Source organism: Triticum aestivum, chromosome 7A (genome assembly GCF_018294505.1).
Source record: "Triticum aestivum cultivar Chinese Spring chromosome 7A, IWGSC CS RefSeq v2.1, whole genome shotgun sequence".
Classification (NCBI taxonomy): Eukaryota; Viridiplantae; Streptophyta; class Magnoliopsida; order Poales; family Poaceae; genus Triticum; species Triticum aestivum.
The window spans coordinates 92,889,986-92,962,074 of NC_057812.1; the positions used below are offsets into that span (position 1 = coordinate 92,889,986).

The 72,089-nt window shown below is 44.2% G+C and overlaps 1 pseudogene; it reads left to right on the forward strand.

Moving 5' to 3' along the window:
- Nucleotides 1-35,636: 35,636 nt before the first annotated feature.
- On the forward strand, nt 35,637-41,373 carry LOC123153093 (uncharacterized; annotated as a pseudogene).
- Nucleotides 41,374-72,089: the final 30,716 nt, after the last annotated feature.

Below are 72,089 nucleotides of genomic sequence, written 5' to 3' on the forward strand. Positions count from 1 at the left end.
TGATATATGGCAAAGTAGTTCACTGCTAGAGTGGTAGTGCAGATTGTAGGATTCCATTATATTAATGGCTAATTGTAAGTTGGTTATTATGCAAAGTTGAATGGAGTGTTACTCTGCTAATTATATATTGATCACCCTCTTGCTTAGCACATGGCTGTGCAAATTCAGTGTTGGTCAGTACCAACATTAGCTACTGGCATGAACTAACTTTAGCTTACTACTCATAGTAGTTGTATTGTACTAAATTTTGCCTTGTTATTTTTCCAGGAAGGTCAGAATTGTGGGTTTGTTCAGTGGGTTGATGAGCAGTGGCCCCCAACAATGGAGAATGCATTGCTGAAGCTTTGGTCAATGGTTGAAGAGAGCAAGTCTGCTAGGGTGAATGATAATCTTCAAAGTGCTTTAACTATTCACCATTTGACAGAAGAAAAGAAGAAGCTGGATGCAGATTATGACAAGTTAGTGAAAGATGTGCATCAACTTGTGGACTTTCAGCAGGATAGGGTTGTGGATTTTAGTTATCTGCAGTCAGCTGTCACATATCAGCACGAATGCAGAGCTGAATTGGTGGCTCGTAAGAATGCAGAAATGGCAAAGAAAGATGCAGCTACAGAGAAGCTTCAATAGAAGTATGAAATCCTGTGCAACCTGACAAGTGCTCAAGCATTTGCCATCCAAAACCTCAAGTTGAAGAATATGAAAGAGAAGGAATTGCTGAGTGAGGCTAGGATGAATTTGGAGTTGAAGAATGCAGAGTTCACAAAGTTTGAGGAGAAGCTCACCCAAGAGAAGCTAGAGTTGAAGTTCCAGGTTGCTGATCTGCTGAAGCTCAAGGAAAACCATAATGAAGAGAAGCAGATGCAAGAGTTTAAGATAACTGAGCTCATGAAGGCAGAGGAGAAGCTGAAGGAGAAGATCAAGGGGATCCAGGCCATCTTGGAGAACTGAACAAGATGAATTGAGATTAGTGGGCATTGCAGACCTTTTGGGAAGGATGGCTGTGCAATGACCTAGTAACTTAGAATTATGGTTGTGTAATGTATGGTTCTAGTACTAATTGTGAACTCTGGCTGTTTATCTACCTAGTAATATGCTATTCATCCTTTTGTGAGAAAAGGATGGATTGTGCATTTGAACTCCACTATGTAATGTGAACTCCAGTGATGCTTATGTTAGACTGAAAATGTTTACATACCGATGCTTATGTTATTCTGATGGTTAAATGCTTCTTAAATGCATATAGTTACATATGTTAGAGTGATTCTTAAATGCTTAAATGCATTTGCAAAAGGAATAGTTTGTTATGGTACAGTGATGCTTTAGGTGGTTTCGTCGACCCCGAGCCACCGTAGATCCTAGTTGATGGCTTTAGGTGGTTTCGTCGACCCTGAGCCACCCTAGACCCTAGTTGATGGATTTAGGTGGTTTCGTCGACCCCGAGCCACCCTAGACCCTAGTTGATGGCTTTAGGTGGTTCCGTCGACCCCGAGCCACAAAAACCCAAATTGATCGCTTTAGGTGGTTTCGTCGACCCCGAGCCACCGTAGACCCTAGTTGATGGCTTTAGGTGGTTTCGTCGACCCCGAGCCACTGTAGACCCTAGTTGATGGCTTTAGGTGGTTCCGTCGACCCCGAGCCACAAAAACCCAAAATGATCGCTTTAGGTGGTTTCGTCGACTCCGAGCCACCGTAGACCCTAGTTGATGGCTTTAGGTGGTTTCATCGACCCCGAGCCACCCTAGACCCTAGTTGGTGGCTTTAGGTGGTTCCGTCCACCCCGAGCCACCATAGACCCTAGTTGATGGCTTTAGGTGGTTCTGTCGACCCCAAGCCACCCTAGACCCTAGTTGATGGCTTTAGGTGGTTCCGTCGACCCCGAGCCACAAAAACCCAAAATGATCGCTTTAGGTGGTTTCGTCGACCCCGAGCCACCGTAGACCCTAGTTGATGGCTTTGGGTGGTTTCGTTGACCCCGAGTCACCCTAGACCCTAGTTGACGGCTTTAGGTGGTTCCATCGACCCCGAGCCACCAAAACCCAAAATGATGGCTTTAGGTGGTTTCGTCGACCCCGAGCCACCCTAGACCCTAGTTGATGGCTTTAGGTGGTTTCGTCCACCCCGAGCCACCAAAACCCAAAATGATGGCTTTAGGTGGTTCCGTCGACCCCGAGCTAGCCTAGACCCTAGTTGATGGCTTTAGGTGGTTTCGTCGACCCCGAGCCACCCTAGACCCTAGTTGATGGCTTTAGGTGGTTCCGTCGACCCCCAGCCATCAAAACCCAAAATGATGGCTTTAGGTGGTTTCGTCGACCCCGAGCCACCAAAACCCAAAATGATCGCTTTATACAACATATCTATAGGATCAATATATCAATCATATAAAGAACATTTTCAGCATACACAACATATCAATAACTCCATTAATATATCCAGCATATCAATAACTCCATTTTGAGTACTCATCAACATATGAATCATAAAAAGAACATACACACTATGAAGATATCCAATATAATGAGTACTCATCAATAACTCCAAAATATCAATAACTCCAGCAATATATTGAGTACTCATCAACATATCACATGAAGATATCCAATAATATGCATCCACATGAACAAAAGCCATACATGGCATTGATTCTTAAAGTACATCATCAAAGCAAGATCACCATTGTATCATAGGATGCAAGAACACACACATGAAGTATCTAGTTGCCACTTGCATAGAAGTACCTCCTCCATCCACTATGTGTAACACCAGCACCTGTCCCAACAGTAGATGTGGATGGACCAGATGGCCTTGGGGCAGAGAATGTACTTCTCCCTCTCCCAGCACCTCTACCAGCACCTCTCCCAGCACCTGCAGCTGCAGCACCTCTCCCAGCACCTCTACCAGCTCCTCTCCCAGCTCCTGTCCCAGCACCTCTCCCAGCACCTCCTGTTCCAGCTGTTGGTGTTGTTGTAGGAGCTGGTTGAGAAGTTCTTGCTGCTGGTGTAGTAGCAGCAGCACCAGCATTGGGATTCCTTGCAAGAGGCTTGCATAAACAAGAAGGAAAATGAGTTAGTACTTAAAAAATGGAATGTACAAGAAGGAAAACATGTTACTACTTATAAGAGGATTACCACATGTTTGTTCTTCCTCAAAGCCAGCTCAGGCTTCAACTGCTTCATGCAGCTAGTGTACCTATGTCCTTGTAGTCCACAATTGCCACATGTTATAGTCCCCATTCTGGATGTGTCCTTAGGCTTTGGAACTTCAAATTTCCCCTTGATCCTTTTCTCTTTCTTTCTTCCTCTCTTCACTTTAAATGCAGGTGGGTCAATGTCAGGACCAGGGGTCCTTGTCCAGTCATGCTCACCAGGAACTGGATAGATCATTGGTTCATAAGCTGCCACATAAAATTCTTTCTTGAAGAACTTGCTGACATAATCCTCTGGTTTTCTTTTGCCCTTGTTTATTGCTGAGATGGCATGGTTACATGGGATGCCACTGAGGTCCCATTTTCTGCACCCACATGTGTGCACTTGCAAGTTAACAGCATGGGTTTGCTGCCCACTTGTAACTTGCCACAAGTCCACACCAGCTTGAATTGGTTTGCAATATTTGGCCCTCTCCTTCTCAACCTCTAGCTTCTCACTATAATGGGGTGTTATGTCCCATCTAGCTGTCTTTGCACTCTCCCTATTCCTATGCCACCTCATCATCTGCTTATCCTTTATTCCATCACACATTGTCCTAATTGGTTTCTTCCTAACATCTAGGACATACTTGTTGAACACCTCAGACAAATTGTTGACTACAAGGTCAGTCTTGGAGTTTGTGTCAAATGCATGCCTTGCCCATGTTTTCTTGGGTATTTGACAAAGCCACTCCCAAGCTTCCTTACATTCAGCTCTAAGGTCATTCATTGCAATGTTAAATTTGTGTTCACTATATGCATAGGCAGCATTATCCATACACTTCTCAGATCTTCCCCCCTAAACCCAGCAGTTTGGAAGTTTGCATAGATATGCCTAAGGCAGAACCTTTGGTTGCACTTAGGAAAGACAACATTCACTGCATATAGTAGGCCCTGGTACACACAATTAAACTAGCTAAACTAATATCTAGCACAAAACAACCTTATAGGAACAAGGACATAAGATGCAAGCACATACCTTTTGCCTATCTGACATTATTGTATATGGACCAAACTGTCCCTCTTCTCCTCCTAGGCAGATTTTAAGTTGGTGTAGAAACCAACACCAATTAGCTTTGTCCTCTTGCCCAACAATACCAAATGCTAGTGGGTATATATTGTTGTTGCCATCTCTACCAGTGGCAGCAAGTAGTTGAGCACTAGTAGTTAACTTAATGAAGCACCCATCAACACCTAAATGAGCAAGCAAATTCAATATTTAGAACATTCAAATGCATTTCAAGATGAAATAATATGTAACTAATGCACAAGGTGAACAAACTAACCAATGAATGGTCTGCACCCCTTGAGAAACCCCTCCCTTGCTCCATTGATGCAATGGAACATAGCATGAAATCTTGGACCTGGATGGGGGATTTTTGCATTGGGTGTTGGAGTTACAGTAGTGACAACTACTCTACTCCCAGGGTTTGTATCCATCACTGTCTGAGCATAGTCTTTCAACCTAGGGTATTGCTTCTTGTGGTCTCCTAGCACAGCATCAATAGCTAGGTTCTTTGCCCTATATTCCATTGACTTGGGCACATCCACACCATACTTCTCCATGCAGGCATCAATCAAAGTCTGAATGCCAGTTGTTAGATCAGATCTGAACAGTGACTCATACTTCTGTGCAAGCCACTTGGCACTTACCTTTGTTGTCTCTGTACTAATACGGCAAGTGTGCTTAATTCTCATCTTCTTGATTACAAAAGAAGTTTCACCTTTTATAACTGCTGCCACCATAAAGAAGTTGCAATGTTTTTGGTTGCATTCTACAATTATTCTTTGATCTGAGTTCCTATGATATCTGAAGTTTCTGCCTTGAGTGATGTGTAAGTTCAACAAAGCCTCTCTGAATTGATGTTGATCCAAGAAACACATCTTTAGACATAATTGCTCATGTGGTGCCTCCATCTTCTCATTGTACCATTTTCTAGGAGGCATCTGCTTTGCCCTGCTCTTCCTTTTCTTTGGCAGTACAAATGACAATGGCTCATAACCATCATCATCAGCCTCCTTCAACAATCCTTTCTCTTCTTCATCAGATGAAGGTTTGAAATCAGGTTCCTCCTCTTGAACTACACTTGAATGTGTCCTTGTTGTAGGCCCTTTCCTAACTGGAAGCTTCTGTTTCTTCTTCTTCTTCTTCTTCTTCTTCTTCTTCTTCTTCTTCTTCTTCTTCTTCTTCTTCTTCTTCTTCTTCTCTTCCTATACAATTACAGTTTCTTCATCCTATGAAACAAAGGTTCCTCAACCTCTGTGTCACCCTCATAATGCACCACTTCTTCCACCTCAGATTCTTCATCATCTGTTTCTTCCTCTTCTATTTCATCATACTCTCTCTGTTTCTTTCCCTCCATCTCTATATCACCAGCATCACCCATATAAAAAGGGTTTACATCACTATCATCTTCACCTTCACAATCAGAACCACCACTGCCATCATATCCCTCTTCTTCTTCTATTTCCAACACAACTTTCAGTTTTCCTTTTACATTCTTGCTCTCTTGTGTGCAAACACCAGTACCATGAGCTACACTAAAGCTGCTACTCTGACTTTCAAAGGCAACTCCTTCTTCATCAATAGCATAGATGGGTGGCTCACTGAGATCATATAACACAGGCTCTTCATACACAACAGTGGATAATTCTTGCCTCTCAAACTGGCTGCAAAGAGGTGGAACAGTGGATAATTCTTGCCTCTCAAACTGGCTGCAAGGAGGTGGAACAGTGGATAAATCTTGCCTCTCAAACTGGCTGCAAGGAGGTGGACATGCTCTCACTAACAAATTTAAAACCTTACACTCCTCAACCTGCCTCTTTACTAGTTGCAACTCAGCATTACTCTCTATCATCTCCAATCCTTTCTCCCCTAAATCTGGATTCTCAATGTGAAACAACAGATCATATTCACTAAATCCTTGGGTTTCCATCACTGCAATCATATTCATGTATGTCACATCTGAACTGCAGAGCTTCAGCTCAAACATTTCTAAAGCATCAAAATGGAAGCTAACATCCAAAATGTCATCATACAAACTGCAAAATGAAATAACAGACAAAATTGGTTAATAAACAATTTTGCTTAACAGATAGGCTAACATATAAACAAAGCTTTGTTTAATTTAGCCTTGCAATATGAATAAACTAAACAATTACTACAAAATCAAACGATGTAAACAACTATCTCAATGCAATCATAATTACAGAGTGGGTACTTAACTCACAGCAAACTGATGTTTTGTATTTTCATATAAGTAGTTAACAGAATTGTCCACTAATGGTGCTCTGCTCTAGTTAGGACTCATTTAATCCACTATGCTTCTCTGCTCTGCTCTGGTCTAATGGCGCTCTGCTCTAATGGTGCTCTGCTTTAGTTAGGACTAAGAAATAACAATGTAAGCCACTAATGATGCTCTACTCTGCTCCAGTTAGGTAACACATAATGCTGCTCTGACAATTTGGACTAACAAATAAAAATGTAATCCACTATACTTCTCTGCTCTAGTTAGGACTAGCTATTAGAGTGCTAAACATGCAGGCAGTCGAAACCTAACCCTAATCCCCAATTTCAGTGAGCAAGAATGGAACAGTTCACCACTTACAGAACACCACCGAAGCCATGAGTCCAGTGATGGGCGGTGCTAGGGTTGGCCACCCAAATTCGCGCCAACTGCAGCCTCTGCTCCATCAACAGCGCCGGCTCCACAAAATCTTCATCCTCGCTACTGTACTCCGAGCTGGAGTAGCCGCCACTGCCATCGAAGCCTAAGCGGGGGAGGTCGCCGCCGCTCACATCGCCCCAGCCATCGCCGCCTGCCGGAGTCGCCGAGGCCATCATCGCCTAGGGAGGCACAACAGCCGGGGGGGGGAGAGGAGAGCGCGAGGGAGGAGCAGCCGCGGGGGAGGTGACAGTGCCTAAGCACTTTGATCCTAGGCTATGGCGGCGTTCTGTGGTAGGCGGCGTGGCGGGCGGGGAGGCAGCCGCCGACGAGGGGGAGGCAGCCGCCGGCGAGGGTGCGAGGGCAGAGCGGTGTCGGGGTCTGGCTCGGTCGCACCAGCAAGACCTAAACGGTGCAAGCCGACCTCATCCTAGTCAGCACGCAGTCAGTGCGCGGGCACACGCGCACTGGCCAGCGTGGCGCCTGACGGGTGGGCCCAACCGGTCAACTTTTCTGTCAATACGTATAAAACACACTTTTAGTCTTTTTGCAACGGCTCGCCCCAATCTTGGTACTGACACGTAAAAATTACCAATCTTGGTACCAATCTGCTTCCAATGCCCCAATTGTGGTACTTCTATGTAATTTACTCGTGCCGGACAGAGAAGACGAGATGGCATGCATGCATTGCATTGCATGCAGCATGGGTTTGACAACGCGCGGTCTTTGTTTGCTGAGACGAATGTCAACAACCTTACCACCTCGGCTCTGCTGCTGGAGGCATGCAAGAGGCAGGCCCCGCTTGTTTGACTGGCCTTTTTGCGTCCCCTACACAGGATGTCAAGATGGTATACATCAACACGTGGGTACATGGCAACTCGTAAAATCCTTTGGAGTTTGTAATTGACTTTTACATGATCATGCATTTTTACTCCTATATCAGAAACTGGCTGATAAGAAAAGGTCTTCCAATAAGGGAAACGACTTGTTTCCTGAACTCATAAAGTAAATTTTATTTTTAAAACTGGGATCTGTTAGAGCTCTGTTGTCTTTGTTAGTGTGTATAGTGGTGACTGCGCTTTTCCCAATAAAGTTACTCTAATTCTTTGCTTGGTGGTGCCATGCAGGTAGAGAGGTTTGTCGGATGTGATGACTTTATGTTATTCTCTCATATTTCTATTATTTATTCCATCATTTGTGGGGTTGGAACATTTTCTTTAAACACTAATGTGATAATCTTATGGTTCGACAACCTGCACTTCTAGGGTATCATTCTTGGCCCAAGTCTGTTCATGGCTTGCTTCCAAACTTTTTGAATGGGTAACTCAAGAGGCTTCCAATCTTTATTGATACCCGAGTTTATGCTTGTGAATGAGTAATAGTATCACTTCTATGGTCTAATTGCAATATTGGTATTCGTTCGACTTGCAAAGATTATACCAGGAATAGTATGTCTACAAGATATTTCATTGTAATTCTTGGTTGTAAGAGTTAATTTTCATTTTCTAGGACCATGAATACAAAACAGTATACCTGTAATGGTTGAGTGTGCCACCGTAAAAGTAACACATTTAAGGGTATGAATAAAGTTACCAGTATTTCTCAAAAATCTAAATGAATATCCCCACAAAAAAGTGAATACAAACTTATCACAAGAATAAAAAGATAAGCATCGACATGAGGATAATTATCCTACACATGATCTAGAGTTTGCAGTCGTGGTCTATGCACTTAAGACATGCCGACATTAGCTGATAACCGAGATTTACACCGATCACCAGAGTCTCAAGTATATCTTCACCCAAGCGGATCTGAATCTCAGGCAGAGACGTGGGTTAGAGCTGATTACAGATTACGACTTGGGCATTTCTTACACTCCAGGAAAGACCAATGTGATGACTGATGTGTTAAGTCATAAGTCCTACTGCAACAATCTCATGCTGCAATAATGTCAACCACTTATGCACGAGGAATTCTGTAAGCTTAACATTTCATACTGTTCCTCATGGATCCCTTTCTACTTTGGTGGCGAAACCTACTCTTGAGAATCAGATCATAGAAGTCTAGACGCATGATACAGGAATTTCCCGGATGAAGAAAAATATTCCCAAGGAAGTTGCTGGTTGTTTCTCTATAGATGATCGAGGTGTCTTTTACTTTGGGAACCGTTTGGTGGTTCCCAAGAGTCAACAAGTGCAACAATTGATCCTCTAGGAGGTTCATGAATCTCCTCTCGCTATTCATCCCGGTAGTACTAAGATGTATCAGGACCTATGTTAGATGTTCTGGTGGACTAGAATGAAGAGATAAATCGTTGAGTTCATTGCTAACTATGACATTTGTCGTCGTGTTAAGGTAGATCATCAGAGGCCTGCTGGCACCCTTCAGCCTTTAGCGATTCCTGAGTGGAAATGGGACAAAGTTGATATGGATTTCATCACTGGTTTTCCTCGGACCAAGAAGGGGAATAATGCTATTTTTGTGGTCATCGGTCGTCTTTCCAAAGTGGCTCACTACTGGTCAGTTGGCTGACTCATATATTTCTCGAATAGTGTCTCTTCATGGTATTCCACTAGAGATCAATTCAGACCATGGAAGTATTTTCACTTTTCGATTTTGGGAGAGTTTATAGACTGCCATGGGAACCCATCTATCTTTCAGTACCGCTTTCCACCCTCAGTCAAGTGGTTAAGTGAAAAGGGTCTAATTCTCGAGGACATGCTTAGATCTTGCATTACTCATTCGGTATGGATTGGGAGAAGTGTCTTCCTTTTGCTGAGTTTGCTTATAACAATAGCTACCAATCCAGCCTCAAGAAAGCACCCTTCGAGATTCTTTATGAACAAAGATGTCGAACACCTTTGAACTGGTCAAAAACCAGCTAAAGACAGTTCTTTGTACCGGATATGATCCAGGAGGCAGAAGAGCATGTTCCCATCATTCGTGATAATTTGAAGACAATCCAGTCTCGTTAGAAGAGCCAATATGGTCGTCGTCATAAGGAAGTAACTTATAAGGTTGATGACAAGGCTTACCTTCGGGTTACCCCTTTGAAGGGTACCCAATGCTTTGGTATTAAGGGAAAGTTGGCTCATCGTTACATTGGTCCTTTTCTCATTCTCGCTAAACGAGGAGAGGTTGCCTACCAACTGGAACTACCCCCACATCTTTCCTGAGTCCATGATGTCTTCCACGTCTCTCAACTCAGGCGTTGCTTCTCGGATCCGATCCGGGGAGTGGACCACGAAACACTTGACCTCCAAGATTGCCTCACATATTGAGAGTACCATGTTCGTATTCTTGATCAAGCCGAGCGTATCACTCGATGTTGGAACATCCGGTTTCTCAAGGTTCAGTGGTCACATCATTCTGAGAGAGAAGCTACTTGGGAATGATAGGATTGTCTTCGACTCGAGTACCCCACTCTCTTCCTGCTGACTCCTGAATCTTGGGACGAGATTCTTTTGAGTGGGGGCGAGTTGTCACATCCCTAGTATAGTATGCGCGTAGGTTAGCTATTTATGTTTAAATGACATTTAAATTTCATTTAAACTTTAAATGGGGAATGAACAAACCCTCACATCACATTAATAAAGTAGGTTTAACTAAAACTATTTGGAATGAACCCAAAAATGCCCTTAAAAAATAATCATGATTTAGGGCACAAGGTGGAAACATAAAACAAAAACGGTGCACATTTTTCTAGCATTTCTGGTCATTGAATTAAATCATAAATGTAGTTGAGTTGGAGTTTAAAATTTACCATTAAATATTGGTTGCTCCAAATATTCTGGAATTTGTTTTGTGGTTTGGAAATAATTCAAATATGCCCCAATTTGTTTTACAGAATCAACCAAAGTGTTTTGATTTGTAATATAAATACAAGACAAAGAAAAAAAATAGCAAAACAGAAACAAAAATGAAATAAAGGAAAACCACTTACCTGGCAGCCAAGGCCATGGGCATAGCCATCTTCCTCCTCTTGCCAGTCGGCAGAGAGGAAGCAGTGCACGTCGCCCATGCGCGCCAGCACACAGCAGCCTGCCTGGCCCTCCCATGGATGGTGCGACGCTGCGAGTGACCTCGCGGGAGACGTCCCGATCGGGATGATGTCCCCATTCCTCCCCTCACTCTCTCCACCGTCTATTGATGTCTACTATGCAACTTTATTCTTGTAGACTCATGTTGGGCCTCTAAGTGTAGAGTTCTGTAGAACAGTAGCAATTTTCCCTCAAGTGGATTACCTAAGGTTTATTAGTCCGTGGGAGGCGTAGGATGAAGATGGTGTCTCTCAAACAACCCTGCAACCAAATAATAAAAAGTCTCTTGTGTCTCCCAACACACCAAATACAATGGTAAATTGTATAGGTGCACTAGTTCGCCGAAGAGATGGTGATACAAGTGTAGTAATGATAGTAGATACTGATTTTTGTAATAGTAACAATAAAAAACCAGCAAGGTAACAAGTAACAAAAGTGAGCATAAATGGTATTGCAATGCTTGAAAATGATGCCTAGGGTCCGTACTTTCGCTAGTGCAATCTCTCAACAATGCTAATATAATTGGATCATATAACCATCCCTCAATGTGCGATGAAGAATCACTCCAAAGTTCTCATCTAGCGGAGACCATAAGAAGAAATTGTTTGTAGGGTACGGAACCACCTCAAAGCTATTTTTTCTGATCAATCTATCCTAGAGTTCGTACTAAAATAACACCAAGATATTCTTTTTGATCGATCTATCCAAGAGTGCGTACTAAAATAACACCATATGATACACATCAACCAACTCTAATGTCACCTAGATACTCCAATATCACCGCGAGTATCCATGAGTTGATTATACGATATGCATCAAACAATTTCAAATTCATAATACTCAATCCAACAGAAAGGACCTCAAAGATTGGCCCAAGATTTCTACCAGAGAAACAAAGTCGAGAACATGCATCAACCCGTATGCATAGATTAGTCCAATGTCACCTCGGGAATCCATGAGTTGAGTGCCAAAACACATATTGAGTGAATCAATATGATACCCTATTGTCACCACGGGTATTCATAGCAAGACACACATCAAGTGTTCTCAGATACATAAATGTATTCAATCCGATAATAAAGAAATCTCAAAGGGAAAAATTAATTCATCACAACAAGATAGAGAGGGAGAAACACCATATGATCCAACTATATTAACAAAGCTCGTGATACATCAAGATCGTGCCAAATGAAGAACACGAGAGAGAGAAAGAGAGAGAGATTAAACACATAGGTACTGGTACAAACACTCAGCCCCCAGGGTGGACTACTCCCTCCTCATCATGGTGGTCGCCGGGATGATGAAGATGTCCATCGGTGATGATTTCCTCCCTTCGGCAGGGTGTCAGAACATGGTCTAGATTGGTTTTTCGTGGCTATAGAGGCTTGCAGCTGCGGAACTTCTGATCTAGGGTTATTTCTGGGGGTTTCTGTATTTATAGGATTTTTTAGCATCGGTTTCACGTGAAGATGGGCCTTGAGGTGAGCATGATACACCAGGGCGCTCCTGGGGGGCCTAGCGCGCCCTAGTGGGTTGCGTCCACCTCGTGGCTCTTCTGGCCCTCCCACGAAGCTTCTAGTGCCTCTTTTGTTCCAAAAAATGTCAAAAAGTTTCGTTGCATTTGGAGAACCTTGATATCTTCACAAAAAAACAACACCATGGTAGTTCTGCTGAAAACAACGTCAGTCTGGTTTAGTTCCATGCAAATCATACCAAAACCATATAAAATTGTTGTAAATATGGCACGAATACTTTATAAATTATAGATACATTCGAGGCGTATCATCCGTTCTTTGCCATGGCCGAGGAACCCGAAACCTCGCCGACGTGAACACCATGACCAGAGTCACCCCATTGCCCTCTAGCCTTGTCGAGTCGCTTCGAGAAGCTCGCCATCGTCCCCACTTTGAATATTGGAAGTCTGGGGCAGCATAGCATCTCTAGATCGCAATCTTCGTCATCGCTGCCCGAAGCTTCTCGCCATCGATTCGCGGCAACCGACATGTCCCCGGCCTTGCCACTGGCTCCGTTCAACTCGCCGTGAGCTCCCGCATCCTTCCTTGCTCTCATTTCTCTTGTTTGCGCCATCTAGTCTTGTTACCACCATGACATGAGCTCACCGTTGGCATCCTCGATGCTGCCATTGTTTTAGCTCGCGTTAGACGCACCCGAGCACACAGTAGTGCTCCTGGTGACTCTAGGAAGCCATAGGACCCCTCGGTTGGGCTCCCCATGCACTGCAGCCTCGCTTGCATCGAGCCCGTAGCTTGGGCTACCGCCCAGCTCATCGCCACCGCCTATTTTGGCCACTCCGAGACCTCCCTTTTGTACTGCTGGGGGAGCGCGACCTTGGGCTTTGCGTAGATTCTCTCCGCCAATCTAATGGTCGTTGGAGGGCGAAACCTGAGCCCCTCCGTCGTGTCTGCTGTCACCGGCGGCCTAATCTCCTGCTAAATGCCGGTTAGAACAAAACCTAATCACCCCTGGGTCACTCGCAGGTGGGCCCAGGGCTCTGCTAATTATTCCGTAAGTTTTAACTAAACTTACTTAACTCCCTATGCCACTGGCATGTAGGCCTAGTCCCTGTTAACATTTAGATTAGTCTAATTTTAATCCTATTTAGCCAGTGTGTCACTGACTAGTGGTACCCTGATGTCTACTACACAACCTTCTTCTTGTAGACGTTGTTGGGCCTCCAAGTGCAGAGGTTTGTAGGACACAACAAATTTCCCTCAATTGGATGTCCTAAGGTTTATCAATCCGTGGGAGGCGTAGGATGAAGATGGTCTCTCTCAAACAACCCTGCAAACAAATAACAAAGAGTCTCTTGTGTCCCCAACACACCCAATACAATGGTAAATTGTATAGGTGCACTAGTTCGGCGAAGAGATGGTGATACAAGTGCAACATGGATGGTAGATAAAGGTTTTTGTAATCTGAAAATATAAAAACAGCAAGGTAACTAATGATAAAAGTGAGCACAAACGGTATTGCAAAGCGTTGAAACAAGGCCTAGGGTTCATACTTTCACTGCTGCTAGTTCTCTCAACAATAATAACATAATTGGATCATATAACTATCCCTCAACATGCAAAAAGAGTCACTCCAAAGTCACTAATACACTACTAGGGAAAACCTTATACACAGAATCTTAGCAGCAGCGCGGCATAAAAAGAGGCGCCGCTACTAATTAGTAGCAACGCGGTTACAGAAAGCGCGCTACTGGTGCAAATTTAGCAGTAGCGCGTGATGTTTATACCGCGCTGCTACAAAAATCCACCGACAGTACACAACGACCTAAGTTTACCAGTAGTGCAGCGTCAGGAAGCGTGCTGCTGCTAATGCCATAGTAGTAGCGCTCTTTTTAGTCATGTCGCTACTGCTAATTTTGAAATTGTCCACACGGTTGGCCCATTTAGTAGTAGCGCGTGATAGGAAAGCGTGCTGCTGCTACGCTCTTAGCAACAACGCACTTTTGCTCCCGTGCTACTGCTAAGACGCAGCACCCACCACCTTTTTCCACCTCCCCCTCCCCATCTCCTCTCCTCCCTTTCCCCTACCTCCCACATCCTCCCTCTCTCACTCTTCTTCTTCCTCAGTACTTCTCCCCCCATTACTCTCCCTCTTCTACCTACCTTTCTCTCTCTTCATTACTTCTAGCTATAACTACACCACCTCCATTAATGCATCTCCTTTCTCTTTTTCCTTCCCCCTCCACTAGTTGAAGTTGTCTCCTCCCAAATTAGGTAGCTAGGTAGATGTCGCATTTAGTTAAGTGACCTATTTGCCCCTAACTAGATCTATCTTTGTCAAGAAGAGCTTTGTGCACTTTTGATCTCCCTACAACATCATCTCCACCGTGTGCTCGATCTTGAGATAGAGGTGATTAAAATTTCATGCTTTTGCAAAATGGAAATATGTTTATGTGTGTGTGACATGTTTATGGAAATGTTGTGTGTGGCATGAGTTGACGCCAAATTGTGCTTTTGAGTTACCTATGTTTTGCCGAAATGTCGATTTATTTCTGTTTCGGCGAATTCCAGGCAAACTCTAGATCTATATATGTCCTATTTTTAAGGAAGGTCATGCCGAATTTTTGTATGACTTTGATGAATGCACGCATTTTTATAATCAATTTGTTTATTATTACCGTGCAGAGTTGACGATGGTCAGTGGAACGATGGTGGACAGGTGGTTGCGGTCGGCGGTGTAGGACATGAAGGAAAGTAACCTGACAGAGGTTTTATGTCCGTGTCGAAAATGCAAAGGAATAGTTTGGCTCGACCCCCATGACGATGGTCGTGTCGAAGCGCACCTGCTCATGACTGGTTTCATGGATGGCTATACTCGGTGGATAATTGAAGATGAGGATGACGATGTTGAGGATGCCGACGGGGCATGCAATGATGACACGGGGCAAGACAAAGAGATGATCGATAATGGCGGCGGGGAAGAGGCCGGACATGGCAGCGGAGAAGGGGCTGGACATGGCGGCGGAGAGAACGACATGGACTCCACGCAGCAGAGTTTGTCGGTACTAAGTTCAATCGTGCGGGACCCTCATGTTCAGGCATTGCTTCGCAAGGAGACGAGTACTGAGAGAGCTGCTTCTAGAGAGGAGGCTAAGCTGGAGCAACTGGTGGTAGACTCGAACACTCCATTGTATGATGGTTGCAATCCTGAGGTGACCTGCTTGAGTTTCATGCTCCAACTCCTGAAGACGAAGGCTAAAAACAAATGGACCGACACTAGCCTCGATGAGCATCTCAAGTACCTAAAGGATGTTCTTCCCGCGGGTAATCTATGTCCTAGTAGTGTTGATGAGGACAAGAAGATCGTGTGCCCTCTTAATCTGCCACACGTTAGATACCATGCATGCATCAACGATTGCATAATTTATCGGAAGGAGCACACGGAAAAAACAAGCTGTCCGGTGTGCAATGCTTCTTGATACAAGAAGGCCGGGAAGAAATGTCCCCAGAAAGTGGTATGGTACTTACCGATCACTCCCCGTCTCCAGAGGTATTTTGTAGATCCCGAGGAAGCAAAGCTAATGCGCTGGCACGCGGAGAGGAAGAAGCCCGACGATGGAGATGATCCGAAGCTGAGACACGTCAAGGATGGAAGCCAGTGGAGAGCGTTGAACAACTTCTATCGGTATTTTGGATGTGATGCAAGGAACATCGTGCTTGGCGCGTGTACCGATGGCATGAATCCATTTGGCAATCAGAACACCAACCATAGCACATGGCCCGTGTTTGTATGGATGTACAACCTCCCCCCTGGTTGTGCATGAAATCGAAGTACATTCACATGAGCATGCTTATTCAAGGGCCGAAACAACCATGAAATAATATTAATTTGTATCTGGGGCTACTTCAAGAGGAGTTAGACACATTATGGAAAACATCGGCCAAGACATGGGACGCCAGCAAAGGCGAGTATTTCAACATGAGAGCCGCGCTGATCACGACAGTGCAGGACTATCTCGGTTACAGATATGTGGCAGGCCAGGTGTGCCATGGATATTGCGGATGCACACGGTGCATCGATGATACGACGTCTCAACACCTAACGTCAAGGAAAGATTGCGGGTCTGGGAAAATCGTGTACATGGGCCATCGAAGATGGCTCGAACAGGACGACCCGTTGAGAAACCGTGGAGATCTATTCAATGGTCACACTGAGCATCAAGGACCTCCACGTAAGCGGAGCGGTGCCGAAATCGATGAGTTGTTGAAAAACTGGAAGGAGTGCCCCATGTCGGGAAAGACGATGAGAAAGGCGCCGGAGCCACTGCTAAAGGTATGGAAGACGAGGTCTATGTTCTGGGACTTGGAGTACTGGCACAAACTCGATACACCTCATTGCCTTGATCAAATGCATATCTGTAAGAATGTCCTTGAGAGCTTGCTCGCAACACTGATGAACATGCCGGATAAGACCCAGGATGGGCCGAAGGCAAGAAAAGACTTGCAAGATTTGAAAATCAGGGAAGATCTGCACATGCCGCCCCGTAAAATGTCAAACGAGACAGAGACGGAGACAGAGGCACGGGAGAAGAAGGACAAGAAAATAAAGAAAGAGGATTATTGCTCCCCTTCTTGCTTCACCTTAAGTCAGGCTGAGATCCATCAATTCTTTAAGTGCCTTACCGGAGTCAAAGTTAGTTCCGGTTACTGTGGCAAGATAAGCAGATATCTAGACACAGACAAGAAAAGGTTCAGCGGGATGAAGTCCCATGACTGTGATGTGATGATGACGCAGATACTACCTATTGCCCTTAGAGGGATAATGGACAAGCACGTCCGTGACACGCTTATTGGTCTCTGCAACTTTTTCGACGTCATCTCTCGAAAGTCGATCAGTGTGAAGCAGCTCCGAAGGCTACAGGAAGAGATCGTTGTGATACTAAATGAGCTTGAGATGTACTTCCCGCCCGCGTTCTTTGACGTCATGGTGCATCTATGTGTCCATATTGTGGATGGTATAATAGACCCGGGGCCATCATTCCTGCAGAACATGATGCCGTTTGAGAGGATGAATGGGATCATCAAAGGATTCGTTCGTAACATGTCCCGTCCGGATGGAAGCATCGTCCAGGGCTATTTGACACAAGAGTGCATCTCTTTCTATGAGAATTTTCTATATGGCGCAGACCAGCCGCCTGGTGTTAGTGTTGGTTTGCCCGTTAACAAGCACGATGGGAGGCTCGAAGGAGAAGGTCACTGCAACGGTCGCAGGGAATTGCACATGGCATACTCAGATCGACGCAGCGACTTTGACAGAGCAAACTTGGTAGTTATGTTAATTAGGTTATCTATTTAGTTATGAATTTAGATAGGTTTCAAAATTAGCTGAATTTATATGCAAATTTGAACTAGACATGTGATATGTGGATATGTCATGTTTTGGACATGTCATGTTTTGGTAAATGATCCGAGTGGCCTATGTTACGCCGGAATGTTGATTCATTTCCATTCCGGTGAATTTCAGGCGCTCGATATGTCCATTTTTTTAGCAAAGGTCATGCCGAAATTTCCCGTGAATAAAGGCATGATTTGTGCTACATAGTTGGCATATCGAGTGCTGGCACATAGATTTCCTTTTTATGTCATTTCTCATTTATTCATACTTTTAGAAATAAATGAGGACACTTAATCATAGGAAACATGTCGAACAACAAAAAAACTGGGCCTTTTGACCAAGATGCATACGAGATGGATTATTAGGGTGAACAAGACTACCTCGACTTTTTGACTACTAAGCAAGGTTTGCAGGTCCACCTCGATGATGGTACTGATGCCGACATCGACACCGACGGCGCCGACACCGAGACCGGTGGGGAAGGTACCGGCGGGGAAGATACCGGCGGGGAAGGTACCGGCGCCGATGCCGCTACTGAAAAGAGGAAGCATAAGAAGCAGAGGATACGAAAACCTAACAAACTAGGGATTGGACGACTTGTGATCACAAAGATGGCACCTAGCAAGTTTGAGCCGTTAGAGCCGGAAGAACCTCGCAAGTGCTATGGGAACCAAGTAGGATGCATCCTAAGGGAATGCGCAAGCATCAATGACGTTGACTTAAGGAGTAAAGAACATTTGACGCAGTTGCTCCTAACGAAGTTGCACAAGAGATTCAAGTTCCCCGACCGGGATGATAACATAGAACAACCGTGGGATGATCCGAAGATGAAAAAGATTAACAATCATGCCATGGGCATGTTCAGCAATGATTTGGCCTCCTGGAAAGGGAGGGTGAAACGAGCTATCGAGGCTGAGGAACCCCTGTCCAAGATTCTGTAAGAAAATCCGACACTTACGGAAGAGGAGTTCGAAAAGTTCAAGGACACTTGCTGTCGTTGAATTGTCATGGCAGATGTCCTTAGTGTCAGGACTTAGTCGCGAGGCCAACGCATCTATGTGGTAGCTTGAGAGGGGTTGAGTGGGACGAGAGACGCAGGGCGGATCAACACGCAAGACAAGGATTTAGACAGCTTCGGGCCCCGGGAAACATCATCCGGTAATAGCCCTACATGCTGTTTGAGGCTAGGTCTCATTATCATCATGAGGGAGACGCCGTAAACCGGCTCTCCTCTTTGTGTCTAGCCCTAAGATGGTTTCTTCTTGCCCCTCCCCCTTTGGGGAGCCCTGCCCCTCCTTATATATGTTGAAGGGGCGGTTTACATGTGGAGTCCTATTAGGATTAGGACTAGTCTATCTCTAATACAAACCGGATACAAGTCCTGGTCTTAACTCCTTGTAAGGTAAATATTCCTCATGCCTTTCCTCTTAAACCGGCCCACCATAGTATGAACCGGCCTTCTGGGCCATGGGCCTCGTCATCCATCTTACCCGCCCGCCGGGTTACTAATGAACCGCCAAGACCGGGCGGGTAGCCGATGAACCGCCAAGCTCTAGGCGGGTTACCAGTGAGTCATCCAGTCCGGCCGGTTTATACTCCCGGCCAGTTTACGCCATGGGGTATATCCCCGACATTAGCCCCCAGTTTAATTTGGATTTATCCATGTTAAACTGATCCTGTAAAACAAGTAGAAGAACAAATTTGATAGATTATGCTCCGGGTTAAGAATTCTTGTAAACCGGCATCTGAGCATCCTTAATTCCTTGCCATTTCCTTCTTCTAGAAAATCTAGGTCAATATGCCAACTTCATAATCAATTTGCCGACATTGGTTTGTCACCGAGAAATATTGTGAAGAATAACTCCTTTGAATCAGCTCCCAAAGCACCGATTTAAGAAATATGGGTCTGAAAATACTTATCTGATATTCAGTCGGTTTGAAGATGTAAAACTTGCCGGTTTAATATTACCAAAAATTGCCGGTTTATAAATATTGATGGCACCAGGTCATAATTGTTATCAACACCGGGTCATGTAATTGATCTTCCTGATTTGCTCAAAACTGATAAAAAGAAGATGTTCCTCCTTTATATGCATAATACCTGTAGCCCCCAAGTCTTAAGAGGAGAACATAGTGATAACTTAAGACTTGCTCCAATAAGTGTTTCAACCTTGAAGAAATCTGGTTTGTTCATCTCAATCATATAAACTGAATACTCCATATATGTAGCCCCCAAGTGCCGGGTTGTCATGCTTGCAGCAACCTGGGACTTGTAATTGCTAAAAAACTTCAATCAGTGTAGCCCCAAAGTGCCGGGTCATTATGCAATAATTAGCAGGGACTTTATAAATATAATCATGTAGACTTGAGCAGTGATGTGTAGCCCCCAAGGGCCGGCTTAGTAAAATAATGGGACTTGATATATACTTCAATGAAAATAACACCTTATAATGTAGCTTCCATCGTAGGGCTTGAACCCACGTCCACAAGGTTAAGAGTTTTGTGCTTTACCAACTGAGCAATGAATCCTTCACTATTATGGACGAAAATTTGTGTACCTTTAATTGTTGACAGGAGCAATTGGTAGCCCCCAAGGGCCGGCTCATTATAATATGATGAGTCGGGTCTTCAATAATACTAGTAAAAATGACTTTGCATAAGCCCCCAAGTGTCATGATGCATGCTTGCAGCGACATGAGACTTGCATGTAATCTCAATTTGAATAATATAGCCCCCAAGTGCCGGGTCGTGAGCCTGCAGCGACTCGGGACTATTCCTTCCATTGTAGAATAAATCATATCCTTTGATAAAATAATAACTGTTGCGCTAAAGCGATTTTGAAAACTCAACAATACCGGTTATTAATAACCATAAAAATCCAGCCATGTTGGCTATTCAAGATACTATAATCCAATGATTTATAAGCGCATAACTCCGACGACGCAATCCAAATATATATATATATATATATATATATATATATATATATATATATATATATATACTGGCGACTTTATAGTCCAAAAAACCAGGCCGGTTTAACAAACCTGTTTCTGCATACAATAAGTTTAAAGTGTCCTGGCGGTTTACCGCCGGACGGGTCATAATACCCAACATATAACCTGGGTTTATAACCAAGGCTGCATTTAGAATAATCAAATATGAAATATATCATACCTGTGACATTGAATCACATCGTTGGTTTTACCAACTTTTTGTAGTAAGGGTGATAACCCAAATCTTGAGTACTGATAACTCCTTCCATATTGTGCCGGTTTATGATAAAACCGTGCCGGGTTGTGATAAACACCGGTTTACTCCATAAGAGGATGTTAAACCGGGCAAATAGTCTCTGGATTGACGTGAACTGTGTTCCGTCAATTGAAAATAAAATTTGCCGGTTTAAGAAACACAATGAAAAGCAAAAAAAAACCTTCAAAGAAAAGTGTGAAGCAAAAGAAAAGTTTTATTTAAGCTGATCAAATGACGTTACCATGGCTAAACACGACCAAGCTCCCGTTAGGTGTAACTATGGTTCTAGTTAGCCAGGTCCCCAAGTGATTCTTGTGGCATTTATGCCGACCAAATGGCATGGTCATGGTTCGGGTTCGACCAAGCCCCCAAGTGATTCTGTGGCCTTAGGCCGATCAAGAGGCGTGACTGGTTCAGACATGACCTAGTCCCCAAGTGATCTGGTGGCTTTCGCCTATCAAGAGGCATGGTATTGGTTCGGACACGACCAATCCTCCAAGTGATATAACACGATGCTTTTAGCAAAGCGAACTCAAGGGGTAAACCGGAGGCCGCTTTAGAGCAACTCCGTGTAACCTCACATGATGTAAAAGAACAGATACCCCACTTTATGAAGCAGAAGCCTCCATGTGATCGATAATATGTCAGGCTAGTAAGGCGGGATACCCATGTTTGAACCGCGCATCATGGTAGCATGTCCTCTTTGGCAACTTTTAACTTTTTTTGCAAGAGATAAATTCTTCTTGAACCGGGATCTTGAACCGGATATTGAGAGCTTCAAATCTTTGTGGGAGACATCTTTCCCTTGAACCGGATTTTAAACTGGAATCTTCATTTTCAGCCGGAAAATTTTCTGACGGCCTTTAAACCCGAACTTGTGAGAAGTTAATTCCTTTTTGAACCGGACATTGTTAAACTGGATTTGAGCGCTTCAGAGCTTTGGGGGAGAACAGATTTCCCTTGAGCCGGACTGTACACCGGATATTTGAGAGCTTCAGTCAGACTGACTTCCCTTGAGCCAGATTTTAAACCGGAATCCTTTCTGATGACCCGGATCTTCTTCATTGAGCCGGGATTTTGTAACTGTCATATACTTTCTAAACCGGTAATTTTCTGACGGCCTTTAAACTTTCATTAATATAACAGTAGCCTCCGGGACCGGGTTATCCTTCCCTCCATCGTCCTGGGGTTTTTAAATTTGCTGAAACTGGCAATATTCGCTGAATCATGTCATCATAGCCCCCGAGTCTCAAAGGTGACTCGAGGAGTTGGCTTGAGGCTCTCCATATTTGACCGTGATATAAACCGGCATAACTTGTATATCATTGGCGTTGATAGCACGATGTGAATCCATAGAAGGTTGAGGTGACTGCAGCGGGTTGTAAATGATCCCATATGAGCCGTGTCAGCAACTCGGCTAATGGTTCCTTCCAACTAGCGATTTGAAGTTAATCAAAATTGTAGTGGCGGCGACTTGTGCGCCCAATAAACAGCTCATGCAGACAGGTGCGGCCCGGTATGTTGATGTAGACCAGGCCGCGAGAGACGGACGACAAAAGCGACCGCAACATCAGAGGCAGCTCGGATAGATGAACCGACCGCGGCATTGTAAACCGGTGCGGACGGGCAAGTTATCCTCCGCGTTGTAAGCCAGTGCGAACGCGTGAACCGGCCACGAGAGTGGACGGGTGAGTCGTCTGCGACGTTATAAGCCGGTGCGGTCGCGAGAGACGGCCACGACATTGTAAGCCGGTGTGGGAGTTCGTTGAATAACAACAACCACCTGTGCCGAACGATGTCGGCGTGCCTCCATCTCCACAGTATAATGCCACTTTGTAATGAATAATTCTCCTGCATATAAAAAATACCATAGAGCAGAGTAGTTGTGCTCAGAGTAATTAAAGTATACTAAGAAAATGTATAAGGAAAATAACACCTGATTTATTTTTTGGACACATGTGGGCATGGCCATTAGCGCGTAGCTGGTCTCCACATATGTGTATTCCATCCAATTTACGCAAACTGATCTCTGAAGAAAATCAGCCCAATGCGGAGTACCAGCACTAGTCATGTTGGTTTATTCCTTAGATCTCTGCAGCCGGATTAGACATCAATCAGCACCAGCCTTCGTCTACAAGTAGCACTTTGTTTCTTTGGATTTAATTAGCCCCCACTACAGGAAACAGTAGCAGCGGCACCGATTCCCTCGGGGCTTGAAGCTGGCGTTCCCCTGACACCGGCGGTTTAAACGCGACGGTTCCAGCGTAGCGGAGTAGAACCAGCGAACGAGCGGATCTGATTACGTTCGTAGGCAGCGACCTTGAATACTCTGATTGCTTCTTCACGGTTTTTCTTCTTCTTTTTCCTTGGGGGATGAGACGTGTGCCTCGGTTGAGGTAGTAGTAGTACAACAGACACGCACACGCGATCCTGGTGCTATTGGCTTCTGGCTGATTCACCGATGACCGCTGACCTCGTGCAGCAAGGATACCTGTACTGACGCGGGCCACTTCTAGCTCTTGAAGGGCCGGGTCAACCGCGGCGGATGCGAGCTGGGCCTAGGGACTCCGCGAGGGCGAGGCCAGCCGAGGCGAACCGTCCCATGTCGAAATAGTGAGGCGAAACCGAGTCCGTCTCATACGTCCTCCTCCAGGTTGTAGAAGCCCTTCCCTAATTTTTTTTTCAACAGCAACGAGGCGGGGCGACTCGTAAGTGGTTTTAATCATGGTACGTTGGCACCTTCCTCTGATGTCTTCACGTGATGGACATGATTTAGATCTTTGTTCTGGTTAGAGCTCATGTGCTAGAAGTAGCAGTAGTACTACTCCAAAAACAGACCTCGTAAAACACGCAACTAGCACTAGTACTTGACAGTGATCTCCGTGATTTTAGCAGCAGCAATGATTCAATCTTTCTTGGGGGTTGCTCCTATTACTGTTCGTTGTTTTTGTTTATTCAGCAAGTAGCCTAACAAATAATCCGACCAGACGTCGTCTCGGTCTGCCCTGCGGCTGCTGCAGTAGACATTGATTGGTCTTCGGATTCGACGAGTCGCCGAGCCACGTGCGGGGCGGCATGCACAAACCTTAAAATCTCTTCATCTCTGATCAATCTTGTATCTGTCAGCTCCAGAGCTAATTATAATCCAATCACTAAACCATGAATATTGCCGGTTCTTTTTTCATCTGACGAATCACGAGCTTCTTAATCCCTGTGAGAAATCCCTCCATGAACTCAACACCACCGTGCGCAAGCCCCACGGTGGGCGCCAACTGTCGTTGAATTGTCACGGCAAATGTCCTTAGTGTCAGGACTTAGTCGCGAGGCCAACGCATCTATGTGGTAGCTTGAGAGGGGTTGAGTGGGACGAGAGACGTAGGGCGGATCAACACGCAAGACAAGGATTTAGACAGCTTCGGGCCCCGGGAAACTTCATCCGGTAATAGCCCTACATGCTGTTTGAGGCTAGGTCTCATTATAATCATGAGGGAGTCGCCGTAAACCGGCTCTCCTCTTTGTGTCTAGCCCTAAGATTGTTTCTTCTTGCCCCTCCCCCTTTGGGGAGCCCTGCCCCTCCTTATATATGTTGAAGGGGCGGTTTACATGTGGAGTCCTATTAGGATTAGGACTAGTCTATCTCTAATACAAACCGGATACAAGTCCTGGTCTTAACTCCTTGTAAGGTAAATATTCCTCATGCCTTTCCTCTTAAACCGGCCCACCATAGTATGAACCGGCCTTCTGGGCCATGGGCCTCGTCATCCATCTGACCCGCCCGCCGGGTTACAAATGAACCGCCAAGACCGGGCGGGTAGCCGGTGAACCGCCAAGCTCCGGGCGGGTTACCAGTGAGTCATCCAGTCCGGCCGGTTTATACTCCCGGCCAGTTTACGCCACGGGGTATATCCCCGACACTTGCGCTACCGAGGACGCCAAGGCTAAGGCTGCGAAATTCAAGAGCCTTCAGCAAAGGAACACGGGGAAGAATCGCCTCGGAAGCCGTGGCTACCTCGGTAAAAGGCCCATATGGGATAAGGAGGACGCGGAACGTGAAGCCACGGGTCTACCAGTCCCCTTCGCGAAGTTCACCAAACCCTTGGAGCGTGACTTCATCAGGGCCCGCTACAAGTGGGACAAGGAGAAAAAGGTTTTTTACACGGACCAGATCACAAGGAAATTGATTAGACTACTGGAGAAGCAACACCAGCTTGCAGCCGAAAGCCCTACTTCTCCGATGAGGCCCAAGTGGGACACCCCTCTCAACCGGGCCTTGAATGAACTTAAGGGACTCCCTTTGGGCCAGCGGCCGCAATATGGTCGTGTGCACGGCCCTGGAGACGGCGCCACGTGGAAGGTGTTTTACAACAAGGGCCCAGAGGCCAAGAAGCAGAAAAAGAAGTTTAGTCAGGCGGACATCGATGCGAAGGTGAAGCTTGCGGTCGAGAAAAAAGCAGCTGAGGACGCGAAAAAAGCAGCCGAGGACAAATATGAGTTGCTATAGCAGGTAGTCAATGCAGCTGTAACTGCCTGCAGAAATGATTTCGCTACTAACTTGGTTCCAGTTATCATCAACTGGACGAAGGAAAATCCAGACAAGACGGTACATAATTTCCCATTGCCCAGTTTCGTCGGGAGCAACTCCATGAACAACAACACCATCGCACCATCACTTGCCCACGTAACCGGGCCTCCTCTCGCAGCCGCTCCCGCTCATAGCAGCCCGTCCTCAGTCTCTGGCGCGCTCGGTGGGCCTTCGTCTTTGGCTGAGCTTGACGCCATCACGGTAATTACACGTCGCACCAACATATATATATATATATATATATATATATATATATATATATATATATATAATGTTCCATTTTTGTTGCCTTTCGGATGTTTTACGCCACAGACATATGTGTTTGCAGGCGAAAGAAACCCCGTGCACCATAGTCTACTTAATCAAAGGCCAGAAGGTGGACGTGGGAAAGGGGATGATAATGGACCCCTTGCAACCCACGTTCCACAACCAGCCGATCCCTGCTGGGCACTTCAGGGTTAGCTTTTCCAGTGTGAAATCAGGGCACGAGGATTTGCCTCCTCCAGTACAGCATGTGGGATCGGACGACGAGACCCCGCCGCGGATTGGAAGCTGCAAGGGTTGGGTGCTGCTATGGCCGAAGAATCTTATTTGTCTGGAGCCGGCCGAGAGCACACCAATAACCACACATCAACAAGCATGTGAGGAGACCACCACCCCGCCTATGCAATTACCAGCTCATGTAGTGCCGGGTGAGAGCGGTGGACGACATGATGAACCGGGTGCAATAGTACTGGCTGATGTAATTTGTCCTGTAGAACAGAGAATGTATGATGAGACGGAGGTCGACCCTATGGATTTCCTCAATACAAACGCGTATGACTATGCCATAGAATTGATGAGTCAACCATATGACGAATCGGGCTATCATCTTGCTAATGAGGATATGGATGATATGCCTGGGCAGGAAGGTCGTAGCAGGGATTGCAAAAAGTCTCTCTTCATGAAATCCTCACAAGACACGTCTGAAGATGCCGCCTCAACACAGGCTCAACTAGCCGGGCGCGAGGGTCGTACAGTACTTAGCCCGGGAACACTAGGGCAGGGGTTAAGGAAGGGTCTAGAAGGTGTGCCCAAGAAAAAGGAGAGAAAGAGATCGAGGAAGATAGCTGCCTCCAAACAAGCCAGAGCACATAGCAGCCAGACGATGCATTCTGAAGAGCGTGTAACCGTGAAAGGTGCGGCCATGTTCCATCTCACAGGCGAGCCGATGCTACCGCCGAAACCGCTGGAGGCACTATCAAGGGATCTCAGGAGACTGCACGACCATGTGCTGTCAACTGAGAAAATCCTACTAGCCTCAAAGGACCCAGGATATCCGACATACGCGGCTCGTGTGCCTAAGGGGAAGTGCTACATCGAGACACGGCCCACGGAGGTGTTCTTCCTGCGGTTTGACCATATCTTTGAGATGTTTCTGACAAGGTGGCTCGATTTTACAATCGTCCGCATTTTTGCGCTACATATGAGCTCCGTCATGAAGAGTGAAGAAGTCTCGCAAATTTGTGTGGCGGATCCGTACTACATGCACAAGCCTTTCTTGAGTCTTGGCGACTTTGAGCATGAAACTACTAGGGAGTACCTCCAAAACTTCATGGTACAGAATAAGGACCGGGAAATTGTCCTTGTGCCTTATCATCCAAAGTATGTCAGTTCCGGACAACCCTTTCATACATTTCAATCATTCCTTCTCTCTCTATGGGGAATAATTTGAGGTGTCTTTTCCCCGCAGCAACGGGCGTGCCGTCCTTATCGTTCTTTACCCGCAAGTCTCCCACGCCGTGTATTTTGACCCTTCCAGAGACTACGAGAAAAAAGACTACACTGACATAATGAATATTCTATATGATGCTCTCCAAGGCTTCAGCATTGGAGGTGGCCACATGCAGATCAGGAAACAAAGGAACAAGAAGATGGGTTTCGCGAATAAAACTAACTTCTCCTGCATCCATGTCCCAAAACCAAGCAAGAAGGATGGATTCTACATCGTCCATCTCATGATTCAGTTCAACACGGATCACCAAAAGCTTCGCATGAGAAGCAGAAATGATGATCATATCCACAAGTGGCTAGAATCTCATGGAGAAGCGGATTATAAACTTAGAGATGTCTTCTTTCGCATCCAAAGCGACATTGCGACGATCATCATGAAAGAAGTCGTCGATGAGAAGGGGATGTTCCACAACAGCCCTATATCGCGAGCTAACGTCCGAACTCGCATAGGCATGCAACGTCTAGACCTCACGCCGTTCAAGAAGCTAGGGTCCATCCTCGATGATATGGAAGGATGGAACTTCTAGTGATTTATGATGCCAATGATGATGATATGTGTCGGTTGAACTTGTATACTTTTTGTAGCGATGAAACTTTGTGATGTCCACGGTCCCTGCCAAACTTGCATAACGCTACTTTGTTAGTTTGCGTACGATTACCTGCGTACCTCTAGTTAATTAATTTGCATACTGTATGATGCATCTAGTTGCTAACCCTTTCTTTTTCAGTGTTGCTCTAGTATATTTTGTTGCATATATATGATTGTACATCCTCTTCATGAACATGCATCTCTAACAAGTACCTAGTTTCTTGATGGCGAGATGGAAGTGCTATGTCGTGTACAAAGGGAAGGTTCCGAGGGTGTACAACGAGTGGCATCAGTGTCAGGCGCAAGTGAATGGGTTCTCGGGCGCCAACCATAAAGGCTTCAAAAGCAGACAAGAAGGAGAAGCTAGTTACTTGAGGTTCACGCTAGCGCGAGAGAGGACTCGTAACCACCACCTCATGTACTGCATAGTTCCGCTCTCACTCATAGTGAGAGCTCTTCTCGTGTATACCTTTGTTTAGATGGATGATGTTGTAGTTGCAAGTGTTCGAGACTTGCATGTATCGCTATTTTCGAGATGATGACAAGATACCACTTTGTGTTGGATGATGATTATGATGAGACTATTTGTATGTATATGCTATGATTACATTTGTGGTCTCGCAGGCATTTGTATGTGTATCATGATGACATTTGTATGTGCTAAAGATTCTTCTATAAAGCCTGTTCAAATACAAAACAAATACGCCGATTTTTTAACTAAAATTAGCAGTAGCGAGTGGAGAAAAGTTAGCAGCAGCGCGGTAGTAGCAGTAGCGCGTACAGGAGAAGCACGCTATAGCTATTAGCAGTAGCGAACTTCCACTAGGAGCGCTGCTGCTACACTTGTGTAGCAGTAGCGCTTGTGAGCACGCGCTACTGCTACATGTTAGCTGTAGCGCCTTATTAGTAGCGCCGGTACCCGCGCTACTGATACACCTAAAACCCGCGCTGCTGCTACCCTTTTCCCTAGTAGTGATAGCGGAGAACAAACGAAGAGATTATTGTAGGGTACGAAACCACCTTAAAGTTATTATTTTTGATCGATCTATTCAAGAGTCCGTAGTAAAATAACACGAAGCTATTCTTTCCGTTCAATCTATCATAGAGTTCGTACTAGAATAACACCTTAAGACACAAATCAACCAAAACCCTAATGTCACCTAGATACTCCAATGTCACCTCAAGTATCCGTGGGTATGATTATACGATATGCATCACACAATCTCAGATTCATCTATTCAACCAACACAAAGAACTTCAAAGGGTACCCCAAAGTTTCTACCGCAGGATCAAGACGAAAACGTGTGCCAACCCCTATGCATAAGTTCATGAGGCCATGGAACTCACAAGTTGATCACCAAAACATACATCAAGTGGATCACATGATATCCCATTGTCACCACAGATAAGCACATGCAAGACATACATCAAGTGTTCTCAAATCCTTAAAGACTCAATCCGATAAGATAACATCAAAGGGAAAACTCAATTCATCACAAGAGAGTAGAGGGGGAGAAACATCATAAGATCCAACTATAATAGCAAAGCTCGCGATACATCAAGATCGTGCCGAATCAAGAACACGATAGAGAGAGAGGGAGGGAGAGAGAGAGATCAAACACATAGCTACTGGTACATACCCTCAGCCCCGAGGGTGAACTACTCCCTCCTCGTCATGGAGAGCACCGGGATGATGAAGATGGCCACCGAAGAGGGATTCCCCCCTCCGGCAGTGTGCCTGAACAGGTCTAGATTGGTTTTCGATGGCTATAGAGGCTTGCGGCGGAGGAACTCCTGATCCAGGTTATGTTCTGGATGTTTGGGTATATATAAGAGGTGTTGGAGTCAGGAACAAGCCAGGGGTCCCCAAGGTGTCCACAAGGTAGGGGGGCGTGCCCAGGGGGGCTGGCCGTGCCCCCCACCCTCGTGGTGGCCTCGAGAATCTTCTGGCCCATCTCCGGTACTCCGTGGGCTTCTTTTGGTCCAAAAATGATCTCAGTGAAATTTTAGGTCAATTGGACTCCGTTTAGTTTTCCTTTTCTGCGATACTCAAAAATAAGGAAAAATCAGAAACTGGCACTGGGCTCTAGGTTAATAGGTTAGTCCCAAAAATCATATAAAATAGCATATAAATGCATATAAAACATCCAAGGTTGATAATATAATAGCATGGAACAATAAAAAATTATAGATACGTTGGAGACATATCAAGCATCCCCAAGCTTAATTCCTGCTCGTCCTTGAGTAGGTAAATGATAAAAACGGAATTTTTGATGTGTAATTCTACGTAACATATTTATCAATGTAATCTTCTTGATTGTGGCAAGAATATTCAGATCCATAAGATTCAAAACAAAAGTTTAATATTGACATAAAAATAATAATACTTCAATCATACTAACAAAGTAATCATGTCTTCTCAAAATAACATGGCCAAAGAAAGCTATCCCTACAAAATCATATAGTCTGGCTATGCTCTATCTTCATCACGAAAAATATTTAAATCATGCACGACCTCGATGACAAGCCAAGCAATTGTTTCATACTTTTGATGTTCTCAAACTTTTTCAAACTTCATGCAATACATGAGCGTGAGCCATGGACATAACACTATAGGTGGAATAGAATGGTGGTTGTGGAGAAGACAAACAAGGAGAAGATAGTCTCACATCAACAAGGCATATCAACGGGCTATGGAGATGCCCATCAATAGATATCAATGTGATTGAGTAGGGATTGCCATGCAACGGATGCACTAGAGATATAAGTGTATGAAAGCTCAAAAAGAAACTAAGTGGGTGAGCATCTAACTCGCTTGCTCACGAAGACCTAGGGCATATTGAGAAGCCCATCATTGGAATATACAAGCCAAGTTCTATAATGAAAGATTCCCACTAGTATATGAAAGTGACAACATAGGAGACTCTCTATCATGAATATCATGGTACTACTTTGAAGCACAAGTGTGGTAAAAGGATAGTAGCATTGCCCCTTCTCTTCTTTTCTCTCATTTTTTTGTGTTTTTGTTTTTTGGGCCTTCTCTCTTTTTTTGGCCTTTCTCTTTTTTTATTTACCCCTCACACGGGACAATGCTCTAATAATGATGATCATCACACTTCTATTTATTTACAACTCAAGGATTAGAACTCGATACTTAGAACAAAATATGACTCTATATGAATGCCTCCGGCGGTGTACCGGGATGTGCAATGAATCAAGAGTGACATGTATGAAAGAATTATGAACGGTGGCTTTGCCACAAATACGATGTCAACTACATGATCATGCAAAGCAATATGATAATGATGAAGCGTGTCATAATAAATGGAACGGTGGAAAGTTGCATGGCAGTATATCTCGGAATGGCTATGGAAATGCCATAATAGGTAGGTATGGTGGCTGTTTTGAGGAAGGTATATGGTGGGTTTATGGTACCGGTGAAAGTTGCGCGGTACTAGAGAGGCTAGCAATGGTGGAAGGGTGAGAGTGCGTATAATCCATGGACTCAACATTAGTCATAAAGAACTGACATACTTATTGCAAAAATCTATTAGTTATGGACACAAAGTACTACACGCATGCTCCTAGGGGGATAGATTGGTAGGAAAAGACCATCGCTCGTCCCCGACTGCCACTCATAAGGAAGACATTCAAAAAATAAATCATGCTCCGACTTCATCACATAACGGTTCACCATACGTGCATGCTACGTGAATCAAAAACTTTAACACAAGTATCTCTCAAATTCACATCTACTCAACTAGCATGACTCTAATATCACCATCTTCATATCTCAAAACAATCATCGAGTATCAAACTTCTCATAGTATTCAATGCACTCTATATGAAAGTTTTTATTATATCCCTCTTGGATGCCCATCATATTAGGACTAAATTCATAACCAAAGCAAATTACCATGCTGTTCTGCATACTCTCAAAATAATATAATTGAAGCATCAGAATTCATCTATTTCTTCAAAATAAAACCACCGCCGTGCTCTAAAAGGATATAAGTGAAGCACTAGAGCAAATGACAAACTACTCCGACAGATATAAGTGAAAGATCAATGAGTAGTCGAATAATTATGCAACTATGTGAAGACTCTATAACATTTAAGAATTTCAGATCTTGGTATATTATTCAAACAGCAAGAAAAACAAAGTGAACTAAAATGACGCTCCAAGCAAAACACATATCATGTGGTGAATAAAAATATAGCTCCAAGTAAAGTTACCGATGAACGAAGACGAAAGAGGGGATGCCATCCGGGGCATTCCAAGCTTAGGATCTTGGTTGTCCTTGAATATTACCTTGGGGTTACTTGGGAATCTCCAAGATTAGGCTATTTCCAGTCCTTATTCCATAGACCATCGAATCTTTACCCAAAACTTGAAAACTTCACAACACAAAACTTAACAGAAAACTCGTAAGCTCCGTTAGTATAAGAATATAAATCACCACTTAGGTACTGTTGTGAACTCATTATAAATTCATATTGGTGTAATATCTACTGTATTCCAACTTCTCTATGGTTCATACCCTCCAATACTACTCATAGACTCATCAAAATAAGCAAACAACACATAGAAAACAGAATCTGTCAAAAACAGAACAGTCTGTAGTAATCTATAGGTTTCGAATACTTCTGTCACTCCAAAAATTCTTAAATAAATTGGTGGAACTAAGGAATTTGTCTATTAATCATCTGAAAAAAATAATTAGCCTAAACTCACTCTCCAGTAAAAAATGGCCGCTAATATCGTGAGCGCAAAAGTTTCTGTTTTTTACAGCAAGATCGAAAAGACTTCACCCAAGTCTTCCCAAAGGTTCTACTTGGCACAAACACTAATTAAAACATAAAACCACATATAAACAGAGGCTAGATGAATTATTTATTACTAAACAGGAGCAAAAAGCAAAGAACAAAAATAAAGTTGGGTTGCCACCCAACAAGCGCTATCGTTTAACGCCCCTAGCTAGGCATGATGATTTCAATGATGCTCACATAAAAGATAAGAATTGAAACATAAAGAGAACATCATGAAGAATATGACTAGCACATTTAAGTATAACCCTCTTCCTATGCATAGGGATTTTGTGATTAAACAACTTATAGGAACAATAATCAACTAGCATAGGAAGGCAAAACAAGCATAACTTTAAAACTTTAAGCACATAGAGAGGAAACTTGATATTATTGCAATTCCTACAAGCATATATTCCTCCCTCATAATAATTTTCAGTAGCATCATGAATGAATTTAAAAATATAACTATCACATAAAGCATTCTTTTCATGATGCATAAGTATATAATTTTTATTACTCTCCACACAAGCAAATTTCTTCTCATGAATAGTAGTGGGAGCAAACTCAACAAAATAACTATCATGTGAGGCATAATCCAATTGAAAAATAAAATCATGATGACAAGTTCCATGGTTATCATTATTCTTTATAGAATACATATCATCACAATAATCATCATAAATAGCAACTTTATTCTCATAATCAATTGAAACCTCTTCCGAAATAGTGGATTCATCACTAAATAAAGTCATGACCTCTCCAAATCCACTTTCATAAATATTATAAGATTCAACACCCTCCAAAATAGTGGGATCATTACTTACTAAATTTGACACTCTTCCAAACCCACTTTCAGCAATATAATCATCATAAATGGGAGGCATGCTTTCGTCATAATAAATTTGCTCATCAAAACTTGGGGGACAAAACATATCATCTTCATCAAACATAGCATCCCCAAGCTTGCGGCTTTGCATATTATTAGAATCATGGATATTTAAGGATTCGTACTAACAACATTCTAATCATGCTCATCATTCAAAGATTTAGTGCCAAACATTTTAATGCATTCTTCTTCTAACACTTTAGCACAATTATCGGAATCCTTATTTTCACAAAAGACATTAAAAAGATGAAGCATATGAGGCAACCTTAATTCCATTTTTTTGTAGTTTTCTTTTATAGACTAAACTAGTGATAAAACAAGAAACTAAAAGATTCGATTGCAAGATCTAAAGATATACCTTCAAGCGCTAACCTCCCCGGCAACGGTGCCAGAAAAGAGCTTGATGTCTACTACACATCCTTCTTCTTGTAGACGTTGTTGGGCCTCCAAGTGCAGAGGTTTGTACACTACAAGAAATATGTCAACTTATGACCTTCTGTCAGTGACCCTCAAAGAATTGGTCATAAATTTATGACCATTTTAGACCAATTGGTCAAAAGCTATTCAGGGGGCTCCAAACCCTAAACCATTGCGACCATTTTGGTCAGAAAGGTCGTAAATTCCTTACACGAAATGGTCACAAAGCAAACAGTGCTAGTCCGCTGCCTTATTTCTAGTTGTTAATGACCAATATAGATGGTCATAGCCTTGTAGATTGTGGTGGGTTGTGATGACTAGGCGCCATCTCATCAGTTTTGCCTATGTGTCATGTCCATGTGGCAGTTTTTGCCCTAGGTTGTGAAGCAACCTATATTTCTATCATTCCCAAAATTCCCAAAAAAATCTCATAAATTCTTTGGGGCATATCTTCATCAAATATGTAAAAATCCTTCCTTGCCTAGTTCAAAACTAATTCAACAATATTCATTTTCCTATTCTTTTCACAACAACACTTTATGAAGGAAGTGCTATTTATATATTCTTGATTACCCTCGGATTTTTTGGGCACTCTTTCCTATCCAAATCATTACCGCATGACAAAATTCAGCTCCATTTGCCTAGCAAATCTTCCTCGGCAAATTTCCAAAGTTTTTGTCCACCTAGAAGCATTGTGAAGGAAGTACCTTTTTTATATCTCTAAATGACATGAAATTTATACAGTTCCTTCATATGCCCAAATTATCACCCTCCTCCAAATGGCAGCTCAGTCAAATCATCTATGTGAGCCCAGGTTCAATTTATATTTTATGGCCAAATTGGCACGTTGCAAAGCAAGTGTTATATAGACCCCTCCTATTACCCTCAAACTTTTCGGGCACTCTTCCATACCCAAATCATTGCCACATTATAATATTAAGCTCAATTTTCCTAGTAAATCTTTCTCGGGAAATTTCCAAAGTTTCTACCTCGAGAGATGCTTTGTGAAGTAAGTACTAGCTAGGCTTACCCAAATGATCTAAAAATTTACCAGCGCATGACCATACCTAAGTAACTTGCCTACACCAATTTTGAGTTCATTTCATTCATCCAATCTCTCTCACTAGTTTTCCCAAGTTTTTGTCCATAGAAGAGCATTGTGAAGGAAGTACTACTTTGGCATGTCCAAATGGTATCAATTTTCTACAATGCTTTCCTATGCCCAAATAACCATCCTCCACAAAATTTCAGCTCACTCCATTCATTATTTTGATCCCAGCTTCAACATTCATATTTTTGTCTAGCGTGGTACTTTGCAAAGCAAGTACCACCTAGGATCCTCTTTTTGAGCTAAAAATTTGTGAAGACATTCTCCTTAGTAGATGATCATCCTCAGCCAAAACTCACGCCCATTGGCCATGTGCATTTCCCGTACCGCTAATCAAACACTTGGCTCCTAATTCATGTTTGAGCATCGATCGGTCTCCTCGTGAGAATCTTATGTTGTAATTTTCTTCCTAGCACCAACCTGGGGAGTGCCCAACCCACTAGACATGCCTAGGCCGCCCAAAACACATGGCAACATTACGGTCACGCGGTGACCATGCGACGGGCATGCGAGTTTACGCGCTCTAGAGTTGGGGCCCTCGGCCACCGCCCAAACCTCGACGTATCGCCACCAAACCATGTATTTATGATTAAATAGGTCCTTATGTAACTAGAAATGATTTTTGGAAAAATAAATAGCAAACTATGAGGCAGCTGCAGTTCAAATTTGACCCGCTTCCAGCTGAATCGGCGGAAATTTGTCTTTTTCACGAGAGGTGGATCAAATTTTTTTACACCCAACCATTTTGTCAATTGTGCATTAAATATGGCCTAGTATTTTATAAAAATGATTTGGTCCAATTTTGCAACAATTATTTGGTAGTTCCTTCACAAAAAAACCTCCTTTCGGGCACTCGAAAAATGGAAAATGGTTTTTTCGTCCAACGAAAATGAAAACTTCCTTAGGCAACATTGTTTGCCATTCCAATATGCACCCTTGTGCACAATATGAGATTATTTGAACAAACTATGCCATGAATGTGGCCATAAGATTGATCATTTGGCTTTGAAAGCCATTGATCTCCACACGTGATAGCTCGTTTCTGAGAACACTTTTTTAAAATAATTGCCATATTACAAGTTTGTAATTTTTCCTGGGAACTTGGCCACAAGTAATGACACAATGCGAAGGTTTCCCAATTTTTTTGATTTTTTTGAATTTTTTATGCCCGTTTCAAAATGCGGTCAAAACGGCGAGAATGACCGTTCCTAGCTAGTGGTAGAATCTTGGGATTTTTTTGGTGTTTCTCTGATTAAATAGGTACTTATGTAACTAGAAATGATTTTTGGAAAAAATAAATAGCAAACTATGAGGCAGCTGCAGTTCAAATTTGATCCGCTTCCTATTGAATCGACGGAAATTTTTCTTTTTCACGAGAGGAGGATCAAAACTTTTTACACCCAACCATTTTATCAATTGTGCATTAAATATGTCCTAGTATTTTAGAAAATCAATTTGGTCCAATTTTGCAACAAATATATGGTAGGTCCTTCACAAAAAAACTCATTTCGGGCACTCGGAAAATGGAAAATGTATTTTCCGTGCAAAGAAAATGAAAACTCCCTTAGGCAACATTGTTTAGAATTCCAAGATGCACCATTGTGCACAATATGAGATCATTTGAACAAACTATGCCATGAATGTGGCCATAAGATTGATCATTTGGCTTGAAAGCCATGAATCTTCACACTAGATAGCTTGTTTCCGAGAACACTTTTTTAAAATAATTGCCGTATTACAAGTTTATTATTTTTCCTGGTAACTTGGTCACATATAATGACGCAATGCGAAGGTTTTTCCAATTTTTTGATTTTTTTTGAATTTTTTATGCCCGTTTCAAAATGCGGTCAAAACGGCGGGCTTGACCGTTCCTAGCTAGTGGTTGAATCTTCGAATTTTTTTGGTGTTTCTATGATTAAATAGATACTTATGTACCTAGAAATGATTTTCGGAAAAAATAAAGAGCAAACTACGAGGCAGCTACAGTTCAAATTTGACCCGATTCCAACTGAATCAGCGGAAATTTGTCTTTTTCACCAGAGGTGAATCAAGGCTTTTTACACCCAACCATTGTGTCAATTGTGCATTAAACATGTCCTAGTATTTTATAAAATCGATTTGGTCCATTTTTACAAATTTGACCCGCTACAGTTCAAATTTGACCCGCTTCGAGCTGAATCGGCGGGAATTTGTCTTTTTCACGAGAGGTGGATCAAAACTTTTTACACCCACCCATTTGGTCAATTGTGCATTAAATATGTCCTAGTATTTTAGAAAATTGATTTGGTCCAATTTTGCAACAAATATATGGTAGGTTCTTCACAAAAAAACCTCATTTTGGGCACTCAAAAAATGGAAAATGGTTTTTTCGTCCAAAGAAAATGAGAATTCCCTTAGGCAACATTTTTTGGAATTCCAAGATGCACCATTGTGCACAATATGAGATCATTTGAACAAACTACGCCATGAATGTGGCCATAAGATTGATCATTTGGCTTGAAAGCCGTTGATCTCCACACGTGATACCTCGTTTCAGAGAACACTTTTTTAAAATAATTGTTGTATTACAAGTTTATTATTTTTCCTGGGAACTTGGCCACATATAATGACACAATCGAAGGTTTCAGAATTTTTTTATTTTTTTTTTGAAATTTTTATGCCCGTTTCAAAATGCGGTCAAACCGGCGGGAATGACCGTTCCTAGCTAGTGCTTGAATCTTGGAAAGCTTTTGATGTTTCTCTGATTAAATAGATACTTATATACCTAGAAATTATTTTTGAAAAAAATAAAGAGCAAACTACAAGGCAGCTATAGTTCAAATTTGACCCGCTTCGAGCTGAATCGGCGAACATTTGTCTTTTTCATGAGAGGTGGATCAAAACTTTTTACACCCAACCATTTGGTCAATTGTGCATTAAATATGGCCTAGTATTTTAGAAAATGATTTGGTCCAATTTTGCAACAAATATTTGGCAGGTCCTTCACAAAAAAGCTTCTTTTCGGGCACTCGAAAAATGAAAAATAAATTTTCCGTGCAAAGAAAATGAAAACATTCTTAGGTAACATTGTTTGCCATTCCAAGATGCACCATTGTGCTCAATATAAGATCATTTCTTTGAATTTTTCATGTGAAAAAGTAGAAGAAAAACAAAAGAATGTCGAGGTACATGCTTTTTTGAAACACAATTTGTCTTTTTGATGAGAGGTGGATCGAAAGCATTTTACATCTAAAGATTTGGTCAACTGTACATAAAATGTTGTCTTATAGTTTTGGAAAATGGAGTGGTGCTATAAACATTTTTTGCACTCCGAAAATAGAAAATGATTGCCCCCCCCCCTAAAAACTCATTTCTCATAACAATTTTTAAAAGATATTTGTCTTATTCCAATTCCAAGTTTGTTAGTTTTCATAAAAACTATGTCACATTTGGTGACACAATGAAAATCTTTCTTTTTGAATTTCTCATATCATAAAATTGTTTATATGATTCAACACCTTTTTTTGAAAAAATATGGCTCAACACCTTATTTTTAGTCGACTACGACCAATTTAGAAGGTCATAATGTCTACTGGGTTCTGATTGGTCCATGGACATGTCACGCGGATCGTGCTCAAACGCCGTCGGATGCTCTCGGATCCGACGGCAGCCCTTTCTCCCTCACCCCCTCCCCATCTTTGTCTCAAAAAAGAAAAGAGAAAACTCCCTCACCCTCTCACCCCACGAACCCTAGCGCTCCCTCTCCCCCATACCTCCCCTCGTCTCCCACATCGCCACCGCCACCCCGCCGATCCCATCCCTCCCGATTCAGATCCGACCCCGCCGCCCGCGCCCGCGCACCACCACCCACTCCTCGTCGCCTCCCGGAGGACGTCCGCCGCTCTTCCTCCGCCTGTCCCGGAGGCCTCAGTTGGCGCCCTCCGCCACAGGGCGGCCGCGCTCGTCCCACCCTCGGTGCCGCACCTCCACCGCCGTCTCCGCTGGGTCCTCGCCGACGCCTCCGCCCCTTCCCCGTCCAGCGTGCCGCTTGGGAACAAGCACTGGAAGGACCTGGTGGTCACTGTCCGGGACGGCGTGCTCATCCCGCGGCCCGAGACGGAGGCCGTCGTGGACATGGTCGCCACCACCGACTGCGAGCGGGGGTCCTGGTCCTCTCCCTCGTCGTCCTTGGAGGCGGCATCGCGGCTTGGCGCCATCGCTGTGCCCTGCGTCGACGTCTCGATCAGCTTCACGGATCGCCGTCTTCATGGTACGCACGCACACATGTCTGAAATCCACAGTCAACAGTTTGGTGTACGCGCTGACTACTGAGTCATGAGCCATGCGTGTGGTTGTGCTTGTGCAGAGGTTGGTCGAAGAGGGCTAGAGTTCATGCCATTCCTGCTGTCCCTGTCTGTGTTCCTCTTCGGCACCTCCTGGTTCATCTTCGACCTCATCCTGGTGAGATTTCCATCCAACCCTCCCCGTCCCCCTGGTGCTCTTTCTAGTTAGTACTCGTCCGAGAGAGTTGCAGTACCAACCGTTAGTTCTTGGTATATCAGGTGGCCAAGATTGTAGCTGATGAGACAAATAACTACCTCTTGTTTGAGCACACTCTACAAATTGTGCCTGTCCCATTGGAGAAAATATGGAGCTAAATTGAGCCAAGATTGTACCTCTTGTTAGTTATTGGAGCTAAATTGGTTAGGTTAAAAATACTGGAGCTAAAGAGGTTGATTATTGGGTAGTTAGTCCAGTTTTATTGAGATTAAATATGTGTGAGTCAGCTGTGAGATGCACAATTTTGTATTGTGATTTCTGGAACCCTGCTGTTTAGATGCGGTTTTGTTGTCCTTTTGAACGGTTGGTACCCCAGATTTGTGCTATAGCTGTGTTTACTATAGAGTGTAGACTCGTGGCATGTACTCTGACAAAATATTTGAAGGGTTAAATAATGCTGAAATGCCTTGCTGTAGTGTAGCTCTACTGATAATGCAGATTGATAGATCTTTTATGCTTGTGTTCGATTTGATGCCATGTCGACTTGCTTGCTTAATCATGAAGTAAATTGCTCGGTGCAGTTATTTTCTCTTAAGATTTTTGCAGTGTATGTCATCTAAATAAAATTGCAGGCAGTGATCTTCTTGTATGGGTATATATGTCTGCATTGCATGTTGTTTTTGTGAAAATATGATGATTACTTCCTAGGTACTACACATTTTGTTTAGCTTGAGGTTTTGTATGCACTAGTATTACTCTGTTTAGCTTGAGGTTTGAAGCTCTAGTATGCTTAGAGTGACCAGTTTCATTAGTCTCTTAATCGACAAGTTAACTGGACTATTTTACTGTATTTCCATCATACTCCTTTCATTTATTTAGTGACTGCAGACTAGGAAAATGCGATGTGTACCTTAATCCTTGTGGTTCTCATTTGTTCCCAGTTTGGTGAGCTTGCCCTGAGGTCTGTGGCTGCGTGCAGGGACCAGGCCCATGGTGGTGAGGGACTACTACGACATGCTCGGCGTGAAGAAGGACGCCGGCCAGGGTGAGATCAAGAAGGCGTATTACGCGGTATGGCTCGCTACAATTGGGTCTGGCACTTATATTGTAATCTTTGGCTTGTCTAAGACTGAACTTGAAGGCTGCTTGTGGGTAGTAATTTTACTTGGTAGATGCTTGAGGCAAAAAAAACACACATTATGTACTAAATGTGGTCGCGTATGTCAGGACTCATACATTGTTAAAATGGAGGCTTGGGAAGAACTATTTTCTTTGTAGTAATAAGTCAGGAGTTGTTTGTTGCTTCAGTAGGGTGTCATACATTATAATCATCAGCTCATGTCATCTGGGATCAAACATAGCTTTGAATTTACAAGAGTAAAGATTTATGTGAGAAGTATAAACCATGTTCAATTTTAACTAGTACAAAAATTATGCCCCTTGTATAGTGATACATTCTGTACTACACTGTTGCTTCTGTTTGCTTGCTTGATTACCTCTATAAGGCGGCTTCGTTTTGTTCTTCTTCTTCATGTGCTACTCGCAGCATCATGGGGATCTTCGACCGCTACCAACAGGCCACCGGGACCAGCCTGTGGACCGAGCAGTATGAGGTTGGCTGCTGCTTCTCTATCTTGCCTCCATCCATCTTTTTCTTTAGCTGTATCACTTTCTCCTTTCTTTGATGTGGCTGATTTGATTCGGTTTGATATCATCTAGATCTGACTAGTTTGTACTTAGTCACTAGTGATGCACTGCTCTTTTTCCTTGTGATGCTCGAGTACTGAAGAAACTTGGGTAATATGCATTGGTCTTTTGCTTATGCTCTTGTGAGTTTGGCAAGTGATTGTATGGGGAGTAGATGTAGTGTGTGCTTATGCTCTTCTGATATTTGCAGGAGTAGTACATTCTTGGGACATGTTTTAAATCAATAATGTTCCTCATTGTGTTAAATCAAGCCTTGCAGAATACAATATACACACTAGATTGTTTCTGAACGTGTTAAATCAACAATATGTATGTGTTATTGTATCCTAGTAATTTTGCTGTGTCACTGTATCCCAGTAAGGCAAGATGCTTGTTATACTCATGTTCCTGATGATATTGGTGTAGACTCAATTTGGTTATTTCTTCTAGTTCTGCTACTAGTTGCTATGTACTCCTAGTGTTGTAGTTGTTGTGTAGTAATACAGAAATATTAATGCTCAAATATGATGATCTGGCCTACAGCGCACCTACAGTTTTCATTTCTATGATCAATTTAGAGAGTTGCACATGTCAGTATATTGTATACTAAAAAAAATCCTAGCTAGTGAGAACATTTTAGGCACTCCATGAATGCATACTGGTTAGTGTTAGTCATACTATTTATGTACATCTCATTTGCTGTCAATTCTTGCTTATAAGTTATTGGATCCCTCATTGGCTACTGTTTGATGTTCTGTACACATTCTTATTCTTATATTGTGACGCCCCCGATTCAATCGTACACTAATCATGCACGCAAATGTGTACGATCAAGATCAGGGACTCACGGGAAGATATCACAACACAACTCTAAAACATAAATAAGTCATACAAGCATCATAATACAAGCCAGGGGCCGCGAGGGCTCGAATACAAGTGCTCGATCATAGACGAGTCAGCGGAAGCAACAATATCTGAGTATAGACATAAGTTAAACAAGTTGCCATAAGATGGCTAGCACAAACTGGGATACAGATCGAAAGAGGCGCAGGCCTCCTGCCTGGGATCCTCCTAACTACTCTTGGTCGTCGTCAACGGGCTGCACGTAGTAGTAGGCACCTCCAGTGTAGTAGTCGTCGTCGACGGTGGCGTCTGGCTCCAGGGCTCCAGCATCTGGTTGCGACAACCAGGAAGGAAGGAAAGGGGAAAAAGGGGGGAGAAAGCAACCGTGAGTACTCATCCAAAGTACTCGCAAGCAAGGAGCTACACTACATATGCATGGGTATATGTGTAAAGAGGCCATATCAGTGGACTGAACTGCAGAATGCCAGAATAAGAGGGGGATAGCTAATCCTGTCGAAGACTACGCTTCTGGCAGCCTCCGTCTTGCAGCATGTAGAAGAGAGTAGATTGAAGTCCTCCAAGTAGCATCTCCAAGTAGCATATCCAGGTAGCATCTCCAAGCGCATCTCCAGTCGCATCGCATAGCATAATCCTACCCGGCGATCCTCTCCTCGTCGCCCTGCGGAAAAGCGATCACCGGGTTGTCTGTGGAACTTGGAAGGGTGTGTTTTATTAAGTATCCGGTTCTAGTTGTCATAAGGTCAAGGTACAACTCCAAGTCGTCCTGTTACCGAAGATCACGGCTATTCGAATAGATTAACTTCCCTGCAGGGGTGCACCACATAGCCCAACACGCTCGATCCCATTTGGCCGGACACACTTTCTTGAGTCATGCCCGGCCTCGGAAGATCAACACGTCGCAGCCCCACCTAGGCAAAACAGAGAGGCCAGCACGCCGGTCTAAACCTAAGCGCACAGGGGTCTGGGCCCATCGCCCATAGCACACCTGCACGTTGCGAGGGCGGCCGGAAGCAGAACTAGCCCCCTTAATACAAGAGCAGGCTTACGTTCCAATCCGGCGCGCGCCGCTCCGTCGCTGACGTCTGAAGTGCTTCGGCTGATACCACGACGCCGGGATACCCATAACTACTCCCACGTAGATGGTTAGTGCGTATAGGCTCGTAGCCAGACTCAGATCAAATACCAAGATCTCGTTAAGCGTGTTCAGTATCCGCGAACACCGAACAGGACCAGGCCCACCTGTCTCCTAGGTGGTCTCAACCTGCCCTGTCGCTCCGCCACAAGTAACAGTCGGGGGCCGTCGGGAACCCAGGCCCACCTCTACCGGGGTGGAGCCACCTGTCCTTTCAGCCCCCAACTCTGAACAGTATCACACGTAATGTAACAGTGTAAAGTATATAGTATATGCCCGTGATCACCTCCCGAAGTGATCACAGCCCAGTAGTATAGCATGGCAGACGGACAAGAGTGTAGGGCCACTGATGGAACACTAGCATCCTATACTAAGCATTTAGGATTGCGGGTAAGGTATCAATGACTGTAGCAGCAATGACAGGCTATGCATCAGAATAGGATTAATGGAAAGCAGTAACATGCTACACTACTCTAATGCAAGCAGTATAGAGAAGAGTAGGCGATATCTGGTGATCAAAGGGGGGGCTTGCCTGGTTGCTCTGGCAAGAGAGAGGGGTCGTCAACTCCGTAGTTGAACTGGTCAGCAGCAGCGTCGGTCTCGTAGTCTACCGGAGAGAAGAGGGGGAAGAAATAATGAATACAGAGCAAACAAAGCACCACAAACTATATCAAGGCAATACGCGGTGTTCGGTGTGCCCTAACGCGGTAGTAGGTGATACCGGTGAAGGGGGGAAAAACCCCGGGAAAGTATTCCCGGTGTTTCGTGTTTTCGCGCAGAGGAGCCGAAGGGGGAAAGTTGCGGGTTCGATAGGTTAGGGGTGTGTGGCGGACGAACGGACCGCGTATCCGGATTCGTCTCGTCGTTCTGAGCAACTTTCATGTTGAAAATATTTTCATCCGAGTTACGGATTAAAAGATATGATTTTCTAAAGATTTAAATCATTTTCTGATTTTAATTAATTATTTAAATTAACATTATCCAGAATAGTGTTTGCTGTCGTCAGCATGACGTCAGCATGGCGTCAGCAGTCAACAGGGGTGTTGACTGGTCAATCTGATGTGTGGGACCCACTGGTCATAGACTGTTTAGGCTAATCACTGTTTAACTAATCTAACTACTGTTTAATTAAACTAATTAGTTAATTAGGTTAATCTAATTATGATTAATTAACTTAATTAATTCCTTAATTAATTAATTAATTTAATTATTATTATTTATTTAATTATTTTTATTATTTATCTATGTTTTTTTTAAATTCCTAATTCCTTTTTTTAAATAAAACGTTTTGGGCCGTGGGGCCACCCGGTCAGTGACCCAGGGGGCATAACGGGCGCGCGGGCGTGCGGGCGCTGGCGCCCAGCCCGAACGGGCGCACACCCAGGGGCGGCCAGATCCGGCACGGCACCGGGCGGGGACGCAACACCAGGGGGGTCGCGGGCGTGGCCGAAGCCTGAGCGGCGACCAGCGCGCGGGGGCGGCACGGCGAGGCCCCCAGGCCGCAGCGGCAACAACCGAGGGCGGGGTGCGCGAACTGCGATGGCGGAGGTGGTGTTCAGGGGCGGAGCAGAGCTCCGGGGCGCACGACCGTCGGCGACGAGGCGAGCAAGGGCGTGGCCGTGCATAGTCCTGGTGAGGCGGGGCGGTGCGGGGTCGACGGCGACCAACAGGGACGTGACCACGGTGAGCGCGCACGGGAAGGAGGCCGCGGGCGTGCCCGCAGGCGAGGCGCAGGGCGCGGCCACGCACCGGGCGCGGACACGACCAACAGGGGCAGGCCCGTGCGCGGAGGCTTCTTGACGAGCATGGGGAAGGGGCGGTGACCGGCGAGGCGGTGTGCGTGCGCGCGAGGCGACACAGAGGAGAAGGAGGAGGGGAAAAGGCGGCTGCTCACGGCGGGAAGTAGGGACTTGGCAGCGGTGCGCGGGGAGCGACTCGGGGAGGAGGATGAGGAGGTCCGGCGTGGCGCAGGGGATGCAGGATGGCGGGGAAGGACTCCGGCGACGGCGGAGCGGTCCGGCGAGTTGAGGAGGCCCTCGAGCGGCAGCGAACGGGGCGCGGTCGTCGGGGTCGTCGCCCCAATCCAGATCGGATCGGGAGGGGGACGAGAGAGAGAGAGACGTGGGGGCGAGTGGGGAGTGGGATGGGGTTAGGGTTTGACCAGGGGGTCGGGGTGGCCTAGTAGGGCGCTGGGGTGGGCCGGCCTGGCTGGGACATGGCCCAGTTGGGCCGGGGGCTGCTGGTTCCTTTTTTTTGTTTGCTTTCCTTTTACCTTTTCATAATTTTCTTTTCTGTTTTTCTTAATAATTAATTTAATTTAGTTTTTGTAAAATTTAATTTCAACACCTAAATTAGTATTTAGGAATACAACACTGCCACATTAATTTGGACAGCTAAATAAAATGGTTTAATATTTTATTATTTGAAAAAGGTATTAATTAAATGTTTTGCTGCTGCTTTAATTACCTTAGTGCATCTAAACACTTAACCAAAAATGTGGTTTCTGCATCAATATTATTTATGATTTATTTTCTACAACTTGAACATTTTAGTTTTAAAGTTTGAAAACTTTTGATGTTTGCTTTTAATTCAATTTGAATTTGAATTAATTTTGAACTAACACGAGATTATCAACAGTAACCGTGGTGACGTGGCATCATTAGCGGGGAATCACTGTAGCTTAATTATCCGGGCGTCACAATTCTCCTCCACTACAAGAAATCTCGTCCCGAGATTTAGGATCGGTTATAAGGGGGAAGGGGTCTGGTTACGAAATTCTAACGATTCTTCTCGATCATAGTAGCTCTTCTCGAAGAGGTCGACCCATTACATTGATGTCTTCAGTCCTCTCCTTCAGGTCATCATGATGAAGTTTGTCGTCCTTTCTTCGGGGTTCCATCGTACTTACGAAAGGATAAAGGGTGGGTATTCCGAGAGAATGGACCTCTGCAGGTTTGACTATCTGGTCGATAACATCGGGGAGGGTGGCGGAAGTAACTCTCGAATTGAAACTTAAGAAAATATCAAGAGCAGAGTAAGGAGGTATCCTGGGAAGTTTCGAGCGGGCAGGCAATCGTTCGATGTCTGATATGTGGCGTGAAAGGGGTTCGAAGCCACGAGAATAAGTATTTGTCTGATACCAGATTGAAGGTGGCTCATGAATTACATACGAGGCCACGCGCGAGGAACAACCTTGGGTACAGGGGGGTACAGGAGAGTCAGGTTTCGATCCTGTGGAACTGTGGGTTATGGGCCCACCATGTGGATTAAAAGTAGGAAGGACAGTGACATCTTGCACGATCATGTAAGCAAGGCATGCCAGAGGATAGTCTGTCGGTTATGTCGGCAACAACATCGGTACCAAGGGCGAGGGACGAAGAGAACCATTTTCCTGCTCGTTGAACGAGGCGGGCCAATAGGCAAGGTTCTCGTCCATCGGTGGCTACCGAAATGTCATCAACAATAGTAACAGGGTCTTACTGACACGGTCGTACACCAAGGTGTTTACATAAGCAGAAGAATATTACTGCTTAGATCATATAGACCTCAAGAAAGGTTAAACCAAACAATGGAAAGGACATATGATTATCAGATTAATCAGGCGATGGAAAGGAAAAATGTGTCTTAGTCACATAATTCAGGGATATATCCTTCCCAAGGATAAGCAGAGCATGGTATCCGTGGCAGGATATCATGTAGAAAACCCTTTAGGTAAGGGGAGAGAAATTTCATGACACTACCCATACAAAGGTGTTTGGATAATTGATAAGGAAAATTTAGCATTTGCTTTAAATGTTCTTGTTGAAAATCGGAGTATCACAGACATGCTTCGAGATAGCATTGACATGGTCTTCAAGCAAAGGTCGGACTTGGATATACAAAGGATTCACCAGGAACAACTTATAGAATAAGCATTACAATTTCCTTATGGAAGAATGGAAAACCTTGCTGGAAAGGAAACTTTAACACTAGGTCCTCCGACCAGGTGTGCTAGGCATGACATCACCTTACCGATATATAAGGACCAATGTTATAACTCTTGGGAAAAATGTTCCAACCATCATATCTGATCGAGATTCAGATCCGATCGGTGTTAGGATACCTCAGACTCAGGATGGCCTGAAAAAGGTGCAAAATAAATTGACGAGATGACCTTGTAAGATTCTCGGGAAATGCACTATGGGAATGAGTATCGACACAAGAGTTCATCATTTAAACCAAAGAGAGGTTGACGGGGTAGATGATGGAGTCAGCGACAATCCTCGAGATTTCCAAAAAGGTGGACTTCCACAACTATGTGAACAAGGAGATAACATTTGTCAGATCAAATGATATAATGATGTATGCTCGAGGAAAACATACACAATTAACATTGGTTGAAAGGTGCGCCCGAAATATGGGCTGGGTAGCACGATCAATGTTAGAATGGTGATTCGATAACCAATGGTCTAAGAATGAAATATCGACCATTAACTTCAAAGCAATAGGGCTGCTAGAAGTTTTGAATTCACGCATCATAGTTCATTTGTCGGTTTTCCGGTTAGAAACAACACGAGGACCAAGAGATGAATGTAGATGGCGGGATGTATAACTTGTAGCAAGAATTATTAAGAGGTGGTGATATTCCCACAACATTCTTGATATATAAGATGGTATTACTTCAAGGTAGGACATAAGACAAGCTGGGTAGCCAGGAACTCAAGGTACAGCCACAACACAAACAAGTTTGTGTTGGTAAGAAGGCAAGGAAATAGTCGATGACAACACAATTTACCAAGGGACAAGGATGGTATTTCCCATGAAGAATTCAATAGATATCTTCGAAGAGCATCAAAATGTTGATGTTGATCATGACACATTTGTCAAGAGAATTCATGAAGATGTAATCAATCAGCGACGACATCAAGTCAAAGGAATGATGAAGCAAGAGGTTATTGGAACCACAGTTACGACACGAACTCGAACTCAAGCTTGTTGTTTAAGGCGAAATGATATGACGATGAGGATCGACGTAAGGTTAGTTCATCGTCGAAAATTGTGCTCCGAGAAGAAGGGCCGGGTAGCACAGTTAAAATCATCACGATAAAGATATAGCCAAACAGGCTAGGAATGATGGGAAGGAATATTAAACTCATAAGCAACGAAAATTACTTAGGGTTATCGAACCGAAATGTGGAATCGGTGTTCTCGATTGACGACAACCCAGAACCCGAGAAAATTGGAATCAGTGAGAATTAATAGTTGATGAAGAACCCATAATAAGTTATGCAGTTCCATGATATTCTTGAGATACCAGAGCTTAATACTCAACAGTAGAGCAAAGTAAAGGTTGGACAGGTGCAATGATCTGCAGAAGACAAGTACTTCAACTTGTCCAAGAAACGGTATTAAAAAGGAGAACATGGCCGGAACCACGATTGCAAAAGGCCGAATCCCAGATATAAGAACTTATACCAAAGAGAGTTTAAGAGGAGCACCCATGATAAGATTAGCATCGTGTCCATGGGCATGAACGCAAGGTTCAAGGTCGACTCCCACTTCTCCAATACACAACTTCTCATTTACTACTCTAAGTTAAGAATGTTTAGAGTTTGAAAGTTTAACTTGCAGAATACCGGAACGTTATGACCCATGAAAACTCTTGGGTTCACACAAATTAAGGAAGGTATCCGTTCAACCCATCGGGGCATCTTAGGCACGTATACCATCAACTTCAAGGGTAAATAACTCAAGCTCGGAGGTAGAGCATTGTTCAAAAGCAGATGATACAATTTACCAAGGCATTATATACCCATGGAAAGGCTCTCAAGGTTATTCAATATGAAGGACACTGTCGGATAAAATCCAACAAAGGAACCGATGGTCCTCAAGGGATCTGAGGTGAGCACCGGTACTCAACCAGAGGAAGAAGAATGCACGGGCATCATATTATAGAACATCGGAATGATTCGATGCTTAGATAATAAAGGAATTTCAATTTCCAAAACAAAGGATCAGAAGCAGTCGCTCTGATCAAGGATGGATAAGTTGGATATACCAGAGGCACAATTGACGACAAATAGTTTGGTCGAGAACCAGCTCATGTTCAAAAATGATGTCTGAGCCGGAAGGATAATTTAGAAGGGTTGATAGATGATTGTGTGCATTCGCACACATGCTGAATCAATAGGATCAAAATGACGATGCCTAAGGATACTAACGAATATTGCCAGACATATGGAAAGCATCCATAATGCAAGCAGACAAGTATTGCAGAGCAATAAGCTATTAAGGATTTTTGGAGGATCAAATAGTATTTCGAAGACCATTGTGAAACACATGAACAACTGGGGGATGAGCGGATACTCGATAAGTGCGAGAATTATCCATAGGGGTATTCAGGTGACAAGGAACAGCAAGGCGATAAGCTCAAAGGATTATCGAGACAACGACGAGTGTTTCGAGGTATCTGGTAATAACAAGACCAACTGGGGATGAATGTAAGAATAACAACTGCAAGTAGTTATCCATAAGGGTTGACGGTGGAAGGGGAATTGCAAATGCGATGAACATAAGTTCTCGGGTTAACAACGGCGAGTATCTTCAGGGTCTTCACGTGCCGCAGACGATCATCATTAATAAGGGGCTCTCCGGGTGAAAGTGATAACGAGATCCTAATGTTAGATTTAGCAAAAATCATTTAACCCGAATAGAAGAGAAATAAGAGTCCCAGAGTATAGGTCGAGGAATAAAAGATCCTACTACCACCCGATGGCGACGTGGGCCCATGGGCCACACAGCCATGTTAGTAAAAGTTTTTCAACGACTAGACTCGACTTCGGCCAAGGAGTTGAGAAGGGGGATTCCTACAGGCAGTCGGCTCTGATACCAACTTGTGACGCCCCCGATTCAATCGTACACTAATCATGCACGCAAATGTGTACGATCAAGATCAGGGACTCACGGGAAGATATCACAACACAACTCTAAAACATAAATAAGTCATACAAGCATCATAATACAAGCCAGGGGCCGCGAGGGCTCGAATACAAGTGCTCGATCATAGACGAGTCAGCGGAAGCAACAATATCTGAGTACAGACATAAGTTAAACAAGTTGCCATAAGATGGCTAGCACAAACTGGGATACAGATCGAAAGAGGCGCAGGCCTCCTGCCTGGGATCCTCCTAACTACTCTTGGTCGTCGTCAACGGGCTGCACGTAGTAGTAGGCACCTCCAGTGTAGTAGTCGTCGTCGACGGTGGCGTCTGGCTCCAGGGCTCCAGCATCTGGTTGCGACAACCAGGAAGGAAGGAAAGGGGAAAAAGGGGGGAGAAAGCAACCGTGAGTACTCATCCAAAGTACTCGCAAGCAAGGAGCTACACTACATATGCATGGGTATATGTGTAAAGAGGCCATATCAGTGGACTGAACTGCAGAATGCCAGAATAAGAGGGGGATAGCTAATCCTGTCGAAGACTACGCTTCTGGCAGCCTCCGTCTTGCAGCATGTAGAAGAGAGTAGATTGAAGTCCTCCAAGTAGCATCTCCAAGTAGCATATCCAGGTAGCATCTCCAAGCGCATCTCCAGTCGCATCGCATAGCATAATCCTACCCGGCGATCCTCTCCTCGTCGCCCTGCGGAAAAGCGATCACCGGGTTGTCTGTGGAACTTGGAAGGGTGTGTTTTATTAAGTATCCGGTTCTAGTTGTCATAAGGTCAAGGTACAACTCCAAGTCGTCCTGTTACCGAAGATCACGGCTATTCGAATAGATTAACTTCCCTGCAGGGGTGCACCACATAACCCAACACGCTCGATCCCATTTGGCCGGACACACTTTCCTGGGTCATGCCCGGCCTCGGAAGATCAACACGTCGCAGCCCCACCTAGGCAAAACAGAGAGGCCAGCACGCCGGTCTAAACCTAAGCGCACAGGGGTCTGGGCCCATCGCCCATAGCACACCTGCACGTTGCGAGGGCGGCCGGAAGCAGAACTAGCCCCCTTAATACAAGAGCAGGCTTACGTTCCAATCCGGCGCGCGCCGCTCCGTCGCTGACGTCTGAAGTGCTTCGGCTGATACCACGACGCCGGGATACCCATAACTACTCCCACGTAGATGGTTAGTGCGTATAGGCTCGTAGCCAGACTCAGATCAAATACCAAGATCTCGTTAAGCGTGTTAAGTATCCGCGAACGCCGAACAGGACCAGGCCCACCTGTCTCCTAGGTGGTCTCAACCTGCCCTGTCGCTCCGCCACAAGTAACAGTCGGGGGCCGTCGGGAACCCAGGCCCACCTCTACCGGGGTGGAGCCACCTGTCCTTTCAGCCCCCAACTCCGAACAGTATCACAGGTAATGTAACAGTGTAAAGTATATAGTATATGCCCGTGATCACCTCCCGAAGTGATCACAGCCCAGTAGTATAGCATGGCAGACGGACAAGAGTGTAGGGCCACTGATGGAACACTAGCATCCTATACTAAGCATTTAGGATTGCGGGTAAGGTATCAATGACTGTAGCAGCAATGACAGGCTATGCATCAGAATAGGATTAACGGAAAGCAGTAACATGCTACACTACTCTAATGCAAGCAGTATAGAGAAGAGTAGGCGATATCTGGTGATCAAAGGGGGGGCTTGCCTGGTTGCTCTGGCAAGAGAGAGGGGTCGTCAACTCCGTAGTCGAACTGGTCAGCAGCAGCGTCGATCTCGTAGTCTACCGGAGAGAAGAGGGGGAAGAAATAATGAATACATAGCAAACAAAGCACCACAAACTATATCAAGGCAATACGCGGTGTTCGGTGTGCCCTAACGCGGTAGTAGGTGATACCGGTGAAGGGGGGAAAACCCCCGGGAAAGTATTCCCGGTGTTTCGTGTTTTCGGCCAGAGGAGCCGGAGGGGGAAAGTTGCGGGTTCGATAGGTTAGGGGTGTGTGGCGGACGAACGGACCGCGAAACCGGATTCGTCTTGTCGTTCTGAGCAACTTTCATGTTGAAAATATTTGCATCCGAGTTACCGATTAAAAGATATGATTTTCTAAAGATTTAAATCATTTTCTGATTTTAATTAATTATTTAAATTAACATTATCCAGAATAGTGTTTGCTGTCGTCAGCATGACGTCAGCATGGCGTCAGCAGTCAACAGGGGTGTTGACTGGTCAATCTGACGTGTGGGACCCACTGGTCATAGACTGTTTAGGCTAATCACTGTTTAACTAATCTAACTACTGTTTAATTAAACTAATTAGTTAATTAGGTTAATCTAATTATGATTAATTAACTTAATTAATTCCTTAATTAATTAATTAATTTAATTATTATTATGTATTTAATTATTTTTATTATTTATCTATGTTTTTTTTAAAATTCCTAATTCCTTTTTTTAAATAAAACGTTTTGGGCCGTGGGGCCACCCGGTCAGTGACCCAGGGGGCATAACGGGCGCGCGGGCGTGCGGGCGCTGGCGCCCAGCCCGAACGGGCGCACACCCAGGGGCGGCCAGATCCGGCGCGGCACCGGGCGGGGACGCAGCACCAGGGGGGGTCGCGGGCGTGGCCGAAGCCTGAGCGGCGACCAGCGCGCGGGGGCGGCACGGCGAGGCCCCCAGGCCGCAGCGGCAACAACCGAGGGCGGGGTGCGCGAACTGCGACGGTGGAGGTGGTGTTCAGGGGCGGAGCAGAGCTCCGGGGCGCACGACCGTCGGCGACGAGGCGAGCAAGGGCGTGGCCGTGCATAGTCCTGGTGAGGCGGGGCGGTGCGGGGTCGACGGCGACCAACAGGGACGCGACCACGGTGAGCGCGCACGGGAAGGAGGCCGCGGGCGTGCCCGCAGGCGAGGCGCAGGGCGCGGCCACGCACCGGGCGCGGACACGACCAACAGGGGCAGGCCCGTGCGCGGAGGCTTCTTGACGAGCATGGGGAAGGGGCGGTGACCGGCGAGGCGGTGTGCGTGCGCGCGAGGCGACACAGAGGAGAAGGAGGAGGGGAAAAGGCGGCTGCTCACGGCGGGAAGTAGGGACTTGGCAGCGGTGCGCGGGGAGCGACTCGGGGAGGAGGACGAGGAGGTCCGGTGTGGCGCAGGGGATGCAGGATGGCAGGGAAGGACTCCGGCGACGGCGGAGCGGTCCGGCGAGTTGAGGAGGCCCTCGAGCGGCAGCGAACGGGGCGCGGTCGTCGGGGTCGTCGCCCCGATCCAGATCGGATCGGGAGGGGGACGAGAGAGAGAGAGACGTGGGGGCGAGTGGGGAGTGGGATGGGGTTAGGGTTTGACCAGGGGGTCGGGGTGGCCTAGTAGGGCGCTGGGGTGGGCCGGCCTGGCTGGGACATGGCCCAGTTGGGCCGGGGGCTGCTGGTTCCTTTTTTTTGTTTGCTTTCCTTTTACCTTTTCATAATTTTCTTTTCTGTTTTTCTTAATAATTAATTTAATTTAGTTTTTGTAAAATTTAATTTCAACACCTAAATTAGTATTTAGGAATACAACACTGCCACATTAATTTGGACAGCTAAATAAAATGGTTTAATATTTTATTATTTGAAAAAGGTATTAATTAAATGTATTGCTGCTGCTTTAATTACCTTAGTGCATCTAAACACTTAACCAAAAATGTGGTTTCTGCATCAATATTATTTATGATTTATTTTCTACAACTTGAACATTTTAGTTTTAAAGTTTGAAAACTTTTGATGTTTGCTTTTAATTCAATTTGAATTTGAATTAGTTTTAAACTAACGCGAGATTATCAACAGTGACCGTGGTGACGTGGCATCATTAGCGGGGAATCACTGTAGCTTAATTATCCGGGCGTCACATATATGTTCATTCTTATTTTTTGCACAGGTGAAGTGCGAATCCAAGTTCGAAGCTGTGAAGCATATCAACAAAGACTAGCATATTATGTGTTGTAAATGTAGGCAGTAGTAGGCTTATCCGGGCTGTAGTATACTGTAACATTTGTAATAGACTAATGCCGTGTTGTTTTGGACGAATTTCATTTGCTATTTGGATTGTTTGAAATAATTATTGTGTATGTGATTTGAATACCCGTCAAATGGAAACCTGATAAGTTATAATGGTTGTTTGACAGATTTTGAAATTTTTTATGCATGGGATCAATTTTGTGATAGGCATGACAAGTGGGACCAATCTGATTGGTGGGACCAGTGGCAAAAAAAGGACGAAAATAAAGAACCAGTAGACTGTAAAAGGCTGCATCTTAGAAAAAAAGGTTGAATTAATGGCCCAAGCCCATGTAGCTAGCGAAAATTAACAAGAAAAAATATATTAAAAAGGCCAAATTGTTGGGCTAGGCCCATGTAAAACACCGAATTGGACCGGGCTGATTCTTGTGCCACGTCAGATTGCCACGCTGGATGCCTACGTGGCCTGGGGAGGTTGCTAGTGACCAAAACGCCACAGTAGACATATTTTGGTCATAAACGTCTTCGACCATTCCAGAAGAAAGGTCGCTATAGTCAGTTTATGACGGCCAGCTTTTGACCTTATGTTCTTGGTCACAAAAAGGTCACAAATGGAAATTTGTGACCATTCAGTGACCAATAGTGGTGGTCACAAGTTGACATATTTCTTGTAGTGGTAGGACAGCAGCATTCCCTCAAGTGGATGACCTAAGGTTTATCAATCCGTGGGAGGCGTAGGATGAAGATGGTCTCTCTCAAACAACCCTACAACCAAATAAAAAAGAGTCTCTTGTGTCCCCAACACACCCAATACAATGGTAAATTGTATAGGTGCACTAGTTCGGCGAAGAGATGGTGATAAAAGTGCAACATGAATGGTAGGTAAAGGTTTTTGTAATCTGAAAATATAAAAACAGCAAGGTAACTAATGATGAAAGTGAGCACAAATGGTATTGCAAAGCGTTGAAACAAGGCCTAGGGTTCATACTTTCACTAGTGCAAGTTCTCTCAACAATAATAACATAACTGGATCATATAACTATCCCTCAAGATGCAACAAAGAGTCACTCCAGAGTCACTAATAGCGGAGAACAAACAAAGAGATTATTGTAGGGTACGAACACCTCAAAGTTATTCTTTCTGATCGATCTATTCAAGAGTTCGCAGTAAAATAACACGAAGCTATTCTTTCCGTTCAATCTATCATAGAGTTCGTACTAGAATAACACCTTAAGACACAAATCAACCAAAACCCTAATGTCACCTAGATACTCCAATGTCACCTCAAGTATCTGTGGGTATGATTATACGATATGCATCACACAATCTCAGATTCATCTATTCAACCAACACAAAGAACTTCAAAGGGTACCCCGAAGTTTTTACCGCAGGGTCAAGACGAAAACGTGTGCCAACCCCTATGAATAAGTTCATGAGGTCACGTAACTCACAAGTTGATCACCAAAACATACATCAAGTGGATCACATGATATCCCATTGTCACCACAGATAAGCACATGCAAGACATACATCAAGTGTTGTCAAATCCTTAAAGACTCAATCCGATAAGATAACTTCAAAGGGAAAACTCAATTCATCACAAGAGAGTTGAGGGGGAGAAACATCATAAGATCAAACTATAATAGCAAAGCTCGCGATACATCAAGATCGTGCCGAATCAAGAACACGAGAGAGAGAGAGAGAGATCAAACACATAGCTACTGGTACATACCCTCAGCCACGAGGGTGAACTACTCCCTCCTCCTCATGGAGAGCACCAGGATGATGAAGATGGCCACCGGAGAGGGATTCCCCCCCCCCTCCGGCAGGGTGCTGGAACGGGTCTAGATTGGTTTTCGGTGGCTACAGAGGCTTGCGGTGGCAGAACTCCCGATCTAGGTTATGTTCTGGAAGTTTGGGTATATATAAGAGGTGTTGGAGTCGGGAACAAGTCAAGGGTCCCCGAGGCGGCCACGAGGTAGGGGGGCGCGCCCCCACCCTCGTGGTGGCCTTGGGACTCTTCTGGCCCATCTCCGGTACCCCGTGGGCTTCTTCTGGTCCAAAAATGATTTCCGTGAAATTTCAGGTCAATTGGACTCTGTTTAGTTTTCCTTTTCTGCGATACTCAAAAACAAGGAAAAAGAGAAACTGGCACTAGGCTCTAGGTTAATAGGTTAGTCCCAAAAATAATATAAAATAGCATATAAAACATCCAAGGTTGATAATATAATAGCATGTAACAATCTAAAATTATAGATACGTTGAAGACGTATCATACCCACTGTTCAGGTTTGACTTTGCTAACTGCTTGACCTGCTGACATAGTGCTCATATAGTGCTGACATCATAATATATTTTTGAATTTCAAATAAATATAAATAATTAATTATTTAAGAAAATTTGCTAAACCTCCGAAAATTCATAGAAATTCAACTATAGCTCAGAATGAGATGATTTATGAAAAATTAGCAGAAAGATTCAATCTATCCATCTGTACCATTTTCATGCATGACAAACAACTCATACCTACTGTATAAGTGAAAACACAACAGTGGCATTTAAAATGCTTGTGTTGGAGTTTGCAATTGAACCTTTGGCTCAAACGTACTTCATCTAAGTGGAATGTTAGATGCATTACCTCAAACCGCATCATATCCTCATGCCATGATCATGCATCATATTTCCCATTGGATGTGTATTGATTTCCTCTCCAGTACCGTCCTTCTCGATAGGTTCTTCTCCTGCGAGTGACACCGAGTACCTATCTGAGGAACAGAGCTACCCTGCTAGTCTTATAGGAAAGCAAAGCCCCCATGATCACTTCGATGCAAACCTACTCGCTCGCATTGGCTCTTTTTTTACTGCATTAGGACAATAATGATTCAACCGTTACATGTTGTAGTCATTGAACCCATTTCTCGGCATGACCTGTCATTGTCATAGTAAATAGATAAACCTTCCTAGCATGATTAGGAGTCAATTGGGCCATGTTGTGACTTCATCCATGCCATGGCTGCTATTTCTTAGAGTTGTCTCGGGTATGATTCATCGGGGATTGAATTTGAATGTTTTGATCATGTTCTGACTTTGAGAGCTAAGTGTGTGGCACGATTTGTTGAAGGTAGTGATGAGAGGCCATGTAGGAGTACATGGTGGGTTAACTCATTGAGACCATCCTTAAGAACTAAGTTTTGTTTATGTTATCCAAGACTAGCTCCTACCATACATTGGGTTCCGGTAACTCGGCCCCTCTCAGCTTGTTAATATCCTTGATCGTTGTCTCGGAGTTGTAACTAGTTTCTAGTGTTTGTAGGTCGTGCTATTGGTCTACCAAGTGGCACCCGACAGGGTGGGCTTGGGCCAGACTAGGCACAATGGCCTGGCGTACCAAGTGGCACCTGGATGGTGGACTTGGCAACCCTGCACACATCATTTGGGGATCGTGATAGAAACTTCTCCCGGACTTCCCTTGCGGATACAACCTCAAATAGGCGATAAACTTGGACTTGAGTCTTGCGTGGCTAGTCAGGTTGTGGTGGACACCCTCGCCAGGCTTAAGGTTGAAGGTTGCCGAGATACATGACATGTATACGGTGGTAAGTGGTGAGAGCGTGTGTGAAGAAGTACACCCCTGCAGGGTTATAAAACTATTCGAGTAGTCACGTCATCGGATATGGACTATTTGGAGACTTATATGGATCATAGATAACTTTAAATGGGTACAATAAAATACACAAAATGAGTGTGAGTGCTATGGATGGCCTTCTTGTAGGGAGACGAGAGAGAATCCATAGTGGTGTATTGTTGTGGTGACTAGTGGACACGTGTGCACCATCTCACCTCAAAGAAATTACCGGTAGTCGTAGTACAGGTTAGCCAAGGATAAATACTTGCTTTCTGCAGTTAAACTCTACAACCCACTTATTGATGCTGATGCATATGTAGATAGTTCTCTATAAGTCTTCTTGAGTACCTTTGCACTCACGGTTGCTCAATTTATGTTTTGAAGAGGAGACTTCAGTCTCACTAGTAGTTCCATGTGGAGTTCAACATTAACCGAGTAGCTTGGGAATCATCGACAGAGGTTTGGTTCCTATGGAGGGTCTTGTAGATAGTCAGGCTTCTCAGCCTTTTTCTTTTGTAGTTGTGTGTACTAGGACATGTTTATGCTTCCGTTGCTTGTATGACTTTGTATGTTGGGTCATGAGACTCATGTTTGTAATATCATGTTATGCATGGCTCTTTCGAGACTTATCTATACTTGAGTTGTAGAGTTATGTTGTGATGCCATGTTGTACAACACATACTTGCATGTTATGCGCAGTGTAATATGTATTGCTAAGTGTGGGGTTCTACACCTAGTTGTGTACCTTTGGTAGCCTTTCCTACAGGGAGATGCCTCCTAGTGCTTCCACCGAACCTTAGTAGTTTGCTACTGCTCCAGAACACATGGGTTAGCCGATATGTATCTTTGTTTGTTCCTATGTCTGTCCCAACGGGAAAATGTCACACGGTGTTTAAAATAGCCCTTGTAGCTTTGATATGGCTTGATACACTTGCTGCTAGCCAACACGTGCATTGCTGGTTTACCTATGTCTGTCCCTGTATGACTATGCCACCTTGGTCTATAACTAATCATGTCAATCTGGGCTCTCTATCATATGGTTCTAGCGACATAGGCATATACGTGAGACAAAAGGCGCAAACAGTCTCGGCCAAGGTAAGGTGGCAGCCGTGGATTCCCGTGCGTGAGGCCCCAAAGTGATATGATGTGTTACATGGTAGATCTGCGTGCCTTAGTATCGGGGTCCCAACAATGCCATGGGCAGCTCCTCGGTGTCAAGGTGTAGTTCAAACTGGAGGGCAGTGCATTTTATGTTTTCCTTGCCATCATGGTCAGGAGCATAAGTACTAGTTAGAGCATCTACACCCACAGACAGTAAATTCGGGCTCTCAAACGCTCGTGGATGCACTGAGACGCGTACACGGGCAATGATCGGATATACTTGAAACCATAAATCTACACACAGCATGCAAAAGAGAGAAACCAACATACTCTGTAGATCAAATAACCTGCACTACCCTAATCCTTGTCGGAGATGTCCACGATCTTCGTGCCTGGCTCGGGATACATGGGCGACAGCCTCAACTCCGGCTCCTCCGTGTCCGTGTCTAGTTCAGTGAAAAGCGCGTTGGCCACCGCCCGTTCTTGCCGGATGAACCGCAGGTTGGCCTCATATAGGCCTTGTCTTGGATGGACTCCAGGATGGACTGTTGCTCCGTCATCTTTGTCACTAGGGCTACCGTGAACTCCGCCATGGCATCCTCCATGACAAATCCGTAGCTAGCGCCAACTCCTCCTCTCGCTGCTCCGCATCGACCTCCTCCTTCAGATCTGCCACCTCGATGGAATTGGCTGCTCCTCCAGCTCCACCCAACTTAAAAAGTCATACTTTGGCCACCAAGCGGCAAGCCGAAGCAGCGCCATGCGACGTTCACACTCCATTGGAGGATACGCCCGCCTCGTCGGGTTCCCGGGTGTTTTCCAGTGGGACCCCAACGCTAGTCTGACATGGCAGACATGCCAGTTTGCGCCCGGGCCGCCCCATAAATGCCTTAGATTTGGGTTGGATATGAGAGGTGCCGGCTAGCCCGGGCATTTGAGTACTATTTGAGGCACCTGACTGGGTCGCATTTTCTTGACCAATCATTGATTGGGCCGTCTACTGGAACGTTTGTGAGGGGTTTAAGGTGTCCAACTGTATACGCTCTAACAACGCTAGCAACATCAAGGTTGAGTCGACCCGCTATTGGGAATGAGCAGAGCCTCCATGTGCACAAAAATCCCGGGCTCTTGCCGATGTTTGTGGGAGAAAGGGGGTGCCCTCTAATGTCTCCTACGCAACTTTATTCTTGTAGACACGTGTTGGGCCTCCAAGCGAAGAGTTTTATAGGACATTAGCAATTTCCCTGAAGTCAATGACCTAAGGTTTATCAATCCGTGAGAGGTGTAGGATGAAGATGGTCTCTTTCAAATGACCCTGCAACCAAATACAAGAAATCCCTTGTGTCCCCAACACACCCAATACAATGGAAAATTGTATAGGTGCACTAGTTCGGCAAAGAGAAGGTGATAAAAGTGTAATACGGATGGTAGAAATATATTTCTATAATCTGAATAAATAAAAACAGCAAGGTAGCATGTAACATCCCAAATTTTCAATTTGGAATGTTATACATTAGATCATCATTGCATATCATATTTTATTTGCCTTTGGTTTGATCCTAGAAATTTCTACGCAACTCAAGGACCCACGGAGAGAGTTGGGAAATTCTTTATTTTCATATTTGAGTTTTCTCAAATTTTGAGAATAGGATCATTTGATTTTTATTATTTTATCATCAATTATTTCTATTACAAAAATATGAGAGAGGGAATAAAATGACTTTCCAAAAATAAGGAAATATTGAGGATTTAATAATAAAATAAAATAAGATTTTATTTCAGAGTTTTTCATTATTTTATTTGAATTTAGGAAAAATGTGCGTTTTTCAAAATTGCATTTAGGCCCTAAATAAATGTTCACCTTGTGCGGCTTGATTTTAGAAGCCCAGGAAAATTTATTTCGGGATTTTTGGAGTCTTTTTAGTATTTCTTTTTATTTCTCTTCTGCGCGTAATTTTTTTTTTTTAAAACGAACCGACCTACGTGCCGTGTCCGACCAGGACTCCAGCCGGACTAGGCTTGATAAGCCGGGGGGGAGCCAACCCGAGGCCCAGCCGCCGCCCCCCGAAACCCTAGCTGCCCTCGCCGCCAACCGCCGCCGCGCCGCCTCGCCGCCCGCGCTGCCGCGCCGCCTCGCCGCCCGCGCCGCCTCGCCACCGCCGACCCTCTGCCCGAGTTTCGCCTCACCTCGAAATCCGTGCCGCCGTTTTTTTTCGAAAAATCATTCGGTTTTTCCGTCGGTTTTTCGTCGGTTTCTTTTGGTTTCAGTTTTTTAAATAGATCGGTTTTTCCGATTTATTTAAATAGCGAGCATTCGTCCGTTCGTTCGTTCTAGCAAACGTTCATCGTTTTTCTTTTTCTCGGATTAAATCCGCGATTTTTCTGATCGCGATTTCTGATCCGATTTTCGTTTTAGTATAACTTTTCGCCCATTTATCGGAATCAGGCGATTCAAGCGCATGGAGTTTCGTCTCGAAACCCTCTATCCGTTTAACCAAATTAAACAAGTTTTTGCTACTGTAAAATTTGCCTTAGATCCAGTTTAGTAGAACGAAGTTGTTTTCTTTCGCCGTTTGACTTTCGTTGCTTCATTCGATTTGATTCTTTTTGCAAACCGGAGTTCTTAAGTTGAATTTTCTGGTTAGATCTCTTATTTGACTCTTACCTATGCATTAGATGAGTACTTATTGTATGCTTGTTTGTTTGTCTGCGATAGAATACCGGGAGTGCGCCGCCTGTTACTTCGAATCTCTAGGTTTCGCGGATCATCAGCAAGGCAAGTAACACTTTGATCATACTTTTTCTACTACCCAGTTTTATTGCATTAGACCAAAACCTCGAACATTGCATGATTAGGATCTAATTAAATTGTGGGATGGGAAGTAGATGAGGTAGTACCTATTACCTGTTTATTTTCAAACCTTTGGGAGTTCCTTCTATGTTTGCTTATTATGCCATGCTATGCTAGTAGACATGGATTGGGTGAGTGATATCCATGACAGATGTGAGTTTGTTAATTAATGGTTTATCTAAGGTGGCATCTTAAACACACATCTGGGTGGATTGAGACACCTGGGTAATCCAGGACTTGCCTGTTTTCTTTTGGACCGCCACCCAGGCTCAAAGGGATCATGAGATTATTCATACTAGAAACTTCCATGTGCAGCCACAAGATATTATGGGCTCTAGCATAGTTGACTAAGTCGTGCGAACTCTTACAGTGGTAGACTAGCAGATGTAGGGGATGTAGGTGGTATGGTCTACCCAATCGTAAGGTGCTAGCGCTTCTGAAAGACTATGTCTCGGTCATCCGTCTTGTCAAACACCATGTAGTGCGAGAAAACAAACACAGGCGATCGAGTCTTGTGGGGAAAAGTGCGCAAACCTCTGCAGAGTGTATAAACTAATCATGGTTAGTCGTGTCCCCAGTTATGGACATCTTGAGTATCTAGTACCTGGATTATCATGTGAATCTCAACATGTTACTCTAAATTAAGTTTGTTGGGTTTTGTTTAATGATGATTACTTTAATTGGGATTGAGGATGTTGTCAACCATTCTCAATGTTTAACAACTACCATGATAGTTAAATAAATTTATTCCTTTGCAGTAGGGAAAAATTGGCTTTACGCAAAACTGTAACCATAGAGCTTTCCACCAGCCAAATATGCATATAGTATAGCTGTTTCATTCCATTACTCTCTATGTGTTACATTGCCAGTATATTCCATGTGCTGACCCATTTCGGGCTGCAACGTTAATGTTGCAGACTTTTCAGACGACGATTAAGGAGTTTTTAGGTTGTGGTTCTATACTCAGTGATGCTGTTGGAGTTGATGGACTCACTTATCTTCCAAGCCTTCCGCTGTTATCGTTATTAGATGGCCTTTAGCCATATTTATTGTAATAAGTTCTCCATTGAGGCACTCTATGTAATAAGTGTGTGATTGCTACTCTGTTATAAATCCTCCGAGTACTGTGTGGTGTCAGCATTACTGATCCAGGGATGACACCGGAGCACAGAGATCAGACTGTTTGAGGTCTGGTCGCTACAAAGATGGTATCAGAGCACGCGCTGACTGTAGGACATGACCACTAGGCTAAAGACCTAGATCACTATTCACCCTCTTCTCTTCTGACTCCTCATCTTTTCTACTCTTTTAGGATGGCGGATGCAAGGAACAAGTTCACGCAACCGGATGAAGATATGCCCTTTGGACGTCACTTGAAGGAAGTCACTAGATACCTGAACATAGGAGTACCAAGCTTCACCGGAACCTACAACACCACTTTAACTAAAGAAGAGCGCTTGATGATTCAAGTTCAAGTTCTAGGAAGGATGTTCATGCCAGTCACTGAGCCCGTAGAGTTTTCTTTTGATGCACCAACTTGGAGTCTAGGAAAGAGCATGGCAGCTCACATCGCCATGGGACGCATTGGAGAAGTCTACCGCAACGATCTCAAGGATACTATCTACCAGATTTTTGGGCGTCGAGATGAGCACCGGGAGATGATCAGCACCAGAAAGGATAGATCAATTGCAGCTTTTATCCAGGAGTTAAACCATCACATTCGACGACAGGAGAACCAGATGTGTGCCGACATGATAGACCTGAAGAAGGCAAGGACAAGAATCAAGGAACTGGAGGAAGAACTCAAGGCTACACGTGAAGATTATGAAGAGGAAATTGAAGTATTAGTGGACAAGAATGCCGACATAACAATGAAGATCGGGATATTTATGGGAGGCCCTACACCAGTAGATGAAGACGAAGAACCCAATGAGATTCGCCCGGAAGACTACATCATCATTGACGACACCAACTCAGACCCAGATGATAGTGAGGATGACTATGTTGATGAAGCCAGAGCAGATATCATGGAGTCTGCAACCGAAGAATATTTCTAGTAGACCACCTCATTAGTAGTAGTAGTCCACCATGTAAATATAGTAGTCCGAGCACTTTTGCGATAGTTAGATCGATTGTATGCCCTTGTTTGATTGAATGAAGTGAATTGTTTGCTTTTGCCTCATGTGCATATGGGTAGTGTTTTCTCTTTAGACCCCCTCTATTCTTACATCTCATCTTTTCTAAACCCTTAGATGCCTCCGAGACGTGACCCCGGATTTACCTTTCCACCGGAGCTCACCCAGTTGATCCAGCAGCAGAACACATTGATGCAGTTGCTAGTCTTGAATCAGAACCAGGGGAACAACAACAACAACCCACCACCACCACCACCACCACCACCTGTTGATCACTTTGCCTGCTTCCTTAGGCTGAACCCGCCGGTGTTTTCCAGTAGCATCGAGCCGATAGTAGCAGATGATTGGCTCCGCAAGACAGCTGGAGAGTTGACCACAACAGGATGCATAGATGCGGAGAAGGCGAAGTTTGCCGCACATCAACTTGAAGGACCCGCAACATCATGGTAGGAGAATTTCACAGCCACTTTCCCTGTCGACACTGTCACATGGGACCAGTTTCAGCAGGCTTTTCGCACTACCCATGTTTCAGCAGGAGCTATGGCCATGAAGAAGCGTGAGTTTCGCAACTTGCGCCAAGGAGGACGGACAGTTGGCTAGTATGTGGAGGACTTCAGTAAATTAGCAGGTTATGCCCCAGATGACATTGCTACGGATGCAGCTAAGCAAGAGAAGTTTCTAGAAGGACTGAATGATGAGTTGAGCATGCAATTGATGGTAGCAACCTTCAACAACTACCAGGAGTTGGTAGACCGTGCTCTTATGATTGAAGGCAAGCAACAACAAATTGAGAACCACAAGAGGAAGTATGGACAAGAAAAGTACAACTCAGGAGCTCAGCAGAAGCCACGTTTTACCCCTAGACCGGGAGGACATTTTCAGCATACCCATGGAGGAGGTAGCTCGCACAATCACAACGGCACCAAGAATGGTAATGGGAATGGAGGAAGCAATGGCTAGAACCGCACCAACCCATCAACCCCAGCCAAGAAAGACCTGAGCCAAGTCACTTGTTTTAAATGCAAGAAGACCCGACACTATGCCAATGAATGTGCTGAAGGCCAGAATGGCAATGGAAGCTCTGGGAAGAAGCCGAACCCTTTCAACAGGGGACAGGTGAACCACGTTAACATGGAGGAGGTTGAAGAGCAGCCGGATGCAGTAATCAGTAAGTTTTTGGTTAAGTCATTTACTGCACTCGTTTTTTCGATACTGGTGCATCGCATTCATACATATCAAGGAGATTTGTGGATAAGTATAAACTGCCAACCCAAGCCCTTAGGTCACCCATGTTAGTAACCTCGCCTGGAGCAGAATATATGGCCAGTCGATGGTGTGATCGGTTACCATTAAGGATTGGTAACTATGTTTTTCCCTCAGACCTAATAGTATTGGAATCCCAAGGATTGGATGTGATATTAGGCATGGATTGGTCATCAAAGTATGAAGGGAATATTGAATGCGCTAGTAAGTCAATCTTACTTACCACCCCAGAAGGGAGAAGGATCAAATATGTATCCTGACATGTGCCAAAGAGGACTCAAGTAAATTGCTTAATAGGAGTTGTGCAGGAGGAAGTACCAGTGGTAAAGGAATTCCCTGATGTATTTCCAGAGGAGTTGCCAGGCATGCCACCAAATAGAGACATTGAGTTTTTGATTGAGTTGTTGCCAGGCACAGGGCCAATATCAAAGAGACCATACAGAATGCCTGCAAAGGATTTGGTGGAAATTAAGAAGCAGATTAATTACTGGATAAAGGTTATATTCTCCCAAGTTCTTCACCTTGGGGATCGCCAGTACTTCTAGTGGAGAAGAAGGATGGATCATTAAGGATGGTTGTCGATTATCGGGGATTGAATGAAGTAACGATCAAGAACAAATACCCACTACCGATGATCAATGATCTGTTTGATCGATTGCAAGGAGCTAAGGTATTTTCCAAGATCGATCTGCGATCAGGATACCACCAGTCGAAGATTCGGGAACAGGATATTCCTAAGACCGCTTTTACCACCAGGTATGGGCTGTACGAGTATACCGTTATGTCATTTGGTTTGACTAACGCACCGGCATATTTTATGAACATGATGAACAAAGTGTTTATGGAGTTTTTGGATAAGTTCGTCGTAGTGTTCATTGATGATATCTTGGTTTACTCAAAGTACGATGAGGATCATAAAGAGCATTAGCGTTTGGTACTTGGTAAGCTCAGAGAACATCAGTTGTATGCCAAGTTCAGCAAATGTGAGTTTTTGTTGAAGGAAGTAGGATTCCTCGGACACGTTATATCCGGAGAAGGAATAGCAGTTGACCCCACAAAGATTGACACTGTGACAAATTGGGAAGCACCAACAACTGTTGGAGAGATCCGGAGTTTTCTTGGACTCGCAGGATACTATCGGAGATTTATTGAGAATTTCTCAAAGATTGCGAAGCCTATGACGGAGTTGTTGAAGAAAGATACCAAGTTCATATGGACGGAAGAATGTGAGGCTAGTTTCCAGGAGTTGAAGAAATGCTTGGTTACTTCACCCGTGTTGATCTTGCCAGACCAGACCAAGGATTATGACGTGTACTGCGACGCTTCACGTCGAGGACTTGGAGCAGTGCTTATGCAGGAAGGGAGAGTTGTTTCGTATGCCTCAAGACAACTGAAACCTCATGAGTTGAATTATGCTACACATGATTTGGAGTTAGCAGCCGTAGTGCATGCATTGAAAACATGGAGACATTTCCTCATTGGAAACCATTGTGAGGTGTACACGGATCATAAGAGTTTGAAATACATTTTCACACAGAAGGAGTTAAACCTCAAACAAAGGAGATGGTTGGAGCTCATCAAGGATTATGATATGAGATTGCATTACCATCCCGGAAAGGCTAATGTAGTAGCTGACGCATTAAGCCGTAAGAGCCATGTCAATACATTAACGACGGGAGAAATTCCAAGGGAGTTAGCCGAAAATCTTCGAGAGTTATGTTTGGAAATAGTTCCGAGAGGCTATTTCGCAGCATTGGAAATTCAGTCAACTTTGATGGATAGAATCAGAGAAGCTCAGAAGACTGACAAGGAGATTGATTCTATTAAGGAGAAACTTAGAAAGGGAAAGGCTAAGGGATTTCGCGAGGATGAGCACGATACTCTATGGTTTGAAGACCGTGTTTATGTGCCCAATGACCCGAAGATCAGGAAGTTGATTCTGCAAGAGGCACACGATTCACCGTATTCGATTCACCCAGGAAATACTAAGATGTATTTGGATTTGAAGGATATTTTCTGGTGGACCGGAATGAAGAAGGATATTGCGGAGTATGTAGCAGTTTGTGATGTGTGTCAGAGAGTAAAGGCAGAGCATCAGAAGCCAGCAGGATTGTTACAACCATTGCCGATACCCGAATGGAAGTGGGATAAGTTAGGTATGGATTTTATCACGGGATTACCCAGGACTTGTTCAGGCTATGATTCGATTTGGGTTGTAGTCGATCGGTTGACAAAGGTAGCTCATTTCATCCCAGTAAAGACCACCTACACCAGTGCTAAGTTGGCAAAGATATACATGACCAGGATCGTATGTCTGCATGGAGTTCCGAGGAGTATCGTATCAGATAGAGGAACCCAGTTTATCTCAAAGTTCTGGAAGCAGTTGCATGAAACTTTGGGTACTAGGCTAGAATTCAGTACAACTTTTCATCCACAGACAGAGAGTCAATCAGATTTTGGAGGATATGCTGAGAGCTTGTGCGCTAGATTACGGATCTAGTTGGGACGACAATTTGCCATATGCAGAGTTCTCTTACAACAACAGTTACCAAACCAGTTTAAAAATGGCCCCTTTCGAAGCTTTGTACGGAAGGAGGTGCAGGACACCGTTGTCGTGGGACGAAGTTGGAGACTGCCAATTGTTTGTACCTGATTTGATTAAAGAGTCTGAACGGAAGGTGAAATTGATTCGCGATAGGCTCAAGGTAGCCCAGTCCAGACAGAAGAGTTATGCATATTCTAAATGCAAGGAGATTGTTTACGAAGTTGGAGATAGAGCTTATCTTCGAGTATCTCCGCTTCGGGGAACAAATCGTTTTGGGGTTAAATGAAAGTTAGCGCCATGATTTGTAGGACCATACTGAGTTTTGGAGCGTATGGGAGAAGTGGCCTACAAGTTGGAATTGCCCTAAGGATTGTCAGGAGTTCATGATGTGTTCTACGTTTCTCAATTGAAGAAGTGTCATGCGGAGATGGCTGACATACCTTTGATAGACACAGTGCCATTGGAAACAATTCAGTTGGACAACAATTTGACCTATGAGGAGAAACCAATTAAGATTCTCGAGTTTGCCAGCCGACTCACTCGCAGCAAGGTTATCAGGTTTTGCAAGGTTCAGTGGAGCCACCACACAGAGGATGAAGCCACCTGGGAGCGAGAAGAAGATTTGCTCAAAGATCACCCTCACCTATTTTCTAGCCAACCCGAATCTCGAGGGCGAGATTCATCTTAAGGGGGGTAGGTTTGTAACATCCCAAATTTTCAATTTGGAATGTTATACATTAGATCATCATTGCATATCATATTTTATTTGCCTTTGGTTTGATCCTAGAAATTTCTACGCAACTCAAGGACCCACGGAGAGAGTTGGGAAATTCTTTATTTTCATATTTGAGTTTTCTCAAATTTTGAGAATAGGATCATTTGATTTTTATTATTTTATCATCAATTATTTCTATTACAAAAATATGAGAGAGGGAATAAAATGACTTTCCCAAAATAAGGAAATATTGAGGATTTAATAATAAAATCAAATAAGATTTTATTTCAGAGTTTTTCGTTATTTTATTTGAATTTAGGAAAAATGTGTGTTTTTCAAAATTGCATTTAGACCTTGTGCGGCTTGATTTTAGAAGCCCGAGAAAATTTGTTTCGGGATTTTTGGAGTCCGTTTAGTATTTCTTTTTATTTTTTTTCTGCGCGTAATTTTTTTTAAAAAAACGAACCGACCTAAGGGCCGTGTCCGACCAGGACTCCGGCCCGACTAGGCTTTATAAGCCGGGGGGAGCCAACCCGAGGCCCAGCCGCCGCCCCCCGAAACCCTAGTCGCCCGAGCCGCGAGCCGCCGCCGCGCCGCCTCGCCGCCCGTGCCGCCGCCTCGCCGCTCCGCCGCCGCGCCGCCTCGCCGTCGTCGCCGCCGCCCCGCCGCCCGAGGTTTGCCTCGCCTCGAAATCTGTGCCGCCATTTTTTTTCAAAAAATCGTTCGGTTTTTCCGTTGGTTTTTCGCTGGTTTTTTTAGATTCGGTTTTTTAAATAGATCGGTTTTTCTGATTTATTTAAATAGCGAGCGTTCGTCCTTTCGTTAGTTCTAGCGAATGTTCGTCGTTGTTCTTTTTCTCGGATTAAATTCGCGATTTTTCTGATCGCGATTTCTGATCCGATTTTCGTTTTAGTATAACTTTTCGCTCGTTTATCGGAATCAGGTGATTCAAGCGCCTGGAGTTTCATCTCGAAACCCTCTATCCGTTTAACCAACTTAAACAAGTTTTTGCTACTGTAAAATTTTCCTTAGATACAGATTAGTAGAACGAAGTTGTTTTCTTTCGCCGTTTGACTTTCGTTGCTTCGTCCGATTTTATTATTTTTGCAAACCGGAGTTCTTAAGTTGAATTTTCTGGTTAGATCTCTTATTTGACTCTTGCCTGTGCATTAGATGAGTACTTATTATATGCTTGTTTGTTTGTCTGTGATAGAATACCCGGAGTGCGCCGCATATTACTTCGAATCTCTAGGTTTTGCGGATCATCAGCAAGGCAAGTAACACTTTGATCATACTTTTTCTACTACCCAGTTTTATTGCATTAGATCAAAACCTCGAACATTGCATGATTAGGATCTAATTAAATTGTGGAATGGGAAGTAGATGAGGTAGTACCTATTACCTGTTTATTTTCAAACCTTCGGGAGTTACTTCTACGTTTGCTTATTATGCCATGCTATGCTAGTAGACGTGGATTGGGTGAGTGATATCCATGACAGATGTGAGTTTGTTAATTAATGGTTTATCTAAGGTGGCAACTTAAACACACATCTGGGTGGATTGAGGCACTTGGGTAATCCAGGACTTGCCTGTTTCCTTTTGGACCGCCACCCAGGCTCAAAGAGATCATGAGATTATTCATACTAGAAACTTCCGTGTGCAGCCACAAGCTATTATGGGCTCTAGCATCGTTGACTAAGTCATGCAAACTCTTATAGTGGTAGACTAGCAGATGTAGGGGATGTAGGTGGTACGGTCTACCCGATCGTAAGGTGCTAGCGCTTCTGAAAGACTATGTCTCGGTCATCCGTCTTCTCAAACACCATGTAGTGCGAGAAACCAAACGGAGGCGATCGAGTCTTGTGGGGAAAAGTGCGCAAACCACTGTAGAGTGTATAAACTAATTATGGTTAGCCGTGTCCCCGGATATGGACATCTTGAGTATCTAGTACCTGGATTATCATGTGAATCTCAACATGTTACTCTAAATTAAGTTTGTTGGGTTTTGTTTAATGATGATTACTTTAATTGGGATTGAGGATGCTGTCAACCATTCTCAATGTTTAACAACTACCATGATAGTTAAATAAATTTATTCCTTTGCAGTGGGGAAAAATTGGCTTTACGCAAAACTGTAACCATAGAGCTTTCCACCAGCCAAATATGCATATAGTATAGCTGTTTCATTCCATTACTCTCTATGTGTTACATTGCCAGCATATTCCATGTGCTGACCCGTTTTGGGCTGCAACGTTAATGTTGCAGACTTTTCAGACAACGATTAAGGAGTTTTTAGGTCGTGGTTCTATACTCAGTGATGCCGTTGGAGTTGATGGACTCACTTATCTTCCAAGCCTTCCGCTGTTATCGTTATTAGATGGCCTTAAGCCATATTTATTGTAATAAGTTCTCCATTGAGACACTATATGTAATAAGTGTGTGATTGCTACTCTGTTATAAATCCTCCGAGTACTGTGTGGTGTCAGCATTACTGATCCAGGGATGACACCGGAGCACAGAGATCAGACTGTTTGAGGTCTGGTTGCTACATAGCAAATAGTAAACGCGCACAAAAATGGTGTTGAAATCTTAAAAACAAGGCCTAGGGTGTGTACTTTCGCTAGTGCAATCTCTCAACAATGCTAACATAGTTGGATCATATGATTATCCCTCAAAGTACAGCAAAGAATCACTCCCGAGTTCCTATTAGCAGAGAACAAAAGGTAGGAATTTTTTGTAGGGTGCGAAGCCACCTCAAAGATATTCTTTTCGATCGATCTATTCAAGAGTTCGTACTAAAATAACACAAAGCTACTGTTTCCGTTCGATCTATCCTAGAGTTCATACTAGAATAACACCAAAGCATATTCATATTCATAATACTCAATCCACACAAAGAACTATAAAGAGATGCCGAAGTTTCTGTCGGAGAAAAACGTGCATCAACCCGTATGCATAGATTACCCCAATATCACCGCGGGAATCCGCGAGTTGAATGCCATAACATATATCAAGTGAATCAATAAGATACCTGTGACGCCCCCGATTCAATCGTACACTAATCATGCACGCAAATGTGTACGATCAAGATCAGGGACTCACGGGAAGATATCACAACACAACTCTACAAATAAAATAAGTCATACAAGCATCATAATACAAGCCAAGGGCCTCGAGGGCTCGAATACAAGTGCTCGATCATAGACGAGTCAGCGGAAGCAACAATATCTGAGTACAGACATAAGTTAAACAAGTTTGCCTTAAGAAGGCTAGCACAAACTGGGATACAGATCGAAAGAGGCGCGGGCCTCCTGCCTGGGATCCTCCTAACTACTCCAGGTCGTCGTCAGCGGGCATCACGTAGTAGTAGGCACCTCCAGTGTAGTAGGAATCATCGTCGACGGTGGCGTCTGGCTCCAGGGCTCCAGCATCTGGTTGCGACAACCAGGTAGAAGGGAAAGGGGGAAAAGAGGGAGAAAAGCAACCGTGAGTACTCATCCAAAGTACTCGCAAGCAAGGAGCTACACTATATATGCATGGGTATATGTGTAAGGAGGCCATATCAGTGGACTGAACTGCAGAATGCCAGAATAAGAGGGGGATAGCTAATCCTGTCGAAGACT